This window comes from Rana temporaria, chromosome 2 (genome assembly GCF_905171775.1).
Source record: "Rana temporaria chromosome 2, aRanTem1.1, whole genome shotgun sequence".
Classification (NCBI taxonomy): Eukaryota; Metazoa; Chordata; class Amphibia; order Anura; family Ranidae; genus Rana; species Rana temporaria.
The window spans coordinates 272,579,877-272,640,824 of NC_053490.1; the positions used below are offsets into that span (position 1 = coordinate 272,579,877).

The 60,948-nt window shown below is 44.1% G+C and overlaps 2 protein-coding genes across 3 annotated transcripts; both read left to right on the forward strand.

Annotated features, from left to right (window-relative positions):
• The first annotated feature begins 1,638 nt into the window (after positions 1–1,638).
• Positions 1,639–17,106, forward strand: AK2 (adenylate kinase 2). 2 transcript variants are annotated; one of them, XM_040337015.1, is made up of 7 exons: positions 1,640–1,807; positions 6,925–7,050; positions 7,129–7,239; positions 11,693–11,787; positions 11,896–11,968; positions 15,968–16,163; positions 16,488–17,106. In XM_040337015.1, exons 1-7 carry the CDS (start codon positions 1,715–1,717, stop codon positions 16,493–16,495), a joined length of 702 nt encoding a protein of 233 aa, XP_040192949.1. In that variant the 5' UTR covers positions 1,640–1,714; the 3' UTR covers positions 16,496–17,106. The 2 variants fall into 2 exon arrangements, with proteins under 2 accessions (XP_040192948.1, XP_040192949.1); XM_040337014.1 differs by lacking the exon at positions 16,488–17,106 and having other exon boundaries at positions 1,639–1,807; positions 15,968–16,372.
• A 10,923-nt stretch (positions 17,107–28,029) lies between these two features.
• Positions 28,030–57,401, forward strand: RNF19B (ring finger protein 19B). Its single transcript, XM_040337016.1, has 9 exons — positions 28,030–28,622; positions 38,282–38,487; positions 48,391–48,535; positions 53,850–54,012; positions 54,128–54,242; positions 54,339–54,476; positions 54,619–54,841; positions 55,276–55,407; positions 56,966–57,401. Exons 1-9 carry the CDS (start codon positions 28,123–28,125, stop codon positions 57,357–57,359), a joined length of 2,016 nt encoding a protein of 671 aa, XP_040192950.1. The 5' UTR covers positions 28,030–28,122; the 3' UTR covers positions 57,360–57,401.
• The last annotated feature ends 3,547 nt before the right edge of the window (positions 57,402–60,948 follow it).

Sequence of the window (60,948 nt, forward strand, 5' to 3'; positions counted from 1 at the left end):
AGAGGTACGCACCGGATCCCCTGCTGCGAGCTTCTCCGCACATAGTGTGAACCCGGGCCTTATAATTTACTGCTGTTCAGGGGCTCTGGGCTTCAGCAAAATGGTAGCCTCCAGTAAGAAGAAACAGGAGCAATGCTGGAGGCAATTTACAACATGCACTCATTTTAGTAGCATAATTATTAATGTGGAATGTATGTTCCCTGCTAAAGAACATTGGGGTAGATCCACATACAAATACATCGGCACAGCGTATGTGAGATACGCTACGCCGCTGTAACTTACTTTTGGCTGCTTTGAATCCTCAAAGAATTTGCGCCGTAAGTTATGGCGGCGTAGTGTATCTCAAGCGGCGTAACGGCGCGGAATTCAAATCGATTAGGGGGCGTGTTTCATTTAAATGAAGCGCGTCCCTGCGCCGAATAAACTGCGCATGCGCCGTTCCAAAATTTCCCGCCGTGCATTGCGCTAAATGACGTCGCTAGGACGTCATTTTTTTAACTTACACGTGACTTACGTACATTCCGATTCACGGACGACTTACGCAAACAAAAATAAAAAATTCAGATTTAGCCTAGGTTCACACTGCTGCGAATTCAAAATCGCGGTAAAATGCGTGATTTTACCGCGATTTCGGACCTAATTTAATGTAAATCGCGGCCCGAAATCGCAAAAAGTAGTACAGGAACTACTTTTTGAAATCGCAGATGCGGCGTCGCACTGATTAGGACAGTGCCATTGCCGACGATTTGAGATGCGATTTGACATGTCAAATCGCATCTCAAATCGTTCCAAATCGTACCCACTGTGAACCAGGGATAAAAGCGGGAACGACGGCCGTACTTAACATGGCAATTCTAACTATACGCAGCAAAACACCAGCTTTAACTATACGCCGCAAAACACCAGCTTTAACTATACGCCGGAAAAAGCCGACGTAACAGAATGCGACGGCCGCGCGTACGTTCGTGGATCGTCGTAAATCGCTAATTTGCATACCCGACGCTGAAAACGACGCGAACTCCACCCAGCGGACACCGAAGTATTGCATCTAAGATCCGAAGGCGTACGAAGCCGTACGCCTGTCGGATCTAACCCACATGCCGTCGTATCTTGGTTTGAGGGTAATTTGAAATTACGTGGCGTATCAAGTGATACGCTGGCGTAATTTCTTTGAGGATCTGCCCCACAATCTTTATCAAGTTGCTATGGGTAAAGTATCAGCACAGCACACACATGCAGAAAATTCCTGAGTCATATTTGCAACATAAGCTAATGTAAAGATTGTCAGCTTCAGAGGGTGCTCTATCTTTACAGCCTACCGATAGTGTTTATCTATCTGTGACTGTGTCCCATTGATAATGGCATTCCATGTCATAGCCTAGCTAGATCACATTCGTACACACTAATAGTCCACAAGGTGACATTTTGACGAACAAGCCACGCCCCTTGTAAGCCACGTGTTCCCCCTACAGTCGGGACACCTTAGCGATCTTCCGCTTCCCGCCCTTACAGGACAACCCACAATCTCACAACTGTCCAATGATCTTTATGTTGGCCAAATATGGTTTTTAATTGACACGCTTTGTGTCCAATAGGACACTCGTTTCAAAAGTCACGCAGGCCACCTGTCCAATTACGTTGCGAGCTGGGAGGGCTGGCCTTTGAGAGTGTGAAGGTGGTTGGGAACGCTGACGGCGGCTGGTTTGTATGAAACATGGCTCCTAGAGAGGGCACCGAGCGCGGTTCCGTCATGGACGGGATCAAAGCCATCCTACTGGGACCGCCCGGAGCCGGCAAGGGGACTCAGGTAAATAGCACGGCATTGTATGCGGTCACTTTATAATTGCACAACGTCTGCAGCTCGGCATATCTTATGCTAACTACTATGAATGCCTGGATAATGGACCGTGAGTGTAGTGACGTGTCAGCCTGTGATTGGGCAACCTATCCCACAACGTGCTATGGTGATAGGCCCGCTCAGTGGAGGAATGGTGTATTTCAGGCTGTCAGGAAATTGCTATAGCTACTGGCTATGAACTGTGATCTCCTATCATTGAGTCATATACACTGGCTACACTCTTTGAATGAGGGCAGTTCGTACAGAGCAACTCTATAATAATTCTGTCAATTGTCCAAACCAGCATTGTATCTATCTCGCTCCACCCAGAACTGGATAAATACGCCCACATTAATATTGCACAGCTGAATAGTAAAGACAAAGTTCACCTTTAGTAACAGGTTACACCCTTATTTAGGGTGTAATCTGTTGCTAGGCAGCACCCCCTTGAGAAGGGGGGGTATCTTATTACTCCCCCCGCTGCAGTTTAGAAACCGTGCACAAGCGCATCAACCGCGTGATTCATTTCCAGTAATTTGTGACTGAGGAAACTACAAGTTCTGTATGCCTGACATTGCACCCGTGATCTGTTGATTGCAGGTGCAATACTCTGCAGGCTCCTAAGAAAATAAAATGCACTTTTTTTTTTTTTTTTTTTTACCTGAAAATATACGTGCATATATTTATTTTTAACTTCTTGCCTACTAGGTGCTTTCACCCCCCAGGCCAGTTTTCAGCGCTATCGAAGTATGAAGTCATGCAGGACTGTACCCTTTTGTTCACACACAGCTTTCTTTTAGTGGTGTTTAACCAGTTGCCGAACAGCCGCCAAAGTTGTACTGCGGCAAGTTGGCTTGACTGCCTGAATCAATGCACTGGTAAGTTGGTTTGTGCACTGGCTTTTGCGCCCACGGGTCCGGTGAACTCGCTGTCCACCCGCGATCACAGGAAGGAGCCAAAGCGGGCATCTGTCAATGTAATCAAACATCCCCGTTCTGACAGTAGAGGGAGATCAGCTGTTCCTAGTGATCTCGATCTCTCGGTCTCGTCTCCTTACCTGCCAGTGCCATATATACAGTGATCAGGTTATGTTACGCAGAGTAAATTGATACCCAATCTGACACGCTTCGAAACTGTGCCCCCATCGTGGAATGGTGACAAACTTTGGCACTTAATCTCCACTGGCGACGTCCAATTTCTGCAGGTTACCAGTTTTGCGTTAAAGGAGGTCTAGTGGTAGAATTATTGTTCTCGCTCTAATGATCGCGGCAATACCTCACGTGTGTGGTTTGAATACAGTTTTCATATGCAGGCGTATGCGTTCAATTCTTTGTGCAAGCTCGGTGTTACGGGGTGCTTTAAAATGTATTTTTCTTATTTTATCTTTTTTATTTTTAAACTGTCCTTCTTTTTTTTTTTTTTTTTTTTTTTTTTTTAAATAAATTTGGGTCACAATGTAAACATCCTTTGTAATAGAGAAAAAAAGCATGACAGGACCTCTTCAATGTGAGATCTGGGGTCAAAAAAGACCTGCAATATAAAAAAAATCCCAGTTTTTGGAGCATTGGGCAGGAGTGACGCTTAACGTCACTTCCGCCCTCCAATGCCATGGAGCCGAGCAGGGGCTATCTTTGCATCCAGGCAGTGAGGGAAACGGACGTAAGCTGCGAGTACGATGGGAGCGCAGGGGGGGGGGGGGACTCCTCTCCCACCACTGATAAAAGTGATTTTGCAGCCAATCCGCCGCAGAGACCGCTTTTATCTTGAAGAGAAATGCACGTAGTTACTGAAAATACCAGGGTTATGGGAGCTATCTGCTGCCATAATGGTATTTAGCATCAAAGTACTGACGTACAGGTATGACGATTTTGGTAAAGTTGTTAAAAAAAAAACCTCTGCCTGCTCTGTGCAATGGTTTTGCATAAAGCAGCCCATATCCTCCTTTTCGAGTCCCACGCCAGCACTCCTGGCCTCTACCTCCTGCTGTGGGCACACAAGCAAGCGCACTTCCTGGCTGTTGCCCGGCTTGCCCCCTCAGTTTCCTAAATGGCTGTGATTGACACCAGTGGATTCTAATGGCTCCCGCTGCTGCCAAAAGCCAATCAGGAATGCAAGTCCCCGAAGAGGCAAGGCTCTTGTTGACATTGCTGGATCCAGATGCATAAGGGTAAAAAAAACATAGTGCCAGATTTCTTTTTGATTACATTGTTGCACATCAAGTTTAGTGAGCTTGGTTATACATGGAACTATACACCTAAAGAAATAAACTACATCTATTGTTAATTGCTTGGAAACTTTGAACTGTCATTGGAAGTTGCATCTGTGGAAAGGAAGTGTTCTGAGGGTAAAGTACTCTGCAGTGGCTGACCCTGTTAAAGCAGATCAATAGATTCCTGTGAGGACTATGCTTTTGTTGCACATGTTACATAGCGCAAACAGACAGTTAGGATGGACTTGTATATGCTTCCATTACTGATGTCCTTTTGAAAATAATTTGGTAGTTCTTGAAATCATTTCTGACCCAGAACAAGTATACAGCAAGTGAAGTTAAAATGTTCAATCTGCCTACTTGTTCCAGGTCAGCGCCTTTAGAAAGTATTCAATCAATTTTTGTTGAAATGACCAGGTGTGACTAGGCCCTATGGCTGCAGTGTATCCTGGAAAGTGGGACTCGTTAAGACCAACATTTATTATTAGAGGTCGACCGATATGGGTTTTTCTCTGGCCGATGCCGATGCCGATATTTAGAAATCGGGGGAGCCGATGGCCGATATATGAGGCCGATTTTTGCGGCCGATATTTTGGGCCGATTTTTGGATTGGGATGCATTGTGGAGGAGGATGGATGGTGCTGGGCGTGGGTGGGAGATGCGTTGTGGAGGGGGAAAGATGGTGCTGGCTGTGCCTGGGGGATGCATTGTGGAGGGGGATGGCTGGATGTTGCTGGCCTTGGAGGGGGGATGCTTTGTGGAGGGGAAGAGATGGATGGTGCTGGCTGTGGATGGAGGGAGGGGGTGGATGGATGCAGCTGGCCGTGGGTGGGGGATGTATTGTGAAGGGGGATGGATGGAGCTGGCCGTGGGTGGGGGATGCATTGTGAAGATGGATGGAGCTGGCCGTGGGTGAGGGATGCATTGTAGAGGGGGGATGGATGGATGCAGCTGGCCGTGGGTGGGGGATGCATTGTGAAGGGGGATAGATGGATGGAGCGAGCTGGCCGTGGGTGGGGGATAAATTGTGAAGGGGGATGGATGGATGCAGCTGGCCGTGGGTGGGGGATGCATTGTGAAGGGGGGTGGATGGATGGAGCTGGCCATGGGTGGGGGATGTATTGTGAAGGGGGATGGATGGATGCAGCTGGCCGTGGGTGGGGGATGCATTGTGAAAGGGGATGGATGGATGGAGCTGGCCGTTGGTGGGGGATGGATGGATGGAGCTGGCCGTGGGTGGGGGATGCATTGTGAAGGGGGATGGATGGATGGAGCGAGCTGGCCGTGGGTGGGGGATGCATTGTGAAAGGGGATGGATGGATGGAGCTGGCCGTTGGTGGGGGATGGATGGATGGAGCTGGCCGTGGGTGGGGGATGCATTGTGAAGGGGGATGGATGGATGGAGCGAGCTGGCCGTGGGTGGGGGATGTATTGTGAAGGGTGATGAATGGAGCTGGCTGTGGGTGGGGGATGTATTGTGAAGGGGGATGGATGGATGGAGCGAGCTGGCCGTGGGTGGGGGATGTATTGTGAAGGGGGATGGATGGATGGAGCTGGCCGTGGGTGGGGGATGTATTGTGAAGGGGGATGGATGGATGGAGCTGGCCGTGGGTGGGGGATGCATTGTGAAGGGGGATGGATGGATGGAGCGAGCTGGCCGTGGGTGGGGGATGTATTGTGAAGGGTGATGGATGGAGCTGGCCGTGGGTGGGGGATGCATTGTGAAGGGGGATGGATGGATGGAGCGAGCTGGCCGTGGGTGGGGGGATGTATTGTGAAGGGGGATGGATGGATGGAGCTGGCCGTGGGTGGGAGATGCTTTGTAGAGGGGGGTGGATGGATGGAGCTGGCCGTGGGTGGGGATGGATAAAATGAGTGTGTATACAGGAGAGGTGTGTGCTCTAACATGTACACACTGTTCCCTCCAGCACTGTCCATTGGATGACACCTGTGAGCTCCCACGTGAGTTGGAGTACAATCACTAGAGAGCCGAGGCACCTATCAGAGATGATAGGAATACTGTACATTACCCCAGTCTCCAGCAGCACGAGAAATGAATCCTTCAGCCACGCTGCTGGTAGCCTGCGCGCCGGCCCCGCCCCCCCCTACCTCGACGGGCTGTAGCAGAAAGCAAACTTGTCACAAGCCCGAGCAGCTGCAGTAGTTGCTTGTCTGCGCGAAGAGATCACAAAAGCTTCCTGCATGCTGGGACGGTGGCGGGATTACTTAACATGGGCTCTAGGCTACGGCTGCCGTAGCCTAGAGCCCATGTTAAGTAATCCCGCCACCGTCCCAGCATGCAGGAAGCTTTTGTGATCTCTTCGCGCAGACAAGCAACTACTGCAGCTGCTCGGGCTTGTGACAAGTTTGCTTTCTGCTACAGCCCGTCGAGGTAGGGGGGGGGAGGGGCCGGCGCGCAGGCTACCAGCAGCGTGGCTGAAGGATTCATTTCTCGTGGAGCGGGGTTTAGCGCGGCAGCCGAAAATCGGCCGATTTTTTTACAATAATCGGCCGATGCCGATTTCTTAAAAACTGCCAAATATCGGCCGATATATCGGCCGACCGATATATCGGTCGACCTCTATTTATTATTCCATAGAAATGTTTTGGAGGATGCATTCCAAAGTAAGGAGCCATGAGATTCACTTCACCAATGTTTCTCATGATGGAGTTGGGGTTAGGGATGTCCACTGGGGAAACAGATGGCATAGTACACCCTGGCTATTGTCTTCTGCTAAGTAAATGTGTACTTTATCAGCAAATGGTCTAGCTACAATTGCATACATCTTCGTTGATAGAATTATCCAAAAGCTATGAATATGGCATGGAATATTGATTTTACATGCACCTTCATTTACAATCTTTCCATTTATTTCAGGCCCCAAAACTAGCAGAAAAATACTGCGTTTGTCACCTTGCCACAGGAGATATGTTAAGAGCTATGGTTGCATCGGGATCGGAGCTGGGAAAACGTCTGAAAACTACAATGGATGCAGGAAAACTGGTTGGTGTTTGTCGAAAGCTACGTAAACTATTGTTTACTTGTCTTAACACTAACGTGATTGCTTTGTTCTGTGTTTAGGTCAGTGATGAAATGGTTGTAGAACTGATTGAAAATAACCTGGATACACCGCCATGTAAAAAGGGATTCCTGTTGGATGGATTTCCTCGTACTGTCAAGCAAGCAGAAATGGTAACTTCTGAAATGGGCATAAAAAAAAAAAAAAATTTTTTTTTTTTTTTTCTTGTGTTTGAGTATATGCAGACAGATGTGCATTCACAAAAGACAACCTTTTGAAGATAGGAAAAGTCATCCAAAATGTCACATCTACATAACTTTCATGCAGATTTGTTAGAGAACTTTTTCTAAGAAAAGTATAAGGCTCCATGCACACTGGACGTTAAAATGACGTTATAAAAACGCCAGTAGCTTTGCGTAGAGCAAGGGATAACCAGTCAGGCCTCGTTCACACGACAGAGTTTCTCGGCAGAATTCGGCGAGAAACTCGGTCAGAGCCGGATTCTGCCGAGAAACTCTGTCGTGTGTACACTTTCGGCCCGATGGAGCCGCCGAGGAACTCGTCGAGAAAATGGAGAACACGTTCTCTATTTTCTCGTTGTTCTATGGGAGAACTCGGCCCGCCGAGCTCCTCGGCGGCTTCAGGGCTGAACTCGCCGAGGAACTCGACGTGTTTGGCACGTCGAGTTCCTCGGCCGTGTGTACGAGGCCTCAGATGTTAATCCCCGTAATCACCAGACCAATTTTCAGCTTTCGGTGCTCTCACATTTTGAATGACAATAACTCGGTCATACAACACTGTAACCAAATGAAATTTTGGTCTTTTTTTTCCCCACAAATAGAGCTTTCTTTTGGTGGTATTTGATCACCTCTGCGGTTTTTATTTTTTTCGCTATAAATGAAAAAAGAAAATTTTGTAAAAAAATGAATTTTTCTTCATTTAAATAATAACATTTTGCAAAAAATGAAATTTTCTTCATAAATTTGGCCTAAAATGTATACTGCTACATATCTTTGGTAAAAAAAAAAATGTGGTTATTATTTAGTCTGGGTGAAAGTTATAGGGTCTACAAGCTATGGTACCAATTACTCTCTTGTTTCTTGAGACCCAAAGGCCCCATACACACGAGAGGATTTATCCGCAGATACGGTCCAGCGGACCGTATCCGCGGATAAATCCTCTCGAGGATTTCAGAAGATTTCTATGCGATGGCGTGTACACACCATCGCATTGAAATCCGCGCTGAAATCCTCTGGCGATGACGTGTCGCGCCGTCGCCGCTATTATGACGCGCGCGACGCTGTCATATAAGGAATTCCACGCATGCGTCAAATCATTACGACGCGTGCGGGGAATCCCTTTGGACGGATGGATCCGGTAAGTCTGTACAGACGAGCGGATCCATCCGTTGGAATGGATTCCAGCAGATGGATTTGTTGTGCATGTCAGCAAATATCCGATCTGCTGGAATCCATCCCAGAGGAGATTTCTCCGCGGAAACAGATCCGCTGGCGTGTACACACCATTGGATCTATCCGCAGAAACCCATTTGCTGGGATTTATCTGCGGATGGATTCTATCGTGTGTATGGGGCCTAACATGCCAGAAAAGTACAAATAACCCCCAAATGACCCCTTTTTGGAAAGAAGACATTCCAAGGTATTTAGAAAGAGGCATGGTGAGTTTTTTTGAAGTTGTCATTTTTCCCCCACAATTCTTTGCAAAATCAAGATTTTTTTTTTTTTTTTTTTTTAACAAAATGTTCATATTCGCAGGTTATTTCTCACACACAGCATATGCATACCACAAATTACACCCCAAAACACATTCTGCTATTCCTCCTGAGTATGGCGATACCACATGTGTCAGACTTTTACACAGCGTGGCCACATACAGAGGCCCGACATGCAGGGAGCACCATCAGGCGTTCTGGAACACCCAGACCAATTCTGACATTCCTCTCCTACATGGAAAAATCATTTATTTGCTAGAAAATTGCATAGAACCCCAAAACATTATATATGCTTTTTTAGCAAAAACCCTAGAGAATACAATGGCGGTCGTTGCAACTTTTTATCGCGCACGTTATTTTCACAGCAATTTTTCTAATGCGTTTTTTTTGGAAATAAAACTGTATTGTGCTTTAAAAAAAACAAAACATAAAGTTAGCCCAATGTTTTTGCATAATATGAAAGATGAAGTTACGCCGAGTCAATAGATACCCAACATGTCACCCTTCAAAATTGCACACGCTTGTGGAATGGCGCCAAACTTCGCTACTTAAAAATCCCCATAGGTGACGCTTTAAATATTTTTACTGGTTACATCTTTTTAGTTGGAGAAGATGTAACACACTGACGGTGTGTAGCAAGGAGAGCCAATCGGCAGCATCTCCTCCCAGGGGACATCAAGAAATGTAATTGGGGCACTGATCATCAGTGCACTAAATTACAATAACACGCCTGTCGGTGCCCATAAGTACTGCCTCATCAGTGAAGGAGTAAAAACTACTTATTAAGAAAATTTACTGACAAAAAAAAAAAAAATATATATATATATATATATATATATATATATATATATATATATATATATATATATATATATATATATATACACACACAGGGAGTGCAGAATTATTAGGCAAGTTGTATTTTTGAGGATTAATTTTATTATTGAACAACCATGTTCTCAATAATAAACTCATTAATATCAAAGCTGAATATTTTTGGAAGTAGTTTTTAGTTTGTTTTTAGTTTTAGCTATTTTAGGGGGATATCTGTGTGTGCAGGTGACTATTACGGTGCATAATTATTAGGCAACTTAACAAAAAAAAATATATACCCATTTCAATTATTTATTTTTACCAGTGAAACCAATATAACATCTCAGCATTCACAAATATACATTCCTGACATTCAAAAACAAAACAAAAACAAATCAGTGACCAATATAGCCACCTTTCTTTGCATGGACACTCAAAAGCCTGCCATCCATGGATTCTGTCAGTGTTTTGATCTGTTCACCATCAACATTGCGTGCAGCAGCAACCACAGCCTCCCAGACACTGTTCAGAGAGGTGTACTGTTTTTCCTCCTTGTAAATCTCACATTTGATGATGGACCACAGGTTCTCAATGGGGTTCAGATCAGGTGAACAAGGAGGCCATGTCATTAGTTTTTCTTCTTTTATACCCTTTCTTGCCAGCCACGCTGTGGAGTACTTGGACGCGTGTGATGGAGCATTGTCCTGCATGAAAATCATGTTTTTCTTGAAGGATGCAGACTTCTTCCTGTACCACTGCTTGAAGAAGGTGTCTTCCAGAAACTGGCAGTAGGACTGGGAGTTGAGCTTGACTCCATCCTCAACCCGAAAAGGCCCCACAAGCTCATCTTTGATGATACCAGCCCAAACCAGTACTCCACCTCCACCTTGCTGGCGTCTGAGTCGGACTGGAGCTCTCTGCCCTTTACCAATCCAGCCACGGGCCCATCCATCTGGCCCATCAAGACTCGCTCTCATTTCATCAGTCCATAAAACCTTAGAAAAATCAGTCTTGAGATATTTCTTGGCCCAGTCTTGACGTTTCAGCTTGTGTGTCTTGTTCAGTGGTGGTCGTCTTTCAGCCTTTCTTACCTTGGCCATGTCTCTGAGTATTGCACACCTTGTGCTTTTGGGCACTCCAGTGATGTTGCAGCTCTGAAATATGGCCAAACTGGTGGCATCTTGGCAGCTGCACGCTTGACTTTTCTCAGTTCATGGGCAGTTATTTTGCGCCTTGGTTTTTCCACACGCTTCTTGCGACCCTGTTGACTATTTTGAATGAAACGCTTGATTGTTCGATGATCACGCTTCAGAAGCTTTGCAATTTTAAGAGTGCTGCATCCCTCTGCAAGATATCTCACTATTTTTGACTTTTCTGAGCCTGTCAAGTCCTTCTTTTGACCCATTTTGCCAAAGGAAAGGAAGTTGATTAATACTTCTGCACTCCCTGTGTGTATGTGTGTGTGTGTGTGTATATATTATATACTTTTTTTTTTTTTTTTGGAAAATGTAACCACTTGCTGACTGCTGCACGCCGACATACCTCGGCACAATGGCAGTGGTGGGCAAATGGGCATACAGGTACGTCCCCTTTAACTTGCCATGTGGCGGGCGCACGCGTCCTCCATGAGCATGCCCCGCAAACTCTGTTCGCCGGTGGCCCGGGACCATGACAAGGAGAGGCACAACGGGGAGATGCCTATGTAAACAAGGCATTTCCCTGTTGTGCCTAGTGACATGTCGGGGACCTACTGCTCCCTGTCGTGTCAGTGGTGCAGAGGTGATCAAATACCACCAAAAGAAAGCTCCATTTGTGGGGGTGGGAAGGACGTCAATTTTGTTTGGGCAGGAAGGGGATGAAAGTGCCCTGGAGGCAAGTGGTTAAAAAAAAATAGTAAAAAGCTGACAAACAACAAATTATGGAACAAATTTAATAAAAAAAAAAAAGTGCATAGGAACACACGAAAAAAGCTCAAACGCCACGTTCAGGTGTGAAAGCAGTCTAATAGTTTTGCAGATAGAGCAGCAAATAAAGCTGTATATTTCCTATGTTGTAATATGATGTCATTCTTGTATTTTTAGCTTGATGAACTTCTTGAAAAGCGTCAAGAAAAACTAGATTCAGTCATTGAATTTAGTGTAGATGATTCTTTGCTTGTAAGAAGGATCTGTGGCAGGTAACAGCAGCAACATTTTTCTTGGATTCACTCCATTCTGGCCTCCTATGGTATTTTGGATTGTTTTTGTTACTTTTATGTTGACTACATTCTTATCTGTTGCTGTAGGTTGATACACCAACAGAGTGGACGATCATACCACGAAGAGTTCAATCCTCCTAAAGAACACATGAAAGATGACGTGAGTTTGCAGTGCATTACAACCAACATTTCCGCTAGTCCTTTGCATACCAGTAGCAAGTAATGCTTCCTAGACTTTGACAGGTTCACACAAGAACCACACCAGTTATTGCACATATGATTCTGTGGAGTGCTAGAATACACAAACTATTAGTTCCTGAGAACTGGACCTTGTAGACGCTTATCGTGTAAAATGGGAACATTAACTAAAGAGCTTAAAGTATAATATGCTAACTGTTGATAGAGGGTAATTTAAAGAATGGCTCTGGTCTAATAAAGAAATGTGTTACAGCTTGTTTGGCTATACTTCTCCAAATGGATTAAAGGAGTGCGTTTCTTTCTGCACTCCTGTGACCTGTTTTCAGTAGCTGTCGGCTGACATCAGAGCCAGACCCAGCTTGGGCAAGATTGTGACGATGAAGTCTAGATCCGCCCACATGCCCGGACCGACACCTGGCTCAGCCTCTCGTGAGCTGCTAAAAACCTGAGCTAGGCTTCCAGGAGAGGACAGGGGGAGTCTTTTACCCAGGCACAGTCTTGATTCCTTTTAGGGGTGCTTGGGTGAAATCGCTCCCCCTCCACCCTTGCGTAACAAACATAACTCTATATGACCTCATCTTTCGTCGGCTGCCTTGGTCATCTACAATGTTCATTAAACTATTGATTATATCGAATCTACCACACTTCTGTTACAGCGGCACATTTCATGTTGTATACTCTTTACTTTGTGACATGTTACATATGTTCCTAAAAATGGTAAAGTACTTTTTCTTGTATTCACTACTTTGTTACCTTTTGATATGTGACCATAAAAATCTATACATTTAAAAAATAAAAAACCTGAGCTAGATGCTCCCGCCCCCTCCACAGCCCGGTGCTCCAGTGAGCGGTGGGGCAGAGCAGTGACAGTCAGTCACCAGCTCTCCGCTGAGGGAGCTCTGAGAACCGAGCTATCAGCAGTGTTGGATTGCTCAGTTCTCAGTGTTAGAGCTGGCAGGGGGACAGATGATGCATCCACCTAGCAACGCTGTATCCAGGCCTAGGCCAACAAGGCCCAGGGAAGCACTTTGCAGGGGGGCAGCACAAAGAGAGTCTCCGCCGGCTTGCACTACACTGTTAGGCAAATTAGCCTAGCGCCCCCATAAAGCGGCCGCTCTGCTTCCACCCAGCATTCCGCAACTGTGTGTGTGTGGGAGGGGCAGGTGGGGTGCTTCTAATTTTGACTGTCCTATCATCTTGGACCACAAACCTTCCTCACTGTGCTATGTTTCTGTTGCACCATTGGCATGGTTATATTTTCTTAGTCCTCTCAATAAAATTATCAGAGATAGCCCCTGACAGTTTTTTTTTTTTTTTTTTACACCATCCCTGTCCAATTGCAGAGATTTTCCTTCACTTCCTGCCCCATTGCCAAACAGGAAGTGAGAGAAAAACTATGCAAATTAAGGGAAGCCATTGCCCACCCCCAGGGCGGGGTTTTTAAAAAAAAAAAAACAGGGTGTGGCCTTGACTGGAAGGGGTGGGTTGTATTTAAATTAGGAGGTGCAGAAGTTTAGTCAGGCCTAGGGCAACACAAAACCTAAATACACTACTGCCACCTAGGTAAGTATGATCTTGGCGTGGGGGGGGGGGGGGGGGGAGGCAAGAACAGATTAGGTGTATCAGAGTCCAGCACCAGAAATCATTTAAGGTTGTAGCATCAGTATAATGCCGTTTTACATCAAAGAGAAGGGGTAAAAGAAGTGGCGCAACATACAAAATAAACCAGCAGAATAAATATACACAATAAAAGCCCTGTAGATAGTAACAATTATATCAGTGGGCACATTAATCAATTAAAATCAGTGGGGCGACTCAACTATAATGAAGGGGGGGGGGGGGGGGTTTATAAGTCCAATGGAAAAAGTTGTAAACTAATGGTGGCAGCCATCCTCCAAAAAAATTGTGTATACATGCATACGGTGCTTCTCTCGGGTTGCTTTGCAGCCTGATAGTAAAAAAAAAAAGTGTTCTTGTTGTATCCAGCTGTTTTACTCTGCAACTTATAACACCAACATGTCCTAAATAAAATTCCAAAACCAAATAGCCGAGTTGGAAAAGGGATCACCCTCCCCCTTTTTCCCATGCAAGGACACCCACCCTTTTTCTCCTTCAACCACTGTGTGATCATTATTTGCTATGTTCTTTGGGTCATTGTCATGTAATGATTAGCTGTGTTGGAATTCCACCTGACATTGTTTTGTATTAAGGCAAAATAATATTTTAGTCTCATCTGACCAGAACACCTTTTTCCATGTGGCCTCAGAATCTTGGAAAATGTTCAGTTAAGACTGCATGTGGATTTTTTTTTTCTTGCACCTCTCCCACATTGGTGGAGAATTTCTGATGTCACATGCACACAATGACCATGTAATTGGCATGTAATTTTTTTTTTTTGGGGGGGGGGGGGGGAGTGGGGGCTTTAGGAGAAGGGGACTTCCTGTCCCACTTCCTCCTTCTGACGAGGGGCTGGTAAGGCGATTAGCTTAATCGCCTTATTGCAGCCCCTCCCTGTAGGCAAGCGCCTGTTCAATCGGACGGCGCCGCATGCGCAGTGGGTGCCCGGCCGTGAAGCCGAAAGCTGTCACTGCCGGGTGCCCACACCAGAAATGAAGACGCCGGGGGGGGGCGAGGAGCGGAGCCCCGGCCGGCGTGTCGCTGGAGCCGTGGAGCAGGTAAGTGTCTGTTTATTAAAAGCCAGCAGCTACACCTTTTTTGTAGCTGCTGACTTTTAATAAACTTAAAAAAAGGCTGGAACACCCCTTTAAGAGTTGCTGTAGACCTCTTGGTAGCCCCTCTGACCAGCTTTCTCCGATGTCTTTTATCCAGTTTGGAGTGATGTCCAGGGAGGATTTGTCTTGTACCAAACACCTTCCACTTCCTAATGACCTTCACTGTGCTTCTAGGCATTGATAAAGCCTTTGAAATGTTTTTGTATCCATCTCCTGACTTGTGCCTGTCCACAACTTTATTCCAGAGTTCTTTTGACAGTGCCTTGCCACCCATTCAGGAAAGCTCTTTTCATGCTAAGCTAATCAAAATGACCACAGTTGAAAGCCTATGGCTTTGTGTGTCATTGAGTGGGTGATTTACCTATACCTGATTGAGTTTACAAGTCATTTTTTTGGAGGAGGTGATCCTTTTTTCCAACTCGGTGATTCTTTTAAAAATAAAATTATGACATGGTGTTATATTTTTCACTTGGATGTTATAACTTGCACTGAGTAAATACAGCTAGATAAAAACAAGCTGTCTGTTTTCATTTCTGTCTGCAAGGCAACAAAACACAATTTTAAAGGTGGGTGATTCTTTTCTATACCCACTGCATATATTCTTACACATTGCCTTTCAATATCCTGGTTTTCAGACCAGCTCAAGCAAAGTACAGTGGTACCTCGGATTGTGAGTAACGTGGTTAACGAGCGTTTTGAAATACGAGCACTGTATTTTTAAAAATCCTGACTCGGTTTGCGAGTGTTGGCGCCCCCCACCTCTGGCCACATGCGGTATTGCATACCATTTGAAGTCAATGTGGAACAAATTATTTTTGTTTTCATTGACTTCAATGAAGAAACTCGCTTTGATATGTACTTTGGATTACGAGGATTCTCTTGGAACAGATTATGCTCGTAATCGGAGGTTCCACTGTATGCTAAAAAGAGGCACACGCTCTTCAGCGTGTGACTCATTGTTTGAGGCAAAAAACTGGAAACATTTATTTGGCCCATAGAAGGGGCTGTATTTTGATATTGCATGAAAGTTTTATATTCTTTGAACAGAATGCAAATGTTGCGTAATGTAATTACTTAGTTTGATATGTTTTTGTGGCTTTTGCTGGGCATCTATTGTCAGAAGCTTCTGCCTCCAGTGATATAAAAATTATTTTTTTTCCCCACATTTATAAAGGTCTGTGTGACTGTTACCAGGGCTTCTCATTTATAGAGACTAACTGCTTTTGCAGGTGACTGGTGAGCCTTTGGTGAGACGTTCTGATGATAATGAAGCTACCCTGAAGTCTCGACTGGAGGCCTATCACACTATGACTTCACCACTTGTCGAATATTACCAACGCCATGGAATCCATAAAGCAGTAGATGCTTCACAGTCTCCAGATGTGGTGTTCGCAAGCATCCTGGCAGCTTTCTCCAGAGCTCGCAGTAAAGACCTTGTTATATTTTTGTAAATCTTCTTGGGTGCAAATAATTTCATCAACTTTTCAGAACATTAATATACTCCTTGAGGCTGTCTATTCTAAAGGGATGTCTTGTTTACAAAGGAATGTTAAACCTATGTGCACACTTATAACTATTGGCAAGCGACTTTTGCTTTCATCCCTCCAATAAAAGTGCTGGCAAACTGAATAATTTATTTTTCTAATTTTAGAAATTCTTTCGTCCTTTGTCTTGATCTTTTGTGGGTATGGAATTTGAGTTCATTTTTATATTTTAAGTTACATTTTTTTTTTCTTTTATTCATTCCAGCGCACTGATTACCTGTCATCCCAGAAGTGTGTTGTCTGCTGTGCCCAAACCCTGTGCACTAGGGCACTGTACGGTAGACTGATGATTGAGTACCCTTGTCAACTCCTCCTCCTACTGCTGTTGTCTCGCTGTTTGTGGTGCTCCTCCATTCTCCTAGATCCCCTGCCACTGCATTCATCATCATAAGTCTTAAAGCTTCTTCTGTTGTAGAAGCTACATTGGGTTTAACCTCATTGTTGAGGTATGTGTGACTGAATCATTATCCATACAGAATGCCTGCTCTATCACTCAGGTACATATCGTTCAAGTCTGGTTTCGAAAGGAGATTTGGACATTAAAATCAAATATTATATTAAAAATTATGAATGTTTTTCACTTGTCTGTGTATTAGATGGTTTCCTGTCAGCTGAAGTATTATCTTTGTGTGCGATTGCCATAAGTGTGGTATAAAGGGCTCATTTTGTAGAGTGACTTATGACAATCTCGCAGCATTGCTAACATTGGATGCGGAGTCTGTGACTACGTTTGTTTTTATTCTCAATCACTTGTCTCTTTTACTTGGAGATTAACAGCCAGTGCATTGTTACTTACAGAAGCAATAAAATGTGTGCAGGTGTGATTTGATTGTATTTATTATTTTTAACAAGCGAATGCGTTTAGGCTAGAATTAATAATGCTTAGATTTATTACACCGTTAACAGAGTGGCATGACACTCAGGATACTTGTGAAAGTAATTAGGGTTTCTTTCATTTCATAATGTTGTAAAGACGCACAAGCACATGTTTCCATGGTGCACTCAGGGCCATTCCACCATTGCATGTTTATGGAGCTCTGTGCAGGAGTTCAGAGCTTTTTCATTTTACTAAACCATTTGCTACAAATCTAGCTTGCTAGAAGAGTCGTAAAGCCAATGCATCCAGCAAAACTTGATTTAAATATAGTCACATACCCATTAGGGTTCATATAGATGGGCTTCAGAAACTTGCAACTGGGATTCCTGTACATCACCCTTCATAATTTGTAATCGCATGTCTATAGTAAGCAGAAGTTGTATATAAAGACAGTTTGGCCTTGGAAGTCTTTCTACAGGCCCAGACTGTGATCAGTTGTGACCCTCTGATGGACAAATTAATACAGTCACAGACCGATGTCTTCCAGTGATCAATCATTTCTGTAAATCTGGTTTCCCAACAAATTTATAGCCATAACTGCAAGTTTTGAGTTGGCTTGTATTCTACAGTAAAACCTTGCATTGCGAGCATAATTCATTCCGGAAACATGCTTCAATGCTTGTAATCCAAAGCACTCGTATATCAAAGCGAATATCCCCATAAGAAATAATGGAATCTCAGATAATGCATTCCACAACCACTTATTCATAAGTCCTTTCAGTTTATAGTCCATATAAAAAGATTGTAGCAATGTGATTGTGTAACCATAAAATGTCCATCCACAAATGGCAGCCTCCACAAGGGGGTTAGAAGCAAAACCCAGCAGGAGCTACAGAGTATAAAAAAGAGAGGCGCCTCTAAGTGTAGCAAATTTGGTTATATTTAACCACTTCAAAACCGCACACCGTCATATGACGTCCAAAAAGGGGATCTCTTATCCGGGTGGACGTCATATGACGTCCTGTACTTTGTGCGGTGATATCTGAATGAAGCCTGCACCCACTTTTTTTTTTATTTAATGCATTTCCTGCATGAAGGTAAAAAAAATAAAGTGGTTAGAAAGGCTGAATTATTTTTTTCACTTTAATGTATTCTCTGCATTAAGGTAAAAAACCTTCAGTATGCAGCTAGCCCCCTTATACTACTTAACTGAGCTCACTCTTGCTGCGATTGGAAGGTGAAGCCATGCGTCTATGGAGTGAGTGCCCCCAATAAAAGGGTTCTCTGCAGGGGAGAGACCCCTGTAGCAGAAGGTCGGAGCAGATTTGTGCAAAACAGAACAGGTAGGTATGAACTGTTTGCTATTAAAAAATAAGTGAGAATTTGCAATCACTCAAGGTAAAATGTTCAGGCTTTAGAACCACTTTAACAAAACTTTTCTCTTCTATTGGTTGTGGCCAGAGGATTATTACAACAGCAAGGCAACTATCATCTTCAGAAAGAGTATGGCAGCTTTTGTGTCTCTGAAAAGGGTCAACTAAAAGAATTCCAAACAATAGATAAAAATGAATAGTCTATTAGTCATATAAAGCTTTGTTTATTTCTCCCCCCCCCCCCCCCCCTTCCCTTCTCACCTAGGCGAATCACAAGAGTGCTCCCGATGCCTCCGAGGATATATAATGTGCATATCCCAGGAGGGCTTCTTCTGTCAGTATACAATAACACCGCAAGATGGATTCCTCCATGGTGGGGATACTTTATATGGGCTGTATTATGCTGTAGGAGACACGTTGCATAAGACTGCTAGAGGTCACAGTTTTTACTGCCTCTTTATAAATCGGTACTGGCTACTGAGGCCCGAGTGTCTTTTTATAGCTTCTTAGAGCTCAGCTTTATGATTCACAAGGTTTCAGCGTATAAGAGCAGTGTGTACAGCAATCTTTTGACGTTTTCATAAAATCATTCTTTAACCACTTCCATACCAGGCACTTACACACCTTCCTGCCCAAGCCAATTTTCAGCTTTCAGCGCTGTCACACTTTGAATGACAATTGCGCGGTCGTGCTACACTGTACCCACTTTTTTTTTTTTTTAATATATAATTTTGTTCCCACAAATAGAGCTTTCTTTTGGTGGTATTTGATCACCTCTGCGATTTTTATTTTTTGCGCAACAACTGAAAAAAGAGATAATTTGGGAAAACAATATTAAGTTTTAATTTTTTTTGTAAATAAGTTTTTCTTCTTCAATTACGGGCACTGATGGGCACCGATTGAGGCGGCGCTGGTATTCGGCACTGATGGGCACTCATGGGTGGCATTTATGGGTGGCACTGATGGCATTGCTGGGCATCACTTGTTTATCCCATATTGTGCCAGTCAGTGCCCTTTTGTGGGCACTGATTGGCATCTATTCTCTTTTTTTTTTTTTTTCATTGTTGCCCCCTTCCCTGTGGGCAACGGCTCTTCCTGTTTACATCGTGATCAGCCGTGATTGGATGCGGCTGATCACGTGGTAAAGAGAATCCGCCGGAGGATCGGAGATGCAGGGTGTCAGACTGACACCCCGCATCACCGATTGCAGCGCTGCGTGCCGGCATGTTATCCTGCTGGATGTCAATCGACGTCCAGTCAGGATAACGCAACCACTTCCCGGACGTCAATATACTATTGACCGGGTGGGAAGTGGTTAAAGTGATACTAACTTTTTTTTTTTTTACCTTTTGTAACAAAATATGTTATACTTGCCTGCTCTGTGCAATAGTTTTGCACAGATTAGCCATGATCCTCCTCTTCTCGGGTTCCCCACCGGTGCTCCTGGCCCCTCATCCCTCTGCCGAGTGCCCCATAACACTTGTGTGCTTGCTTGCTTGCTCGCTCCTGAGCCCCGCTCTGTGTCCATAAGTCACAGCACAGCTTAGTCCAGCCCCCTGGTCCCTCCTCACTGGTGATGATTAGCAGTCAATGAGGAGGCAGAGAGCTGGGAAATCCACTGTTCTTGTCCACATTGCTTGATTGGGACCGGGCTCAGATAAGTATTTAAAAGAGGGCCACACAGCAGAGTTTGTTAAAAAAAAAAAAAAAAAAACTCTACAGCTCCAGTTTAGGAATGTTAACATATCTTAATGAGAGTCATCTGTGCTAATTGACCATGCCCACTGTGATGTTGTGGGGTGAATGACCCTGCCCCTTTTGTTTACTTAGCGGTGGGTGAATGAGTGGTGGTTCCTCATTAACATGGGGACAAGGTGCTTTACCATGTTGAGGGCATGTGGCCTGCTTGCTATGGTTTGGGGGGTGCTCAAACACACCCCTTACCTCTGCCGGGCTAAATACTTGGCTAATGGTTTGGTATGAATTTTAGGGGGTGACTCCTATTCCATTTTTTGTGTTTGCTGGGGAGTTCTCCTTTTAAAATTCATACCAGACCAAAGGGTCTGGTGTGGATTGGGGGAAAAACCCCCACAGTATTTTATTTATTTTAACGCTGACTCTTGTTTACATTCCTGCCAACAGCCAGAATGAATCATCCCTGCTGCTGATAGCAGGGATGAGTCACTTGTTGCTCCTGACAGGGGGAAAAAGGGGGGGGCAGATTGCACTGGAATTTTCATTCACAATAGAAAATGTATTAAATGTTTATCACAATAGAAAACATCACTGAGAAAATTTACCATTTTAACCCTGGAAGGTTTTGCCCCCTTCATGACCAGAGAACTTTTTGTGATTTGGCACTGCATTGCTTTAACTGGTAATTGCGTATTCATGCAACACTGTACCCAAATTAAATTTGAAATTTAATTTCTTGAGGTGCTAAAATGGCAGGGAAGTACAAATCTCAAAGACAACCTCCTAGATATGACTCTGAGCATGTGCACTCAAGTTCCTTGGTCGACCATGGCGTGGCCTGTTTTGAGTGGAACCTGGCCTGATAAGCTGCTGTATGGTCTTGCCCACCTTGCTGCAGCTCAGTTTCAGGGTCTCTGCAATCTTATAGCCTAGGCCATCTGTACATGGAGTAACTTTTTTTTTTTCCCCCATATCCTCAGAGCTCTTTACCATGAGGTGTCATGTTGAACTTCCAGTGACCAGTATGAGAGAGGGAGAGCGATAACACCAAGTTTAACACACCTGGGACCTTTAAAACATTAACGAGTCACATGACACCAGGGGGGGAAAATGGCTAATTGGACTTAATTTGGACATTTTCACTTAGACCCCTTTCACACTGAGTCATATTTCAGGTGCTAGAGGGCTAAAAATAGCACCTGAAAAACGCTTCCCCTGCAGCCCCAGTGTAAGAGCCTGAGTACTTTTACACTGGGGCTCTGCGCTGACAGGACATTAAAAAAAAAAGAAGTCCCGCGAGCAGCATCTTTGGGACAGTGTATACACCGCTCCTGCCCATTGAAATGAATGGGTACTGCTGCCAAAGCGTTTCGGGAGCGGCACTTTTAGGGCACATTTAACACTTTTTTCGGCTGCTAGCAGGGGTTAAAAGCATTAGCAGCTACCCGTGTTGCCAGGAATGCCGACTTCTGGATAGGTAGGCTTAATAAGCACCTTTCACATGGTAATAAGTCTCAAGAAGTTCTGCATTCCCTCTCAGTAATAGGGAAGGCTGTAGTCTTCCTAGCAGATGCAGTAAAGCGTCAGCCAGGAAGGCCAGTTAGGTTAAAGCCTGGGAAGGGGACCTCACTTCTAAGGCTAAACTTTGTGTCTCACCTTTGAGGGGCCTTACTCTTTGGGCCAGGCTTTGATAATGTTTTGTCCAGATCCTCTGAGAAAGGCAAGACATTTCCTGTCAAACCCAAAAGGGAAAGGTACAGACATTTTTTTTTTCGAGGCTCCTCGGGAAAAAAATCGGACAAAAGCTAAGAATCCAGCAGGATGTGGAGGCACTGCAGAGGTAGGCAAAAAGGCAATTTGCTCTTTCCTTCTCCAGCCCAAAACGCCAAAGATTCCAAGTAATGCCAGAATCCAGGTTGGGGGCCGACTATCTCAATTCATTCCCCAGTGGGAGGAAATTTCAGACAGTCCGTATGTCATTCAGCTGATCAAGGAAGGTTACTGCCTAGAATTCTTGGAAAAGCCCCCACTTATTACGGTAAAGCGGGACTAGGGTTGTCCCAATACCACTTTTTTAGGACCGAGTACAAGTACCGATACTTTTTTTCAAGTACTCGCCGATACCGAATACCGATACTTTTTTTTAAATGTGTCCCCAAATGCAGTCATGTCCCCCCACATATTGCAGCCATGTCCCCCCACAGATGCAGCCATGTCCCCCCCCCATATCCAGCCATGTCCCCCCCCATATCCAGCCATGTCCCCCCCCCATATCCAGCCATGTCCCCCCCCCATATCCAGCCATGTCCCCCCATATCCAGCCATGTCCCCCCCCATATGCAGCCATGTCCCCCCCATATCCAGCCATGTCCCCCCCATATCCAGCCATGCCCCCCCCATATCCAGCCATGCCCCCCCCCATATCCAGCCATGTCCCCCCCATATATGCAGCCATGTCCCCCCCATATCCAGCCATGTCCCCCCCCATATATGCAGCCATGTCCCCCGTACTGTACATGCTGCCGCGCCGCCGCTTGGTTAATACGGGCGGGGAACATTACAGCTTTCATTTGAATAGCTGTAGTCTTTCGCGCCGCGTATAGACACTCCCCCTTGCTCGGGATTGGACAGTTCACCCGAGCAAGGGGGAGTGTCTATACGCGGCGGGAAACACTACAGCTATTCAAATGAAAGCTGTAATGTTCCCCGCCCGTATTAACCAAGCAGCGGTGGGGGGGGGGTGGTTATCAAGTATTCTATTTCGGTATCGGGGGTATTTGCGGGAGTACAAGTACTCCCGCAAATACTCGGAATCGGTCCCGATACTAGTGTCGGTATCGGGACAACCCTAATCCTCCCTGTACGTTTCTAAATCGCTTTGTTTCTGGGCCAGTAACATCTACAACAGAACATTTCTACCTTAACCAACCAATGTTCTTTATTCTCGTGGGAGGGGCTCTGTCTGCTTTCGACCCTTCCATGCTTGGTATATTGCAAATCAGATATGGTGAAGGCCTAAAGGTTTCATTCCTATACCTTATATTTTTAATATAGTGTGATGGATAGAAGATACAGAGTGATGAACTTTTTGCTGAATTTATGCAGAAGACTGAAGTTAAGATCCTGTTGCGCTCACTGCTCATCTCTACTTTAGTTCAAAGACCCCATCATGAACCATTCATTTCACTTGCCACTCCCAGCAATTTGAAACAATTGCACATCACCATTGTGCATGGTGAAGAATTTGTTCTACATTCACACCAGGATAAAAGCTCCGCTGCTGGAATCTGTTTGACCCAGCACCTTTCTATGCATTTGTGCTGACCTATAAACTGTACAACTCAATTAAAAAACAAACTGAAATCTTTTATGGGGTGGAAGTAAAACTAAAAAAATGTCAGTTGCATACGTGTGCACACCCTCTTATAACTGGGGATGTAGCTGTATTCAGAATTAAGCAATCACATTCAAACTCATGTTAAATAGGAGTCGGTGCCTCTGAATAACCCCATATAAAGTTCAGGTCTTTTCTGACATTTTCTTAGTCACATCCTACAGCAAAAGCCATGGTCCGCTGAGAGCTTCCAAAGCATCAGAGGGATCTTATTGTTAAAAGGTATCAGCCAGGAGATGGGTACAAAATAATTTCAAAATAATTTCCAAGGCATTAAATATACCATGGAACACAGTAAAGACAGTCATCATCAAGTAGAGAAAATATGGCATAACAGTGACATTACCAAGAACTAGATGTCCCTAAAATTGATGAGAAGAAAACTGGTCAGGGAGGCTGCCAAGAGGCCTACAGTAACATTAAATAAGCTGCAGGAATATATGGCAAGTACTGGTTGTGTGGTACATGTGACAACAGTCTCCCATATTCTTCATATGTCTGGTTTATGGGGTAGAGTGGCAAGACTGAAGCCTTTTCAAAAACAACATCCAAGTCCGGCTGAATTTTGTGTAACCAAGTCCCGGGGCCCCTGAGGCCTAATGGTGACCCCCAAGGTTAGGGACAGCTGACATCCTCCTGTGTGGAGTGGGTTACAAGGCATGGTGGGTGTAATGTAAAGTAGATTGATGGGGGCCAGACACTTCTTGAATGCAAAGAGATTTATTATCTCTTAAACAGCCATGCAGGGAAACTTCACTTCCACCCAGCCCTCAGTATTTCACTAGACTTACTGATCCACTGCCATTGAATCCCATGAGCCCTTCCAATCTAGCACTCAGTATCTTCCTCAAGCGTCCCCCCCACTTCACTGCGGGGTCCCTGGCTTGGCACTCACAGATACTCCCCTGCTGACACGTCAGGTCCCTGACTTGGCACTCCACAAGGTGACCTCTGCTGTCCTGCTGGGTCCCTGACTTGGCACTTTTTGAATTTTTTCCACTTCTTCACCGTACCCGGCTGGCGAGAAGGCTGCTCTGGTACTGGCCTCAGCTTATTCACCATTGTCTCCGGTAGCAAGGTAGATGGTCCCTTGGTGGCAACAGCTTTCCTTCTACCTCCGACCACGACTGGTTCTCTGGCCGGCGGAACCGTTACTTCTGGTTGGACTGCAAGCCGCAGTCTCAACCCTATGCTACTCTATTGCTTCTGGATAGGCCCTTGGACAGCCTAGCAGCCAGATGTGCCTGGGATAGGCCCAAGGCTTATGGCCTAGCAACACTGGGCATTACAACACATGTCCACCGTGACAGCCATCCAGGTGGCACATACCCCCGATCACCTGACTCCACCCAAATAAATAGGCTCTCCCAGCAAGCCAATGGATCCAAAAAAATCCCTGCCCATTGGCTGAGGCACCCTATTCATTCCTAATCTGCCCTTGCAATGTCCTTGTCTTATCTAATGCCACCAGATACCCAATCAACTAGTAACAGAAGAGAGACATGCAGCAGTTCCAAATTGGCCAAGACAACTATCACTCACGTGGCAGATTATTTAGTAGCCACCCTGCCTAAACATCAGTGTGCTACATTTGCAAAAAACACATCTGAAGTCTCCCAAAAGCATGTGGGAAAATGTGTTATGGTCTGATGAAACCAAGGTTAAACTTTTTGGCCATAATTCCAGAGAATATGTCAGGTGCAAAAACAACACCACATCACCAAAAGAACACCATACCCACAGTGAAGCATGGTGGTGGCAGCATCATGCTTTGGGTGGTTTTTCTAGAACTGGAACAGGGGCCTTAGTCAAGGTAGAGGGATGTATGAACAGTTCCAAATGCCAGTCAATAATGGCACAAAACCTTCAGGCTTCTGCTAGAAAACTGAACGTGACAAGGAACTTCATCTTTCAGAATGACAACGACCCAAAGCTTACATCCAAATCAACAAAGGAATGGCTTCACCAGAAGAAAATTAAAGTTTTGGAATGACCCGGCCAGAGCCCAGACCTGAATCCGATTGAAAATCTGTAGGGTGATCTGAAGAGGGCTGTGCACAGGAGATGCCCTTGCAATCTGACAGATTTGGAGTGTTTTTGCAAAGAAGAGTGGCCAGATATTGCCAAGTCAAGATGTGCCATGCTGATAGACTCATACCTTAAAAGACTGAGTGCTGTAATAAAATCAAAAGGTGCTACAACAAAGTATTCGTTTAGGGCAGCCCTCAAATTTTCCACTCGCATTTTGAGAGTGGAAAATGATGGCTGGCGAGCGTGGGCTGCCTATGAGCGGGGGGCCAAGCACTGCCGGCAGTCGGGGTTGAATGGGAGCTATTCTCCCAGGGGAAGAGAGAGCCGGCCTGATCATCAGAGCGCGAGAAACATCGCTGTAACAGCTTTCATTTGAATTGCTGAGTGTTTTCTACACTTGCTGTCACATACAACCCTGCCTCCTGCCCAGGGGACTTTAATAGACAGAACACCTATCCAATCCCAGGACGAGTGATGTATATCAAAGTACCCGGGACAGGAGGCAGGGCTGTATATGACGGCGAGCATGGGGAACACTATGCAATTCAAATTAAAGCTGTTACAGCGATTTCCCCGCTCCCTGATGATCCGGCAATCCTCTTCCTCTCCTCTCTTCCCCTGCACCGGTGAAGCAGCATTGATGGAGACAGGAGAACTGCATTGTTGGGCACAGGTGAAGCAGCATTCATGGGCTTAGGTAGGCTGCATTGTTAGGCACAGGTGAAGCAGCATTGATGGTTACAGGTAGGCTGCATTGATGGACACGGGTAGGCTGCATTGTTGAGCACAGGTAGGCTGCATTGATGGACACAGGTGAAGCAGCACTGATGGACACAGGTAGGCTGTATTGTTGGGCATAGGTGAGGCAGCATTGATGGACACAAGTGAAGCAGCATTGATGGACACAGGTAGGCTGTTTTGTTGGGAACAGGTGAAGCAGCAATGATGGACACAGGTAGGCTGCATTGTTTGGCACAGGTGAAGCGGCATTGATGGACACAGGTCGGCTGCATTGTTAGGCACCCAATCACATGGGGGGGATCTAGGGGGTTCCAGATTCCGATAAGCCCCCCACCCACAGACCCCGACAACCACCGGCCAGGGTTGTCGGGAAGAGGCCCTTGGAACCCGCATCCAATTTGCAATGGTGTAAACCCAGCCTCAGAGTGACCAGACAATGGAAAATCTGGTATCTGACAAGACAGCGCAGCCATCTACTATACACAGAGCACAGCTGCATACCTCTCAACTTTCTGAGATGGGAATGAGGGACACCTATTAGCAAAAGTATCCAGGCATAGGACATAGCCCCTGCCATGCCTTCTTAAAGATGAATTATACAAAGAAAAAATGATTAGTTACAGTGATGGTAAACTCTGTTTTAACACTTATACCTACAGGTAAGACTTGGTTCACACTAGAGCACTGAGTGACTCACAGCACGGGGCCTGGTGCGTCGCCATTCACCGGTTCAGGTCTGAATTCAGGCCCGAAATGGACCAAAGGATGCACAGGACACCTGTGCAATTCGCACCGGAGCCACTCTGAAGATGTGTGAACCAGCTCCATAGAGTGACGGTCACAATCTCCTGCTATGTGAATTGGATGTGAAGAAACCTGCATCAAATTCTAAATAGTGTGAACCCAGCCTTAGCCTGTAATAAAGCTTGCCTGTAGGTACTGTGAATATCTCCTAAACTTGTACTGTTTAGGAGATATTCAGAGTGCGTGCAGCTGGTGACGTCACCGGCGCATGTGCTCTGATGGTTTGGCATACTGTACTGGACCTTCAGAGCCCGTGTTCTAAATGATGGCTCGTGCGTGGAAGCGAAGTCATCGCACCCCAGGCTACTCATGTAGCTGGAGGTCACGTAAGAAAGACTGGGTGAAGTCGGAAGCCCTGTCAGTGGTGACAGTACACGATTAATTTTAAGGTAAATCTCTCATAATGTGCTAGTATGCAATGCATACTAGCACATTATGACATTGCCTTGCAGGAGAATTTGTATTTGACTTCAACTTTGGTTTGCTCCTGCTTTAAACCCACAAGTGCATTTTTTTTTAACCACTGCTATTCTTTTATACTTTCTTTTGAAATTTACAAATGCAATCATTTAAAAATTGGATGAAAATCTTGCAGTGGGAATTTTTTTTTTAAAAGATAAAAAGTGCATTTTATTTACAATTATATCGATCACTAAAAAAACTGAGAGGCAAATGAGGGACAGTTGGGAGCTATGCAGCTGTAGAAAGCTGTCAATTCATGTCGCTGTCACATGATAAGTAAAAGAGCTACCGCCAGCAAACAGAAAGTGTTCTAGATCACATCTGCGCATGGGCGCGGCCGTGACTGAGGCGTGGTCCCTGGTGCACGTCCTCCTGACGTATAGCTGCTTGGAGATAGATTCCATTTGCGCATGTGCAGTCCTGTCACTAGGGTGGGAGAAGTGTAGAGCTGTAGATCAGGCGCCTGCGCAGTGTGGACTTGGACTCTGATCACTTCCTGGTTTGAAGTGTCGGGGTTCGTAAGATGACTGAAGGCTCCGCGGAGCCCCCTCCTTGCCCTGGGGCCCGACGTCGCCGGCTTCTCCTTTCCCTCCCCAATGTGTTCCCTGGAAGAACCCGCTCAGTGCCAGAGCCATCCATCCCATCCCCTCCTCCGTCACCACCACCCCCTCCTCCTCCCGTAGTACCGGCCCCGGTTCCCCCGCCGCCCTCCTCCCCCGGCGACAAGGACTCGCTCTTAGAATGTCCACTATGTCTGGTCCGTCAGCCGCCCGAAGAGCTTCCCGAACTGCTGAGCTGCCGACACCGCTCCTGCCTACGCTGCCTCCGCCAGTACCTGAGGATCGAGATTACCGAGAGCCGAGTGAACCTCCGCTGTCCTGAATGTGCCGAGCGCCTCAGTCCTCAACATGTCCGTGCCATCCTGAGGGATCCCCAACTCACCCGCAAGTATGAGGAGTTCCTACTGCGCCGCTGCCTGGCCGCCGACCCGGACTGCAGGTGGTGCCCGGCCCCGGACTGCGGGTGAGAAGACATTGTGTGTACTAAGTGCCCAGGACTTCCCACCTGTCACATTATCATTGGTATCCAACTGGGTCTGGAAGTGAGGGAGAACCCTAAGGCTCCTTTCACATGGTGGGAACACCTGAGGGACCACCTGTCAGACCATCTATTGCTCTTAATGGAGCGGTGGATGTCCGCTAAAAACAGACAGATGGGGATCCTGAATGATAGTCGGATGGAAACAGACAGACTATATTTCCATACAGTCTGTCCGATCTGGTCCACCTGTCAGTTTATGAGGCGGACCCAATCAGAGCCTCCATTCACCCCTATGAAGCAGCAGATGCCAGTGGTGACATGTCTGCTAACATCTGATTCTATCCGCCGAATCCAGACGGATGGTGGTCCTATTTTCCATCCGTCTGACAGATTGGATGGAAACGGACAGGCGGTTCCGTTTTCATCCAATTTCCCAATAGAGCAGAACAGGACTGTGCCTGTCTCCTCTCTGCAAGGTGAGAGGATCTGTTATCTGCCGGATCAGTGAAGCGATCCCCTGATGAGGAAGCAGAGTCCATCAAACGTGCCCATGTGAAAGAGGCCTTAGAAAACAGCGAGCTGTGTCTTTTCTGTACAGCGGACACTGACCTGTCACATGCCTGCTCAGTGGGGATCAGCGAAGCGATCCCCTGATGAGGAAGCAGAATCCATAAAATGTGCCCATGTGAAAAAGGCCTTAGGAAACAGCGAGCTGTGTCCTTTCTGTACAGCGGACACTGACCTGTCACATGCCTGCTCAGCGGGGATCAGTGAAGCGATCCCCTGATGAGGAAGCGGAGTCCATCAAACGTGCCCATGTGAAAGAGGCCTTAGAAAACAGCGAGCTGTGTCCTTTCTGTACAGCGGACACTGACCTGTCACATGCCTGCTCAGTGGGGATCAGCGAAGCGATCCCCTGATGAGGAAGCAGAATCCATAAAATGTGCCCATGTGAAAAAGGCCTTAGGAAACAGCGAGCTGTGTCCTTTCTGTACAGCGGACACTGACCTGTCACATGCCTGCTCAGCGGGGATCAGTGAAGCGATCCCCTGATGAGGAAGCAGAGTCAACAAACGTGCCCATGTGAAAGAGGCCTTAGAAAACAGCGAGCTGTGTCCTTTCTGTACAGCGGACACTGACCTGTCACATGCCTGCTCAGTGGGGATCAGCGAAGCGATCCCCTGATGAGGAAGCAGAATCCATAAAATGTGCCCATGTGAAAAAGGCCTTAGGAAACAGCGAGCTGTGTCCTTTCTGTACAGTGGACACTGACCTGTCACATGCCTGCTCAGCGGGGATCAGTGAAGCGATCCCCTGATGAGGAAGCGGAGTCCATCAAACGTGCCCATGTGAAAGAGGCCTTAGAAAACAGCGAGCTGTGTCTTTTCTGTACAGCGGACACTGACCTGTCATCTGCCTGCTCAGCGGTGATTAGCGAAGCGATCCCCTGATGAGGAAGCGGAGTCCATCAAACGTGCCCATGTGAAAGAGGCCTTAGAAAACAGCGAGCTGTGTCCTTTCTGTACAGCGGACACTGACCTGTCATCTGCCTGCTCAGCGGGGATTAGCGAAGCGATCCCCTGATGAGGAAGCAGAGTCTATCAAACGTGCCCATGTGAAAGAGGCCTTAGAAAACAGCGAGCTGTGTCTTTTCTGTACAGCGGACACTGACCTGTCACATTCCTGCTCAGCGGGGATCAGCAGAGAGATCCCTTGCTGGGGGGGTTCACTGGCGGACTCCACCAGTGTAAAAACAGCCTAAGGCTGGGTTCACACACATTTAATGAATGCAGCTCGCAGAAGGGGTCTGGTGCGTTCCCGGTCTCCATTTCAGGCAAAGATGCACAGCGTTCCCATGCAAGCCGCAACAGAGATTTCTGAACCGGCTCCATAGAGAATCACAATCTCCTGTAATGCGAATTGGATGCGGCAAAACATCCAATTCACATAAGTGTAAACCCAGCCTAAATGTTGGCATTGAAGAGAGGGGAGATCTTCCAATAGGGACACGTGCTCAGTGACAGCTGTCATTGCTGGGGCTCACTACAAGGATGTATTTTTTTTAAATCCATTAAAGCGAGGGTTCATCCAAAAATAAATTTTTAACATTACATTCAGCCGAGTTGTCCTAATGACAATCGGCTGTTTTTTTTTTTTTCCGTACTTACCGTATTTTCACCGCCGCTTCCGGGTATGTCTTCTGCGGGACTGGTCGTTCCTAATTGATTGACAGGCTTCCGAGCGTCGCATACAGCGCGTCACAAGTTGCCGAAAGAAGCCGAACGTCAGTGCGGCTCTATACGGCGCCTGCGCACCGCCGTTCGGCTTCTTTCGGCAACTCGTGACGCGCTGTATGCGGCGGTCGGAAGCCTGTCAATCAATTAGGAACGCCCAGTCCCGCAGAAGACATACCCGGAAGCGGCGGTGAAAATAAGGTATGTATGGGGATAAAATAAAAAAACACAGCCGATTGTCATTAGGACAACTCGGCCGAATGTAATGTTAAAAAATTATTTTTTGGGTGAACCTCCACTTTAAGTTGGGCTATAAGAGAGTTACTGCTTAATTCCTTATTTTTACTGACCTGCTACAAATGAAAACGGGCTCCAAGAGGGGAATTGCCCTGCTTTGGAACATTTTCTTTCACTTCCTATTCTGTCATCAAGGCAAGAACTAGGTGGTTGTAAACCTCAGCTATGAAATAGGAACAAAGCCTATCCCTCATAGTGTGTACTTTTCTCAATCCAAAGCACTAAGTGTCCATTTTTCTTTCTGCTCCCTTGTTCCTCTATCAGCATGAGTCCCTTCTGACCAATTTTCTTGACGCCAAGGTGGGATCTCCAGCACACAGTCTGTAAATGACAGCCTGAGCTGTTGTGTTGTGTGAAGGGGGTGTGTCCCTTCCCTCCAATCAGCTCTCACTGAGATCTTCAGTGTGTCACTTCAGGTCCCCACCCCCTGATTTCTGACAGCTCAGACAAGCTGCATAAAGTCTGGACTTTGAATTGATGTATAGGACTGCTGTTAAAAAGGTACAACTTGTGTAGGAGGATTTTAGTCATCCCTGTGTATCATCTGAGGCCAGTCGCCTTACTGGGTAAATATCCACTTTCAAGCTGTAATAAAAACAAAAATGTATTTTTGTATTACATTGTAGCTTATCAATTTTTGTTCTATGTGGTGGCTGCATTTGTTTTCTTTTCTTCTTTCCTTTTTATTTTTACCCGGTAAGCCTACCAGTAAGTCTGTTATATATTTTTTTTTTTTTACTTCCGTTAACAGACCAAATAGTTCAGCAAAAATGACAGTTAGAGGGTGGAGACTAACAATTTACCCCTGACAGGGGTGCCCAAAATGATCAGATTTTATTCATCAATATAAAACCTTTATCCCTAAAGGGAAAAACTGTTGCTGTAACTCTTTTTATGAAGTGTAAGCTGGAGTTCATGTAAATCTTCTATACTATAGGCCCGTACATACGATCAGATATTCCAACAACAATTGTGTGATGGACGTGTTTTGTCGGATAATCCGACTGTCTGTATGCTCCATCGGACAATTGTTGTCTGATTTTCCAACACCAAATGTTGGCTAGCATGCTCTCAAATTGTCCAACAACAAATGTGTTCCGTCAAATTATCCGAATGTGTGTACACAAAACCGTTGGACTAAAATCCAAAGTACGAACACGCATGCTCCGAACCAATGCTAACCATAAGACAACATTAGCAGAAGTTGCCCAAAGGGTGGCGCTAAAGAGCAGAAAAAACATGTCGTTTCGTGAATGTTGGCTGAAAAAATTCTGCCGTCCTGTATGCAGACCAATTTACAGCCAACGCCCTTTGGACAAAAATCCACAGATTTGTCGGATGGAAATCTGATCGTGTGTACAAGGCTTAACACTTCTCTCTCCCCAGACTCTCAGTGCTGCTGTCCAAAGGTGTCTGTTCCTCCATCCAAAGTGAAGACCCCCCTAGGACAGGACGTTTGTTGCTGGCTCGATCACTACGAAAATAAAGGGGCCAAAAAAGAAAACTAATGCAGTCACCACATCTAAGGGCTGATAAGCTGGAATATATTACATTTTTATTTTTGGGTTTAATACTGGTTTAAAAAAAAAATAATTACCCCCATGTTCTTTTCTTCTTACCTTTAAAAAATGAGCTGTCCAGTTTGGGGAAATTTTAGATGGAGGAGTGCAATGATGCATAGTGAGTGAAGGTTCTCTTTAGGTAAATCTCCTCAATAGGGCATGTATAGTAAAAATGAATAAAAAAAAAATCCCTTTTATGTTCGAGGAATAGTATATTAAGTTTTTGTTGCCACATCAGAAAGTGACATAATTGTAGGGCCAAGATGCCCATGTTCTCTGTATTTCTGGGTCCCCGATTTATACTTCCTCCTGATAATGAGCCCTTACTGTAAAATGCTATTTTTTTTTTATGTCGCACCGTATTTGCGCAACATTTTTTGGAGAAATGCACTTTTTAATGAATTTTAATGCAAAAAAAACACAATTATTGGTAAAATATTAAAGCGGAGTTCCGCCGATTTTTTTAATTAAAAGTCAGCAGCTACAAATACTGCCGCTGTTGACTTTTAAAATAGGGACACTTCCCTGTTGAGGGCTCCCGCGATGTCCTCACCCGAAGCTGACTTGTCCATTGGCTCCCGGGTGCAGGCGCCGGCATCTTCAGTAAGGGAATCAGGAAGTGAAGCCTTGTGGCTTCACAGCCTGTTTCCCTACTGCGCATGCGCGAGCCATGCCGCGTGTTTTGAGTGGTCCCTGCTGGTTTCTGGGACCTGTATGTCTCCCAGAAGACAGCGGGGGGTGGAGAAGGTGCCAGACATGGCGTAGATCGCCGGGGATACTGCAGCGATCTTTCTGCGAAAGTGGGAGCAAATATTTGGATTAGACAGGTATCTGCTCCCTCCTTAAAGGTGCCAAATGTGACACCGGAGAGGGGGGGGGGGGGGGAATCCGGACAGCAGACATTCCACTTCTGGGTGGGACTTCGCTTTAAAGATGTTATGCCGATTAAAAAGATGCCTAACATGCCAAGCTTTAAAATTGCACATACTCATGGAATGGTGCCAAGCTACGATACTTAAAAATCACCATAAGCTTTCTCTTGTTTTAAAAAATAAAATAAAAATCGCCATAGGCAATACTTAAAAAAATTGTACAGGTTACCAATTTAATGTTACAAAGGAGGTTTAGCGCTGGAACTATTGCTCTTTCTATATGTTTGAGGCAATACCTCACATTTGCGGTGCAAACACAATTTACATATGCGGGCATGACCTACATATGCGTTCGCCACTGCACGGGGGGCACTTTTATTTTCTAACCACTTTTATATTTTTTGATCACTTTTATTCCTATCACAAGAACTGTAAATATCCCTTGTGATAGAAATAAGGCATGACAGGTCCTCTTTATATGGAGACTTCTGGGGTCTCTAAGACCCCAAATTTCTCTTCCTCTCCCTGGAAAGCATGAGATAAAAAAATAAATAAATAATTGACCGCTGCTTTCCAGAAAAAAAAGTCAGTGTTTACACCTGCTAGAACTGGAAATTCAGTCACAATGTCGCTTCTGGCCTTCCAAGACCATAGAGATGGCCAGGGACCATCTGGTCTATGGCCAGCTCTATGGTAACCCAGTGGCACCACCAGATCGCATACTGGCCTCCCCAATCGCAGGAGAGGTGTCGGGAATGGACGCCCTGTCCCGGTGCCTTTAAAAGCCATCTAGTGGCTAATCGGCCACTAAGATGGCTTTTACATGACAAGGAATCGCTGGCTGAAAAAAAGATACCAGGCTTGGAACAGAAGCGTTTATAAGGTGTTTTTTAATATCAAATTTTATATAGAAAATAATTGTAGGGTTTTAAAAAATTGTTGGCTCCTGATCCATGGGGGTCCTGCATGTTCTATACTTGCCCTTGTACTGTTGTTTCTGAAACAGGGACAATCTAGGTGGCTTATGGAGCAATGTTCTTTCTGCAAGCCTCCACCTTTCTCCCTTTGGCCCTAAACACAGAATAAACAGATACATAAATACAGTCGAATGTTGTTGCCATTTGGGAGAGCTCAGCTTTGACAACTGCTCCACAGAAACAATTGTCATGAGAGTACTTACAATTTATCTAAAGCAGTAGCTTGTTAACTCATGGGGTTATTTGGAAAATAGATCCTAAAGTGAACACATACTCAACTGTTTACATAAACCTCCAATTACATTTTTGTTGGCATGGATAATTGTAATCGCAGAACTGAGATGCAAAGTTTTTTTGGGGGGGAAAGAAATCTGCTCCAGGCTACCTTCAGCACTGTTTGCATAACCTACAGATTAGGTATCTGATCCCAGTTGATGCAAAGGACCAAAAATAAAGCTGGAATGGATGTAGCTTGGAGCAGTGTTTTATCCAGGCAAGGTAAGTATTTTGGCCCTTTCTGTTAGTCTTTCAATCTGACTAAAACAATAAGCCTACGGCATTGCTGGGATGAATTGGAGTATAGGACCACGTTAAAAAATAGCCCTGAAAACTATTTTAAATTGATGCTTTAAAGGCAATGTACAGGCATAGTTTGTTGCACTTTAGTAAAATAGTGGGGAATCATGGAGGTAGAGTTGGGGTGTTCAAAACCTGTTGGCTAAAAACAGCAGGTTCTACCATATTCCAGCTCATACCTGGACTTTGGGTATAAGTGACCCCCAATAGCTGTACTTTTTGTGGGTGCTGATATTGGCAGAGCCTTTGTTTTTATTGAGTAATTGACCTCAACATCTGAATTGGAGCACTGCGTGATCTACGGCAGTGGTTCTCAACCTCAGTCTTCAAGTACCCCCAATCTTGCACAGGTGCTTTAAATCGGAGTCCATGGCTTGGTATTTTAGACAGCTATTTTATCTAAGAGAGATTCCCAAAAAATAGGTCTGTATGGGTTACTTGCGGACTGAGGTTGAGAACCACTGATCTACAGTTTCCAGTTGACTGGTATCTTTTTAACACCTTTCTGACCACAGTACAACGTTGTAAGTCCAAATGTAAATTGCCCTTTGTTAGGGAAATGCAGATAACCTCGCAGCATAGAATTGGGAAGGTGCAACTGTGTGGTGTTAGTTTTCAGACCTGTTTTCAATCTGGAAATATAGTCTATTAGGGTGTTATTTACTAAAACTGGAGAGTGCAAAATCTGGTGCAGCTCTGCATTGAAACAAATTGACTTCCAGGTTTAAGGCTGGGTTCACACTGATACCACATGCCTGTTGTATGACTATCATCCTACTTTGCCCTGCTACATCTGTCCTACTTCAGTCCTACTTCCATCCTACGTAAATGAACAAGAAAAGATTTTGCTCCGACTTTGAGATAGTACGACTTGTTCTTTGACCATTCAAAACAATCCCAAAGTGACACAAATTCCTTTTAATTCTGCTGTAATCACCATGTCTGATGTCACCAGTTGGATGGTTAGGACAAGGATCCTACTTTAATCCAACCTCAGTGATTTTCAGTGAGCTGAAGTAGGATCAGAGTTGGATCAAAGAACTACCTCCAGCCCCACCCCCAAATTTTTTTTTTTAAATGTTGTAGGATCCCCCTAAAATCCATATCTGAGCATGCAGCCTGGCAGGTCAGAAAAGGGACGCGTGAGCGACCCCCCCCCCCTTTTCATGAACCGTACCGGACCACATGCCCATAACATGGGGGGGTGGGTGCTTTGGAGCAGGGGTGAAGTTTTCCAAAGCACCTTGCCCTCATGTTGATGGGGACAAGAACCTCTTCCCGTCAAGTCAACCCTTGCCCTTTGTCTGTGCAGTGGTAATGTTTCTCTTTCTGTACTTGTTTATGAAACAATAAACATCTTTCTGATTTAAAAAAAAAAAAGTCAACCCTTGCCCGGTGGTTGCCTGGGATTGTTGCCAGGGGGGGGGGGCTTATCAGAATCTGGCAGCCCCCCTTTAAAAAAGTGGGCACCCATATCCCGCCCCTCCCCTGTGTGTATGGGTATTGGGTACATTATACCCCTACCCATTCACCAAAAAAAGTAGTGTAGTGTGACAAGACGATAGACAGTTTTTGACAAGCCCTTTATTAAAAATGTCTTCTTGCCTGCTTCTTCCTCCTCTGGGCTTCTTCTGGTGTTCTTCTTTCTCCTGTCTTCTTTGTCCGTTCTTCTACCTCCGTCGACGACTCTCCTTCTATGCTGCATCCCGCTGATCTGTCCGTGCCAATGTCAAGCATTTCTTGGATAACTATGGGGCGTGGCCATCAGATGACATCATAACCATCATGCCCCGGGCGGAAAAGTCAAAAGGGGGCAGGGCCTCTGGCTGACTTCATCCGATGGCCACGCCCCATAGTTATCTAAGAAATGCTTGACATCAGCGTGGACAGATCAGCGGGATGCAAAATCGGACGAGAGTTGTGGGCGGGAGCAGCGGCGGAGATAGAAATACCTTTAAAAAAAGAAGACAGGAGAAAGAAGGAGACCAGAAGAAGAAGAGGGGGGGGGGGATAGGGGGAGGAAGAAGAAATATTTAATAAAGAAATTGTCAAAAACTGTCTCGTCTTTTGTCACACTAATGTACCTGATACCTATACACATTTATGTGATCTGGGGGCCCCCTTGTTAAAGAAGGGCTTCCACATTCTGAAAAGCCCCCCCCCGCCCGCAGACCCTGACAACCTCCAGGCATTGGTTGTTGGGAAGAGGCCCTTATCCACATCAAAGCACCGCCCCCCCATGTTGATGGCATGCAGTCTGGTATAGTTAAGGGGCGCTCGCTCATCCCTTTCCTGACCTGCCAGGCTACATGCTCGGATAAGGATCTGTAATGATTTTTTTGGGGGGGGGGGGCGGCGGCATGTCCTTCTTCTTTTTTTTATTTTTTTTTTTTTTTTTTATTTATTTATTTTTTTATAAATGTTGGCGTGCGGATGTTTGTATTGTATTTGTATTGCTTCCTTTGTGTGAAATCCTTGGTGTTTCTGCTAGTCCCCTTGCTTTCCTATTAAAAACTGACCACACTAATCGGGAGAGCACATCGTAGTCAGGTCTCCAACTGTGCTGGCAACGGTGTGCTCTTCTCCAATAAACACCCTCCCGCTGCACAGCCATTCACTGAGAAGCTTGGCGTACTGCTGCTTCTCCTTTCCCCAGCTCTTTTGCAGCTGAGGACAGAGCGAATGTGATCACTTGTAAGAAAGTGGAAAAAGGTATTTATAATGGTGTTTGTTTTGTTTTTTTGGAGGGGTCAATGCTTCTGTGCTGAGTGTGCACTCACTGCGCACTTCCAACACAGAGACCGAGCTGTCGGACAGCTCTTGGTCCAGACTAACTATCAGTAGCTTCCTTGACCAGCTCTTGATCATGTGACCAATATGCTGGCTAATCAGTCGTATGATCACCATTCCTTCCCACCCCCTGGGCGTTCAGAACTTTTTTAAAGGGATGCCAGTGTTTAAAATCCTAGTTTCATATAAAAAAATAAAAATAAAACTAGACAGGTCACTATGCATTACAATGGATGGAATATGTCTGTACATCCTTATAGACCACTTAATGGTAAGAACCTGCCACATTTTATGTGTTTTACTTATGCGTTTGTTTTGTTTTTATGATTTTAGTTATGCCGTCATCGCCTATGGCTGTGCTAGCTGTCCCAGACTTACTTGTGAAAGGGAAGGCTGCCAAACAGAATTCTGTTACCACTGCAAGCAAATGTGGCACCCTAACCAGACATGTGACATGGCACGTCAACAGCGTGCGCCATTTTTCAGCCTTCGAAGGAAGCACCCTTCTGGGATCAGCTATGGTCAGGAATCTGGTTCAGGTATGTTTGTTGAAGATGCCAACCCTAAAACATATATTTTATGCATGAATTCCAGGTTGTGAGCTTTATTGTATACTTGCATGTATATCTCTTCAAGGACCACCGGGAAAAGTGACAATCATTGTAGTAGTCCGTAGGGTTGTCACAATACCACTTTTTTAAGACCGACTACAAGTACCTATACTTTTTTCAAGTACTTGCCGATACCGATTGTGTGTGTGTGTGTGTGTGTGTGTGTGTGTGTGTTTTTATTTTTTTAATCCCATGTGGCAGTGACGTGTTTAGTACATTTTGCTTTTAAAAAAATGTATTACCATATTTATTGAAATTCTTTTTTTTTTTTTATCAGCGCTGTTGGGGGGGCTTTGGTGAGATATCAGGGGTCTTAAAAGACAGCGGCTCCTCTCCATTCATAAACTGAAATATTGTAAACATAGTTTACGATGTTTCAGTTATGTGAATGGACAGAGTCGGTGATCACTGACTCTGTACATTCGGAACAGTAAGGAGGCGGATTTAGCGGCTCCTACCTACGCTCTCCATCCTGGCAGATCAAGGGCGTGGAGTGGGCAACGGAGGAGAATGGAGGGGGTCAGCAGCATGGAGAGGGACACGGAGGAGAATGGAGGGGGACAGCGGCATGGAGATGGACATAGAGGAGAATGGAGGGAGGCTGGAGGATACGGGGAGAGTTGCAAGCACTGATTGCTGCTGATTTCACTAAAGCAGCTGAAAGCCGGGGGGGGGGGGGAGAAACGGCTGTCAGACTGATCGGTGCTTGTAACTCCCCCACCGCACTGATCACCCTGACTGTCCAGGTATCGGGTGAAGCATCGGAGCATTTGCCCGAGTACAAGTACTCGAGCAAATGCTCGGCATCGGTACAGATACTAGTATCGGGGACAACCCTATTAGTCAGCCCTACTACAGTGATGGCTGCGATCCTCCATGTCCTGCTCAGATTGTCTATGACCAGCTTCCTTCGGCACACTGACCACTTGGTCGTTCACTCAGCACTGCCGCAATACACATTAAAACCATACATTCTCTGATTAGGTAGAGCTTGTGATCTTACCAACCCTCCTCTCCACCTCATTCAATCAGAGAACACTATGAATGACGTTGCCAAGCGACTGACACCCGGTGGTCATTGTGCTGAGAGGAAGCTGCACGCACAGGACTTGATAGATTGCGGCTATCGCTGTAGTAGCGCCAACTGCTACTTGAAAAAACAAATGTATATTATTTGCACCTTGTGTAAATGCCTCAATTTTTTATTTCACCCCTCTGTAATCCCCTGTACAGCAGCCCCGTGTAAGGGTAGGTGCAGCATTAGGGGCCAATCAGTTGTCCCATATGCACACGTGCTTACAAAGAACATGTTGACAGGATGAGAGGTCAGAGAGATTACCTTTTAAATCTGTTACTGCTCTTTTGTGGTATAATCCAAGGTGGTCTATCTGCATTGCTTAAAGCAAAACTCTAGCCAAAATTGACTAAATAATAATGAACCCATTTAAAGGCGAAGATCATCTTTGTGAAAAATTAAAAATGCACATATTTTTGCAGGAAAAAAATGTACATTCATTATTTTATTATTTTTGTTTTCTTTTCTTTTTTTGCTAACAGGAGCCTGCAGAGCATTGCACCCGTGATCAGTGGATCGTGGACTGCAGACAAGCCCTACAGCTTTCTGCCCGTACCTCTGTACCAGCTATCAGTTAGAAAACTGCAGGGCTTCTGAATAAGCTACAAGGGCACTCCAAGATCACTCTTAGTTCATTGAGAACTACAAGACATCTTCTGCATTGGCTGACAGGACTTTTTTCTCACTCCATTCCTGTGAATGTATGTTTCAGGTGTGGGTGGAGTACCAATTTCATATGTGACAGCAGGTGCTGGGAGACAAACCCCTGCCCCTTGTCACAGTGGATGGGGGGGGGGGGGGGGGCATGTGAAAAGGAGCTAAATAAAGCCTAGTACACACCAATAGATTTATAGAGAAAAAAAACTGACCGCTCCAGTCAGAGCCGCTGTACTAACAATTAGGGATCGATCGATTTTCGGCGCCCAATATCGGCATTTTCTGAAAAATCGGTCTCGGTCTTAAACCGATATTGCTTCAAGGGGTTTTACCGGGATGATGCACACAGCTGCATTTATCACCCCGGTATTTCTCTTTAGAGAGGACAGTCGGCTTTGTTGTAATGACAACCGATGCCGCTCGGCTGTTATTACAAGCAACGGGAGGGGACGTCTCCTCCTGCCGCAGTTCGCCCAGGCTCTCCCGTCCCACCGGGAGGCTCGAGCAACAAGCCGGCACGTCCACCTGCTGGCCAAAGACGCGAACAAAGCCGATGCTTTGTTTCGAGTCTTGGCTCTAGTAATTCGGAAAGCGATGTCATGACATCACTTCCCGGTCGATCTTAAAGGCGCCAGTTTTAAAAAATAAAGTATTCAAAAATGCAGATCTTGACATTTTGAATACTTTGAACTCCATACCTATCAATGGCTATTACTGTCACAAGGGATGTTTACATTTCTTGTGACAGCAATAACAGTGGTTACAAACATAAAAATGTAAAATGACAGTGTAAAAAAAAAAAAATATATATATATATATATATTTTTTAACCACTTGCCGCCCGCCGTATGCAGAATGACGGCCGGGAAGTGGTTATTTTATCCTGACTGGGCATCATATGACGTCCAACAGGATAAAATGCCGGCGTGCAGTGATCGCTGCGTGTCAGTCTGACACATCGTGATATGAAGCCTCTGTCAAAGGCTTCTTACCACGTGATCAGCTGTGACCAATCACAGCTGATCATCGTGTGAACCAGGGAGTGCCGGTAAATGGCATTTCTCGGTTCGAGCTGACAGGGAGAGCCGAACGGTGGCTCTCCCTGTCAGAAGGGGGGGGGGGGGTGGGGGGTTTGTGCTGATGATCAGCACCGCCCCCTCAGTTGTGCCATTCACCTGCCAATCGGTGCCCAGCAGTGTCCCAACAATAAAGTGTGCCAGTGCCAATCAGTGTCCAGCAGTAACACCTGTCAGTAATCAGTACCTCATCAGTGGTGCCCATCAATTCTACATATCAGTGCCGCCTCATCAGTGCCCATCAGTGAGGGGGGAAAACAAAATGTTATGACAAAAAACAATAATTTTTTTTTAGTTTGTTTAGCAAAAAACAGAGGTGATCAAATGCCACCAAAATAAAGGTCTTTATGTGGGAAGAAAATGATAAAAATTTAGTTTGGGTACAGTGTAGCATGACCGTGCAATTGTCATTCAAAGTGTGACGGTGCTGAAAATTGTCCTGGGCAGGAATGGCAAAAGTGCCTGGTTTTGAAGTGGTTAATGTACAAAATATCAAACAAAAATATCAGCTTTCGGCAGGAGAGGTGGCCAAAATATCGGTATCTTATTGGCACCAAAAAAAACGATATTGGTCGATCCCTACTAACAATCCAATGTAAGTACAGCAATCTCCCCCCACTGAGCTGTTGTGTTCTGACAGGAAGATGGAACCCACCACCCCCTGTCGAACCAGCTGCCATACACAAAGGTCCGAATGTCGGCTGGTTTCCCCGTGTGTACTAGGCTTAAGGGTTTAACATGCTCCTAAAGTTGAACCTATCCTTTAAAGTGCATTTGAGGTCAGAATTTTAAATCAGATATTATTACATAGTTGAATTCAATAATTTCTGGCACACTCCTATTCATTTTATTGATCTTGAAAACCTTACGCCGGCCATACACTATATGAAAAATCGGCCCATTTTTCGAAAAACGAACATTCGGCCGTGAGCGCAAACGATGGTGCCATCATATAATGACCAATAAATCATTCAGTGGACATAAATAATTTTTTTGTCGTGGTGTTTTTTTTTTTTGTTTTTTTTTGTTTTTTTTACAAATACCTAGTGCCGACAGTTCGGATGGAAAACACATTAACTTTTCAATTTATCGTTTGTTTTTCGTATAGTGTATGGCCAGCATTTGTCTTAATCGTACAGTGCAGGACACAGGCAAAGTATTAATAAACCCTGGGTTTTAGGCTACTACATTCAAGTGATTGGCCACTGGTAAAACTTTTGTGGACTGGACACCTTCTCTATAACGCTACCTTACTCTGTGAGTTCTCAGTTTTGTGCTAGAGATGGACCTCCTTTTCTTTCAGAGGAATCACTCTTGACAAAACTTGGCTCAACCTCTGTAAAACATTGGGAGACGCCATGCTGTGATGATGGCCTGTAATATTTCACTGGATCCTACACAAGCACTTACCTTGGCACTTAGTACAGTGTGTGTAGTCATCCACAGGGTGCTTGCTATACAGGTCTGGGTCCATCCCTATGAAACTCAGTCTCTGAGGACCCCTTTCAGGGGTAGGCCCACTGTGACTTTATATACAGTCCAGAAATGTTAATGGGGGGGAAAACATGGTCACTCTGTATGATTCTGACCACTTAAGGACCGACTCCTCCACATATACGTCGGCAGAATGGCACGGCTGGGCAGATGTACGTCCTGTACATGTACCCAGCCGTGGGTCGCGGGCGCACTCCCGCGACCCGGTCCGAAGCTCCAGGGAGACGCAATCGATGACGTCAATCCTACAGCCACACCCCCCTACAGTTGTAAACACACTTCAGGGAACACATAACCCCAACAGCGCCCCCTAGTGGTTAACTCCCAAACCGCAACTGTCATTTTCACAAAAAAAGAATGCATTTAACCACTTAAGGACCGCCGCCTGTACATATACGTCAGCAGAATGGCACGGCTGGGCAGATGGACGTACCGGCATGTCCTGTCCATCTACCCAGCCGTGGCCGCGACCCGGTCCGAAGCTGCGGGACCCAATCGCCGCTGGGGTCCTGCGATCGGTCCCCGGAACTGAAGAACGGGAGAGCCGCGTGTAAACACGGCTTCCCCGTGCTTCACTGTGGCGGCTGCATCGATCGTGTCATCCCCTTTATAGGGAGACACAATCGATGACGTCACTCCTACAGCCACAACCCCCTACAGTAGTAAACACACACTAGGTGAAACATAACCCCTTCAGCGCTCCCCCTGTGGTTAACTCCCAAACTGCAACTGTCATTTCCACAATAAAGAATGCATTTTAAATGCATTTTTTGCTGTGAAAATGACAATGGTCCCAAAAATGTGTAAAATTGTGCGAAGTGTCCGCCATAATGTCGCAGTCACGAAAAATCGCTGATCGCCGCCATTAGTAGTAAGAAAAAAACAATTAATAAAAATGCAATAAAACTATCCCCTATTTTGTAAACGCTATAAATTTTGCGCAAACCAATCGATAAACGCTTATTGCGATTTTTTTTTTACCAAAAATAGGTAGAAGAATACGTAGCGGCCTTAACTGAGGAAAAAAAAATTTTTATATGTTTTTGGGGGATATTTATTATAGCAAAAAGTGTAAAATATTGAATTTTTTTCAAAATTGTCGCTCTATTTTTGTTTATAGCGCAAAAAATAAAAACCGCAGAGGTGATCAAATACCACCAAAAGAAAACTTTATTTGTGGGGAAAAAAGGACGCCAATTTTGTTTGGGAGCCACGTCGCACGACCGCGCAATTGTCAGTTAAAGCGACCCGGTGCCGAATCGCAAAAAGGGGCCTGGTCTTTTACTTGCATTTTGGTCCGGGGCTTAAGTGGTTAAAGACCCGGGCAATATTTGAATTGTATAAACGTTTCAAATTTGGCACTAAAATTCAACCACTCAGAACAGGTGGATGACTAGGTGTTATATCACACTACAGGTTACACATTTTACTGCAACTTGCACCTAGAGCCCTTATATGGCCTTCAGATGGTACTTTCTGCCGTTTCACCATGCGCATTCACTACAGGACAATCTACACCCAGGTTGTTACATTCTTCTTCTGGACATGCTTGCCCTATATCCTGCATCCTTCTTCACGAGTACCCCACAGGTGAATTTCCTCCCTCTGTGACTATAGCAAATACCAGGTGAAAGGGAGCCATGAGAAAACTAAGTGAAATTTTCTCTGCTGAAGGTCAGCTTTAAAGTGGTTCTAAAGGCATAGGGTTTTTTACCTTAATTCATTCTGGGTGCAGCACCTCCTTTTACTTACTTGAGCCCCATCTTGATCCAGCGATTTGCATGAGAGCAGCGGCTTTCCCGGGTCTCTTCTCAGCCGGAGCCATTGGCTCTTGATGCTGTACAGCACAGCCAGTGACGAGATAGAGTTGGGGGGGCGGGGCATAGCCACGCTCTGTGTGACTCGACAATGTCAATTCACAGAAGTGTGGCTCGGGAGCTCAAGGCTTGCTATTTGGGGGGGCAGTGGGGAGGAGCCAGGAATGATGACAGGAGACCCAAAAATATGATCAAGGCTGCTCTGTGCAAAACCATTGCACAGAGCCAGGTAAGTAGAAGATGTTTGTTTGTTAAAGTAAGCTAGTATTTTTTTTTAAATAATCAACCTCAGAGTGACGATTTGCTCCTTGTACCAGAGCAGTAGCAACTCTGACACTGGTCTCTGAATTTGATTCTTGCTCCATTTCAGACATGCAACAAGCGGCCTACCTGACAAAAGCAGAATTCTGCTTCTGTGTCACAATTTCTCTGACGAATAACTGCTTTAATACAGCTATCAATATCTACAGATAAAAAATGCCACATGCCCCTTCTGTTTTCATTTCTCGAGTCGCATCCCGATATGCCGCCCCTGGATGAAGCAGCCGCAGAAGGGAATGAGCCAGTATTGGTGGAAGCTGCAGAAGAGTTTTCTTCCCCAGATTTCTGTATAATTGAAAAGGGAGCTTCACGAAACATGGCTGTTAGTGTGGAAAATCTCACTGCCACCTGCGGCTTAATTCTTCATCTCACCATGCCTTTTTGAGTATAGAGAGACCTGTAAAACCCTCAAAAACCTTCCCCATTCATGAAGTGCACATTCACCCCAATTATTGCCTCCTCCCCAAAGCTTTGCCCTAACCTAGCCAGTAGAAAAAGTTCACTTAACAGTGGGTTAATTCCTGTAGTTGATCCTGCCATCTCAGTCTTCAACATCTCATTGTACCTATTGAAGATGTTCCTTCGTTCAAAGGTTCTGCAGATAGGTTTGGGATACTTCTAAAGCAGGACTTGATAAACTTGCTTTGAATCTAGGGGCCAGCTAAAATAGTTAGGAGCCAGGTTTTTTTTTAACTAACAAAGCTTATGGGTAAAACATGCAACATGTTGCACATGTGAACTCATCCTTAACCCTTTTCGATGGCAGTCCTTTTTGTGTTATTATTTTTTAAACCTGTGCAAAAAAAAAAAAAATTTAGACCTGAAGGTTACATAAAACTCCCACATACATATTTTCTGAAAGCAGACACCCTAGAGAATAAAATAATGTAATTCAATTTTTTTTATGTCGTGCGATATTCCTGCAAAAAATGTAATGTTAATTTTAGGGGGCACAAAAATGCAATAAATTAACCAATTTTTTGGTAAAATATAAAAGCTGAGGTTGCACCGAGTAAATGGTCAAACCTTAAATTTGCGTGAGCCTGTGAAATGGCGACAAACTTCACTACCTATATTTCCCATAGGAGATGCTTTAAAGGCCCCTTATAGGTCATCAGTTTAGCGTTGTGAAAAAAAAATGTGCTCTGGTGTAACTTAATTGTTTTACAATTTTAAATAACTGTCAACGGGGACCCATAAGAGACGTCACACATCACTTACAGGTTAACGACAAGAATGGGATTGGAGCAGACCTGTGTTTGCTCTTTTCCCTCCCCCCGGCAGCACCCTCTATGTGGGTCCTTGGCCTGCAGATGGGCAAGCGCAGCCCAGAATACATAGCAGATGGGGGCACGTGCAGGGTGTGTGGAGCATTTGGGTGGCAGCCCTGGTGCCAGGATGAAATTTGTCGTTTGTCGAGCCCCATTCTGAAGGCTTTTGCTACTCTTTCAGTTTATTTAGCTGCAACTACCTGAACTAGGGTAATGAACGACCAACATTACCCTGTATTCCAGGATCTCCAGTTTCAACAACAAATTTCCGACTGTTGGCCCAGACCAAGAATCTTTTTGTGCTGGCTTTAGAGGAAGACTGCGATTCTCATTGCACTAAACTGGTACACACTTACTAAGACTTATAGCAAACAACCCCTGTCCTCTCCCCAACAGGAGATATCTGTTGTTTCAGGGCTCGTTAATTTCATGCTGTTTCTGGCCTTAAGGGCATGGCTGTTAAAGCCATAGTCTGAGTCTTATTCCTACCTTGCTGAAAGTAAGAAAAGACACTTCTAGGATGGTCTGCTACTGTATCTAGAAATCCTGGTGTGAACACAGGCACTTCAATCTCCCAGATTACTCTCTCACATTCTGGCTTTCCTGCTATCATCAGGTCTTAACCAGAACTTGGCCTTAAACACAACGACAGGTTTCTACCTTTTTTTTTTATTTATTTTTTTCAAAGACTTTTGGCTTTGCCTCTTCCTTCTAAAGTGTTTATTATCACTGTATCTTGTGTCAAATGCCCCCCTCCCCCTTTTGCAGCAACCTTTGCTTCTTTGGGCTCCTACCTTGAATGTTTGTACTATCCAGAGACCACCTTTTTGAACCCATCAGGGATATTCTTTTACATGACCTCTCCTGCGTTTGTCAGATGTGTCTGAGTTGATGGTTCTCGCTTGTAAGGAGCTGTTGTATTTCATGTATGCCCAAGACCATCCTTTCTTCCCGAGGTGGCATCGGTCTTCCTCCTCAATGAGGACATAATCCTGCCACCCCTATGCCCTGCTACAGTGCATTCAATGGAACTCTCTCTCCATTGCCCGGACATAGCTAGAGCCATTAATCTACCTCAAAGCTACAGCCTCAGCCAGACAGATGGATTACCTATTTTGTCCTGCCCTCAGGACCTCGCAGAGGACACCTTGCTTCCAAGTCCACAATTGTGAGATGGATAACAAATCTGATCACTAGAGCCTGCACTCTTGAGGACAAATCTCCTGCGCTTTTTATATGCCCATTCCCCCAGATTGTTGGCAGTTTCCTGGCCATTTCACCATCAGGCCTTGGAACCTTGCTTGGTAAAGCCACTACCTGGTTCTCTGTTCATACTTTTTCAAAGTTTTTACCATGTGGGTGTCCAATCTGCTTCTGCTGATGCAGTTTCCGGCGGCAAGGTTCTTGGGGCAGTACTCTAAAGTTCTTGTTGGGTCCGTAATGTTTGCCTAGTTGTTGCCCACACTTCTCATTCACTGTTAGATGTCCCTGGGTCTATGACTACTTTGTGTCTTGTACTGTATGATTAGCATAAGACACAGGCTACTGTCCCTTGCATGCCTTGGTTACCCTGCATTGCTTTCTACAAAACTGAGGGCTCAGAGTGGGATAGGGTTATAGAGGAGGTGCCCAGTGGGCATGTCCTGAAAAGCTTTGCCAGCGTCTAATCACCTAAAGGTACCAGCCTGTAACCAAGCGGCTATGATGAATTCTTTGCCCCACCCAACCTCTACCCTGTCCCGCCCCTAAACATGTCCTCGTAAATTATCTCATGAAATTACACTGTTAAATGTTTTATGCAGAATTTTGTTCCAAAAATAAATATTAACAAAACTGTTAACAATATTAACATAAAGCATATCAGTGCAGCCTCGGTGCCCATCGGTGCAGAATACAGATGCTGCCTCATCAGTGCCCATAGTGCAGCACTGGGTGTGCTACACAACCGTCTCCTGTTGTTCTTGCTTTTTGGCACATGGGGGGGGGGCTGGATCTGGGGGCCCCCTTGTTAATAGGGCTTCCAGATTCCAATAAGTTTAAAGAGCATAGTCTAAATAATTCTATGTTGAACAAGTTTAATGTGACATGGAGATCTAAAAAGTACTTTTATTTTTCTCCAGCTGATGATATGAAATCCTGCCCTCGGTGCAGTGCTTACATTATCAAGATGAATGATGGGAGCTGTAATCACATGACCTGTGCTGTGTGTGGCTGTGAATTCTGCTGGCTGTGTATGAAGGAAATCTCTGACCTCCATTACCTCAGGTAAGTCTAAGATGTATGCCTTGCTTGGGCCTTAAAGGGGTTGTAAGTTTGTAGGAGAAAAAAGCCCCTGGGATGGTACGGATTGTAATAATAGGATGGAATTGTCAAAAAGTATATAAAAATAGAAAAGTTTATTTGGTATAAATCATGATAGTCACAATATACAAAAAAATCCATTTAAAACAAAGGAATTGTCATACAAAGTGAATTCACCAATATACAGAAATCCACACCAGAATGCTGACAAATCAAGACAAGCAAGGGTGGATAAAACCCCGGCTTGTCTTGATTTATTTGTCAACATTCGGGTGTGGATTTCTGTATATTGGTGAATTCACTTTGTATGACAATTCCTTTGTTTTAAATGAGTTTTTTAAATTTTTTTGTATATTGTGACTATCATGATTTATACCAAATGAACTTTTCTATTTTTATATACTTTTTGACAATTCCATCCTATTACAATCCGTACCATCCCAGGGGCTTTTTTCTCCTACACATTTCCAAATTTTGCTGGGATGTGATTGTGATTCCTTGGAATTGCATAACTAATTATTTTTTCTATAAATTAAAGGGGTTGTAAACCCTGTTTTTATTTTTTATAAAAGATTCTGTCCACAGTGATGGTTAAAGGGGTTGTAAACCCTCATGTTCTTTCACCTTAATGCATCCTATGCATTAAGGTGAAAAAACATCTGACAGTTGCCAGCCCCCCATTTTACTTACCTGAGCCCTGAAAAGTCCCACGTCAAAAGAGCTTGGATCTTTGCACGGGGTTCTCGGGTCTTCATTGGATAGATTGATAGCAGCGCAGCTATTGGCTCCCGCTGCTGTCAATCAAATACAATGATGCCAGTGTTGAGTTCTGCACTCGACGGCTATGGACGCCGAATGCAGGACTCGGGAGTGCGCCCGCAAGGTAACCCCCTTGGGAGAACGCTTCCCATAGGGGGTTATCTGAAGCGTGGAGGAGCGGAGAGACCCCAGAAAACTTCTTTTGGGGCCACTCTGTGCAAAACGAGCTGCACAGTGGAGGCAAGTATGACATGTTTGTTATTCAAAAAATGTTTTAATAAAATGTAACCTTTTTAGTATCGCTTTAAATCAACGTAGTGAAATATCTTGCCCAAACTTGCAAATTGGTAACGGTGAATAAAAACAAAAAATAAATGAAACAAATGTGTCATCCACATAAAATTTGGCACTTGTGTCCATATTATTTATTACTCAAAATCTACTGTGCAATATGTCTCAAAGACACCAATGTGATACAGTAACATAAATGTCCAAAAACAAATCTCCCAAAAAATTGTGTCCAAACAATTTAAAAAACAAACCGATTGAGTAAAGGTGCACTGTTCTCAGTTTTCCTTAATAGTGACATCCAATAAAGTGCTTCTGTGCTCAAAAGTAGAAAAGGTACAGCTGAACCTGGGAGGTTCTAATTCTCAGATTTGGTAAGAGGCCACTATTTTCTATATTTCAGCGCTGGTGGAACACAGAAGCACAATTGATTCGAGTTTGATAACTTTTAACGGACAGTGCACTTTTTTATTTTTCTATTTGCGCTTGAAAAAAGACAACCACGCCTCGAAATCCTTCTTTATTAGGCAAACTGAAATTTTCGGAATTACAACTATTACAATCTCCCACGTTGATATGCCTCCGAGAAGTAACCTCTCTGCAGAACCAACTCAAAATTTTTAAGTATGAATCGAATTGCTAAATCTCTCCCATGGTCCAAGCAGAAATTCTATGAATAATGAATTATAAACCTCATAGAATGCTGGTTAATAGGCTAAAGCCTCGCCCCTTTCACTCCTTTCCTGACTTTCTTTTCCAACCAGATGGTACGCCCACCTACTGTACCCTTACTATGGCTAAAGTTTTTGGTACCTTCTATCAAAAACTTTATAACTGCCTTACCCCCTGAAAACAACTTCAACTTTAATCAGGGAGCTTTTGATGACTTCTTTGCCACATTTAAGGTTCCAAAATTTTCCGCCACTAACTTACAAATGCTAAATGCAGCAATTTCCCTGGAAGAATAGACACAAGTCCTTAAAGGAACACTAAAGGTTCGTTTTTTATTAGATCAATTGATTGCTGTATGCTAGAGCATTTAAATATCACTTACCTCGTTTTTCCTTTTGACCTCCAAAATACAGTAATCCAGGTTTGAAAATGCCATTTCCTGTCTCTCCTCTTTTTGCTTTCCACCAGCATCTGAGCCGTTTTGCATGGTGGAAAGCAGAATGTGCTCACCCCCTCCCTATGACTACAGCCCTGTGTGAAGATGCTCTCTTATCCCTCACAGGCATGGAGGCTAAGCCTAATGGGAACTGTAGTTCCCATTAGGCCGTGATGTAGCAAGAATGAATGTGCACCGCAAACCAGGAAGTCAGTGAGAATAATGATTCAGGAGTGACGGAGGTGAATAAAACGGCTCGATTTCAACAGGTATCAAACTAGTTATAATGCAAAACATTACTTTTTACTTTATCAGCTACTGTCAGACTTTATTTTAAGAGGAAAATATTTTTGTCTTTACAACCTCTCTAAGCACCTCCCTTCTCACAAATCCCCAGGGCTGGATGGTCTCCCCTACGTGTTTTTCCCAAATCATAGCCCCGCACATGTTGGCACTATATAACTCTCTTCTCCAGTGTAAGGTCCCACAATCCCAATTTCTACACTCCTTCATAAAGGTTATACCGATGCCAGGCAAGGGCCCATCTCTCTCTAACAATTATAGGCCTATTGCTCCCTTAAACTCTGACTATAACATTTTTACGAAAATTCTAGCCAACCGTTTGACCCAGCTCCTTCCCAAACTAATTGATAAAGACCAGGTGAGGTTCATCACTGCTAGACACGACTGGGATAACACTAGGCATACTTTTGATCTAATTAACAAATATCATTGGCCGTACTCGATGCACAGAAGACCTTTGACAGGTTGGCCCTATATGTTTGCCACTCTCTCTCGATACAGCTTCTGAAGACCCTTTCTAAATGCATTGAGGGCTCTGTTCCCCCTCCCCACTTCACAAGTCCAAAACTCAGCCTTTCAGTTGTATTCTTTCCCAATGGAACCAGGCAGGGATGCCCTCCCATTCTCTTTATCCTATGTCTGGAATCCCTTGCTGTGGCCATTCACACCCACCCGGACATTAAAAGAGGTTAGATGCGACAGACTGAATTTAAACTTTCACTCTTCACGGACTAAATCCTCCTGACCTTAACTAATCCCCTCTTATCACTTCCATCTTTACAAGACTTACTGTCTGCTTATGGCTCCCTTTCAGGTTATAAAGTCAATACGTCTAAAATCGAGGCCCTTCCAGTTCTCCTCTCTCCTGATCTTTTATCCACTCTACAACAGGCTTACCACTACAGATGGTGCTTTTCATCCTTAAAATATCTAGGTGTACAGCTGACCTCTACGTATTCTCATCCTATTTACTGCTAATTATTCCCATCTTATTAAGGAAATCCAGAACCTACTGAAGCAATGGGATACTTATGCTATCTTCCTGTTGGGTAGAATAAATATTTTGAAAATGTCTATACTTCCCAAGCTCCTATACCTCTTCGAGACACTACCTGTTTCTATTCCTCTGTCCCAGTTAAACCTCCTCCAATGTTAATTCTTCAACTTTGTTTGCCACAATAGGGCTCACCGTATTGAGAGTTCAGTAGTTCTCTTACCTCGTATTCGAGGTGGTCTGGGGGCCTCTGATATTGTGAGGTACTTCTACGCTATGCACCATAGCGTCATGGTTGATTCAAAATGCTCCTACTTATAGATGGTCTGAAAATGAGATGGGTTCTCTATATCCTGTTCACCCCTGCTCCTTGGTATAGTCTCCCTCTCTCCACACTGACCTGGTATTGAAACATTTCTGTTTAGCTCCTATGATGTTCACTTTGCAGTTCTGGAGGACCACCTACAAGAAGTACTCTCTCGCCTCATTATAGCCCTCCCATCCCCTATCTAATGTCCTCTTCAATCTGCTTATCCCAGACAGCATTTCCTATGGTTGTATGGCTCCCTGGGCCCAAGCTACCTTGTTTCAACTGCGTGAGTTTGTCAACCCCATTACATGCAAATTGCTTTCTTTTACAGAACTGCCATATTCCCAAACAACTTCATTACTCATACCTTCAAATTAGACACTTTTTTTTTTTTTTTTATCCGCAAACCCCACCTTGGACAAACCTACCAAATTTGAATACACTTGCGCCCAGGGACCCTACCAGCTCCATTTGATCTCCACCATCTATAAAATACTGCATGAAGCGGCCCACCTTACCACAGACCTTCACTCCTATATGTAGAAATGGTCTCATATCCTACATAGGCCCATACCTCTTTTTTTGGTTGGGAGAAGGTGTGGATGTCTATTTCCAAGTCATCTAGATGTGTGGTGCAGAGGGGGTCCACTATCAAGATACTAATGTTTAATTATAGAACTGAAATCCTCCATCGACACGATCCATCCGTTTCTCCGCTCTGTTGGCGATGTGGCCTAGATACTAGGTCACACTTCCATATCTTTTGGCAATGTCAGTTGATCCAACCCTTCTGGATCAATGTCATGGCTCTAATTCAGTGTCTGTTTGCTCTATCCTTTTTGCTTGATTCATTACACTACTTGTTGAGCCTTCCTTTCCCTGGGCTAAAAAAAGCCAGTTAAACAGCTGCTTACCCACATTTAATGAGTTGGCTGTCAATAGAACCCCCATCAAATCATATTCTTATAAATGCCATATCTAAAAAGTGAGACTGGAATGCCTCACTGCATCTGGCAACAGTGTGTTGACACACTTCAATAAGATTTGGGATCCTTGGGTCCCATCTAAATGCGTATCCTCTGCGCACATAACCAGAGTTGTAAATCAAGGTATGTACTAGTTCCATCTTGAGAGAGAATTTTATTTATATATATATATATATCCCCTTTATTCCCTCATCTTTTTTGTGTTAATGAATCCAAATGGCCTCTTAATTTGTATATGTTAATGCTAACTGTGACCTGCTCATCTTTGTCCGTCCTTTTTTTTTTTTTTTTTTTTTTTTAATGTATTGTTCTCTCCTCCTTTTTCACCTGTTAATTGTCAATACTCCACTGTAAGAATTGTTGTTATACTACAGTTCAATCTGCACACTTATACCTTTGTGATTCTGTATACTATGTTCTCTTTTGATGAATTCAAATAAAAAGTTATAGAGGAAAATAAAAAACATTCCTTACAAATGCTTAAATTAAACCCAGTTTTATTACTCTGTTATCCCTTTTATGTCTTAAAGCCCCTCAGGGTGTACATTCTGGGGAAAAAAGCCATGGAGCAAGAAGAAGAAAATTATTTGGCAGTTGGGCACTCTAATTGGTGCTCCAGTTGGCATATCACTGATCGCTGGCATTGCTATTCCTGCTATGGTCATTGGGATCCCAGTTTATGTGGGCAGAAAGGTTAGTTTTATCCTGTGGCAATGGTAATATTTTTTTTTTATTCTTAGAATCTGTTGATACACTGTATACACTGATACTGTTAGGATAGTTTACAATATTAGGTCTTTATCTGCAGATTCATGGCCGTTTCGAGAACAAAAAAACTTCTAAACACAAGAAGAATTTGGCTGTGACAGGAGGGGTTATTCTGTCTGTAATTGCATCTCCTGTTGTGGCAGCAGTCAGTGTTGGTACGTGTTACAATATATTCAAACAGGTTATTGCCACTGCCTTCTTTGTCCTGATGTTAATGTTTTTCTTTTTTTCTTCCTGTGTTTTTATATCAGGCATTGGCGTTCCTATCATGCTAGCTTATGTGTATGGAGTGGTGCCTGTGTCCCTATGCCGTGGAGGTGGTTGTGGTGTGAGCACAGCCAATGGCAAAGGAGTCAAAATTGACTTTGAAGAGGATGGACCAATTACCGGTAATGACACGTGAAATGAATTGTGGAAAGTCAGCATATGAGCTGACAAAATTCTGTATAGGAAACCTGAAGTGTATACATGCTAGATATTTTTCAAAGCTGTAATTTTTGCACTTTAATTTGTTTAATTCTCCGCTTTTAGTGGCAGATGCATGGCGTGCACTGAAAAACCCAAGTATTGGGGAGAGCAGCATGGAGGGTCTTACCAGCGTGCTAAGTACAAGTGGGAGCCCCACAGATGGATTAAGCGTTTTACAGGGAAACTACAGTGAAACGGCCAGCTTTGCTGCTCTTTCTGGGGGAACCCTAACTGGTGGCACATTAACTGGTGGTATGCTAAGTGGAGGGAGAGCCAAGTACTGCAGGTATGGTCTCTATTTTACCCATAATTAGTTGTTACTGTTAGATCCGTTATAAATAACCTATGTTCTACACATCCTTGAAACGATTACCTTGTATTGAGATCCGCTGCTACACAGTACTATGTTAGGATTTTTGGATATTGAACATTTTTGTTTATTCAAATTGGCTCCTTTTAATAGGATACTGCATGAAATGCAGGGTTTGTAATATGGCAATATAATGTATACAGGTACAGTAAGTATTAAATCCAATTTATAAAAGCAAGTTATTTATGTCAGCCTTATATATGTGCTCATGTGTATTTATAATGTGTACACTTGAGTATAATGTATAGACAGTAGGTTTTGGAATTATTTTTCAACAACTTGTCTGCATTTTTAATGCCTAGTTAAATGTTCCTAATGATATTTATATTACTAATATTTCCAATATACAGACTGGAAGTTCAGGCTGATGTGCAGAAAGACACATGTCAGAAAGATTCTGTAAGCTTGGGAGCTGTGAGTGACAGCGCCAGCACAAGAGCAATGGCTGGTTCCATTATCAGTTCATATAACCCACAGGAGAGGTACGTCATTACTACATTGATATTCTACAATCTTTTGGAGCTAGTAAATTCACAAAGTGTATACTAAACTGTGTACTTGTCAAAGAATAAGCTCCTCCCAGTTATCCTTCTTTCCCCCACCCCAATAGATTCCCAGTGTTAACCACCTAAAAGCAGCCATACCCATTCCAGTGCTGCAGAAAACACCACTTCTTTTAAGCCAGCCATAGACTGTTTTTAATCCTGCTGAACCGACCAAGTTTGAACCATACATGGGCAGGCTGAATGTACCCAAGAAAAAAAATGTCAATGTGAAAAGTTAAAATTTTAAGATTTAAACTGAAAAAAAGTCAATGTTTTTCTTATGTGTTTCAATCCTAAAAATACAATTTAAAGAGTATCTATCACGTTGCTTCTCGCTGTGAGAAAAGCCTATGCACATATGGTGAATTTTGATAATTCGGCTGCATCATATGTAAAATTTTGGAAAGCGAAGGTTGGAGCGCTTGTGTTTGCATTTTATGTTTTTATAACAGAAAGGGTGGTTTTCTCTGCAACATATGTATAGATGAATCTTGCTAAAGAGGTCATTCTGTCTTACAGCTCACCTGAAAGGAGAAGTCCAGCCCGAACTTGTTTTGGCTGGGCTTCTCCTATGGGTCACAGAAATGCAATTAGTTTTGCACTCCTGTGATCCGTTTTCAGCAGAGAGCGGTCTGAAGTCTGCTCTCTGCTGACGTCACTGGAATCGGTCCAGGCACAGCGTCATCCCGACTTAGGAAGTCTGGATCCGCCAGGTACCTGGACTGATGGCAGTCTCAGCCTCTCAGTGAGCCACTGAAAGCCCGAGACAGCCATTCCCCGCCCAATCGCAGCTCAGCTCTCCAGTGAGCGTGGAGGAGCAGAAAGGAGAGCTGCTGACTGACAGGCAGCAGCTCTCCACCCGGGAAGCTGAGAGAACCGAGCCATTGGCAGTGTTCAATGACTGTTCTCAGTGCAGAGGCCCCGGGGGACAGATGCAGCATCAGTTCGATGCTACATCCACCTAGGTAAGTATGATGGGTAAAAAAAAAAACTACTTCTCTTTTAAGTATTCATCCATTTCTATGCACCACAGCTTGTCTGCACTTCAAAGAAAAGGATGAATAGATGATTTGTGACAATTTTAATGAAATTAGGAGAATTTAATTTAGGATGTGGTCACTGGTGTGTTCCTGTTCACCAGTTTAGCTGCGATTCAGGTCCAAATGTTTGCCTGAATTTCCACCCAAACACGCACAGGAACCTTTTGCAATTCGAACTGCAGCTGCTCCGGACATGTGTGACTCGGCTCCATTGAGAGCCAGTCACACTCGCATTGGATGTGGTGAAATCCGCATTCCAATTTGCACATATGTGAACCCGGCCTAAACCTTGTCCTGCATTGTAAAAACACAGGGCACTGTCCCCAACTGCCCATACAAAACAGACTGATTGTTTTAGCTTACAAGCTAGTGTAAACAAGCCCTAAATATAATGTGTAATTAAGTTGTTTAATGAGCTACATTAATGACATATTGGGTCAATATTTTCTGTGCAGGGAGGTCAATAACTTGGAGATTCAAGTTCACATTGAGGCCAAACCTTCTAGATACCAGCTGATGAGCGAGAGCAGCACTGAGGAATCTTTGCATGCCTCTGCCCCTCTTGTGGAGGGAGAGGAAGATGATGCTTGCAGGGGTCAAGTAACTGCTTGTGACATCACATTGGCACAGCCAGAGAGCATCCGCAGCGATCTGGAAAGCTCCGACGCCCAGTCTGATGATGTACCAGACCTGGCATCAGAGGAGTACGATTCTCCCCACCTTCTCCCACCATCTCCCCCCGAACAACGCCATGAAAGCCCTCCACCTCGCATGTGTGCACAACAGGAGGGAATTTGTGCCCGAGAAGACGGCCTTGCCAAACTGGAGTTCATAGAGGTTCGGGTGTGAAGTGCAGTAACTACCCACCTCAGTTTACTTTTTTTTTTTTTTCCTCTAAGGGAAGTCTCTCACAATGCTGTAAGTGGACAGGACCAATCAATGCACAGTCCTGCTGTATGCCACAAATGCTTTGTCTTGGACTATTATCTTCTGTTCTGCCCGTCACTGTGAAAGGCCTGTGTCTTGCTCCTGTAAATTCTTTTAATTTATTGACTTTGACTGGATGTATAGAGAATTAATTTGGTTCTGTGGAACGTTGCAAGGGATTTGGTAAATCTGATATATCATTTTTTTTTTTTTTTTTTCCTTTGTAAGGAATTGTTGAATAAAATAAAACCTATTAAAATCGAATAACTTGTAGAAATTCTTTAGAACATCAACTAATCTTTTGCCTGAGAAAAGGAAAGTCTAACTGTAGGCGTTATGAAATGCAAAACTGACATAATAGTTACATTTGTACTACAGGGAACTTCTAGACCCCCATACACACTATTAGATTTTCAGCAGATTATTGTCTTCAGATTTACCAAAACCATGTAGTGCAAGGGCCTGCATTATTGCATACAAATTAGAATCTCTTAAGGTTTGACCTCATATGGTTTTGGTAATTATGAAGACAAAAATCTGCAGAAAATCTAATAGTGTGTATGGGGCCTGGTCATACATGCACAAGAAAATTGAACAATTTTCCAAAAATCATATAATATAAGGGAAAAGCTAAGCAAAACTTTCAATTGCATCCAATTAGGCAGGACCTTGCATTACATAGTTGGAGGTAAATCTAAAGAAGATTGTACAGAAAATTGTTTATTGTATGGCCTACCTTAGAGTGGTCTGCAGCACTATATAGTGCTGTATTCAGATTCTCACCAACAGCCATCTGACCAATCTGCCTTGTTCTAAAAAGAAAAAAAATTGTATTTTAGGTAAGTGCATATTTTGAGTATTTTTGATGCATTGCTTCCTTCATGATGTCAGTCTTTTAATTTTACCTGATTGTTATTCCTTTTGTTTTCTATTTTGTTGTTTATTCACTAGATGGAGCTCTTAATGGAATCTCTCTGCCTCTGTTTAAAGAAACACTGTCATTACTTTAATACATTTTAGTCAAACTCATTATTGAAAAATAACATTACAATAAGCACAGTTAGTGCCTCAGTTGCATCCAATTTTTGCTCTGCAAGACAGCAAAGATTGAATGCAACATAGTCACTAATGGTGAGTATTCTAAATACACTTTCCAATGATGTGTTTGATTAAACATTTTTAATGTGAAAAAATACTGTTTAGATACCAGCTACACAAGGTATAGTGGTGTTTTCAGTAATAAAAGGGGATATCAAATTATTTGGTATAAATCGCAATTTTTTCCCCCCTTTTTCTCATTTAAAATGTTCTATACTTATTGTGATGTGCACTATTCTGGTCAAACATATTCTCCTATTTCTTATTTACTTCAGTCACTCATCTCTAGTTCTTTCATTACACTTTTTTTTTTTTTTTTTTTTTTTATGTATTTTCTGATTATTTCATTGTCACTACTTTATTGTTTTTTATTCATTTTTTTTCTCCTATCATGTTTTTTGTTTTCTATTTAGTTGCATTTCATCATTCCCCCCCCCCCCTTTTTTTTTTTGCACTTTTCTAATTTTCTTTCTTTTATTGGATGTGTAGTTACTATTGAAGGCACATATAAAGTCTGATTATGTATAGTCTTATTTTTGTAAATAGGGATCATCCTTCGGTAATAGTTTATCCAATATGAAATTCACCACCTATGTGTCTATTTCCATTAATAAAAAATGTGGCTGCTGTCAACACTGTATCTAGATTTAGCTACAAACAGTATACAGTGCTTTCTTCTGGCAGTGGTATGGGGACTTCCTGCCTGCTACTGGAACAAAATCAAGTTGGGCTAAATGCTGCTCAACTATTCACAGGAAGCCTTGCATTTTTATCAATGAATACAAGGATTCCTCTGATTGGCTGAAGTGGAGAGATGTGCAGATGTCATGATCTACACTTCAAGCAATCAGAGAAAGCCTTGTATTCATAAAAAAAAAAAAGGCTTTTGGTGAATGGCTGAGCAGCACCTAGCCCAACTTGACTTCCAGGAAGTCCCCGTACTGCTGCCAGAACATGGAACTGTATACTGTTTGTAGCTAAATCCTAGATATAATTTATACAGCCGCATTTAGTAATGGAAATGGACTCATAGGTGGTGAATTTCATATTGGATAAACGATTACCAAAGAATGCATCATCCCTATTTTACAAAACGCAAAAATAAGACCATACATACTGTATCAGACTTTATATATGCCTTTGATAATAACTATACATCAATGAGTGCTTCCATCATAATGTTTAATGTCCTCATTTTACATTATTGCTCCTTTTTATTTTATTGTAGATTAATCACTAGAGGGAATGCTCAATGGAATCAGATGGATTAAGAATATATACACTATAATACCAAAAAGTATTGGCACGTGTGTGTGTGTGTGTGTGTGTGTGTGTATGTGTATATATATGTATATGTGTGTGTGTGTATGTATGTATGTATATATATATATATATATATATATATATATATGTATGTGTATATATATATATATATATATATATACACATACACACACACACACACACACACACACACACACACACACACACACACACACACACACACACACACACACACACAATTTAATGGCATCCCAGCCTTAAATCGTAGGGTTCAGAGCAGGGCTGTATTTTGGCCTAGGCCGACAAAGCCCAGGCCGGCGCCCCCCTGCACAAAAACATCCCCCCGACCCGGCTCCCACGGCCTCCTCCTGGCTCACATACAGCCTCCCGTGTGCACACACGGGGCGGGGCGTCAGCAGCCTCATCCACCGCCCAGAGCCACTGAGGTGCCTGACCATTTTTTTGGCGGAACTCAACTTTAACTGCAAGTAATGGCCCTATAATTATTTCTCTCACTCCAGCATGCTCCAGGATGTATAGTGTGTGTGTGTGTGTGTGTGTGTGTGTATATATATATATATATATAGTTTGTTTGGGCCAGCCTGGCTTTAAGAAAAGTTTATGGAGCAAAGCATGATGCCAAACATACCAAAACACTTAGATTGTGGGTTTAAAACATTTTAAAAAACAGAATTCGAGCCTGCATTGTAATTTAGGAGGTATGGTTTGTGCATATATAACATACTGTGCAAAAAAAGTTTTTAAAACACATTGATGTTTTTTTAAATCAAGCAAATTTTTATGTTTTTTACACAGGAAAATAAAACCAATACATTGAAAAGTCTATACATTACCTAAACAGCAATGACTGACCATTACTATTACATCTTTGTTTTAAAACCGTACTTTGGCTGAAGTGATTGACAACTGAAAAACGTCCATTTAAAAGTGAATCAGCCTGCATGACACTCCAGTTTTTGTTATTGCTAGGGTCCTCAAAGTGGTCCTCTTTTCGCTTGGGGATCTGGCCAGTAACACACTGTTAGAGTGCTCCCACTCTGGATGAAGGAGCAACAGAGACACTTTTGGACAGCATTATTGTTTAATCTGGGAGGAGGAGAGTGTTAGA

What these genes read in the sequence shown, in the direction of transcription:
- AK2 (XM_040337014.1), top strand. Translation starts at nt 1,715, where the DNA reads ATGGCTCCTAGAGAGGGCACCGAGCGCGGTTCCGTCATGGACGGGATC. An exon ending in CAATGGATGCAGGAAAACTG is followed by an intron (nt 7,051 to 7,128) that starts GTTGGTGTTTGT and finishes TTCTGTGTTTAG; the next exon opens with GTCAGTGATGAAATGGTTGT. An exon ending in AAGAACACATGAAAGATGAC is followed by an intron (nt 11,969 to 15,967) that starts GTGAGTTTGCAG and finishes CTGCTTTTGCAG; the next exon opens with GTGACTGGTGAGCCTTTGGT.
- RNF19B (XM_040337016.1), top strand. Translation starts at nt 28,123, where the DNA reads ATGACTGAAGGCTCCGCGGAGCCCCCTCCTTGCCCTGGGGCCCGACGT. An exon ending in CAGTTTATGTGGGCAGAAAG is followed by an intron (nt 54,013 to 54,127) that starts GTTAGTTTTATC and finishes CTTTATCTGCAG; the next exon opens with ATTCATGGCCGTTTCGAGAA. An exon ending in AGAGGATGGACCAATTACCG is followed by an intron (nt 54,477 to 54,618) that starts GTAATGACACGT and finishes CTCCGCTTTTAG; the next exon opens with TGGCAGATGCATGGCGTGCA.